Source organism: Ziziphus jujuba, chromosome 4, assembly GCF_031755915.1.
Source record: "Ziziphus jujuba cultivar Dongzao chromosome 4, ASM3175591v1".
Classification (NCBI taxonomy): Eukaryota; Viridiplantae; Streptophyta; class Magnoliopsida; order Rosales; family Rhamnaceae; genus Ziziphus; species Ziziphus jujuba.
In genome coordinates, this window is record NC_083382.1 from 14,110,138 (window position 1) to 14,182,226 (window position 72,089).

Consider the following 72,089-nt stretch of genomic DNA (forward strand, 5'->3'; position numbering starts at 1 on the left):
AGAATGATTATTTACATTTCATTCCGAATAATATTGTATGAACATTATAAAATCAGAATATCCTGATTTGATAATTATTATATATATATGTGTGTGTAGATGAGTAAGGGGACTTGATGGTTTGAATATATGGTTTGTTTTTTTTTTTTTTTTTTTAGCTTTTAGATTGTATACTAATATTTAAGATTTAAAAATAACCAAATATAACTTTAGGAAAATAAAATATGTTAGAACTGTAAATAATAAATAGCTTTTAGATCATATATTGAGATTTACAATTTAAATAGTGGTTAAACAAAACTTTCATGACATATTAAAATTTTATTAAAAAAAAAAAACCATATCAAAAAGGATAATTAATAAATATAATTTTAAATATTATCAATTAATGGTAATTTAAAGGCTGAAAAAAATTGTGACATTAATTGTAATATCAAAGACCTTACATAAATTGAATAGTTCTCTCCTCTTAATTTAATTTGTTTTTTTGGATGATTTTCTTGAGAAGCTTTAAATAGGATGTGGAAGGCTTTTTCCAGGCATGACTTGAATTTGTGAGAATCTAATTGCTCTTTTTCAACACCAAAGTAGTCTCATCTTTCTCATGTAACTTACAAATGATATAAACAAAAGGTATATCAATTCAGCGTAAAGCTATGTAAACCTATATTATATAATTATATTATAGTGTCTTTTCTTAACATATATTTAAAATGGGGACACTTTTAGTGCAAACCATGCATCTTGATTTATATGGGTAAATCATAGTTTGATACATATGATACGTACCAAACAATATAAGGCATAAAAAATTGCCATAGAACTTATGTGTGTGTATATATATATATATACACACACCAAAGGAGGAAGATCCAAAAGAGTATTTGACATCTATTATCGTCTATCCTAGTGTTGTGACGGAGAATTGACATGTCAATAAACGATCACCACGATAATAAACGAATTGAATAATAAGGATTAAATCAATTATCTATCATTCCACTAATGTTCAGTTATTGGAATAATCTAGTAATTTTTTTAACCAAAGGCAGTCAAAGAAGCCACGTCATTTCTATGAATACCAGGTTATGGTTACTGAGTCTTTTGGATAACACTTTTTTATATTATCATCAAAATATAGGTATTATAATTTATTGTCTTTGTAAAAATGTTATGCAATTCTTAGTAGCTTGTATTATCATCAAAATGTGAAATATTAAATATTTATTAATTTTCACAAATATATATATATATATATATAATAAAATTACAATACGGATGGTTTACATGCTAATCAGCATCAAAAATAATATTTTTTTTAAAAATTATCAATTTTATTATATATTTGTAACAATAAAACCAATATATTTGATATTCGCACCATAATCTTACTCTAACTATATATATATTAATAGAAAAAACACCTTTCAGTTTTGGTTCAAATTTCAATTTTTAAGTTGTAATGAAAAAGAAAAATTTTCCATAAAGAAAGTAGTTGCTAGTTATTAATGGGATTAAGTGTTCATGGTTGTAAAGTTGGGTTGAGTATCGATCTCAAAATTCAAAGCTCTAGGCAACCGACACGTTTGGGTTGGATATCGAAGGCCTGTGTCAAATCATATGGGACAGAAGTTTGGGTTTAGGCTTCAATCGAACCACTCAACAATGAGAATGAAGGGGATTGGGATAAGATTCAGAGAGCCTTCCCCATTCCTTTTCCTGATTCGCATGTCCCGCCTATACTTTGTCATTTATTTTAAACCCAGACACGGAATAGGGATTAATTTGCTGGTGGGAGAATAGGGATAGATTCGCAATCCATTTCTGTTTCCCCACCAAAAAATTAAAAAAATCAATTTTAAAATATATTTTATTTTTTTAATGTGAGAATATATATATTTCTGACAAATATATTATATATAATACAAATATAATATATTTATAAAACATAATTTTATATAAATGTATATATATATATATTCATATATAAAGCGAAAATCTCCAAGAAAATAAGTTGAGTGGAGATTTTTACCATTTTAATTAAAAAAATTATTTTAAAAATCTCGTTCAAATAAAATTACTATAAATATAATAGAAACAAATAAAAGGATAGTTTATTATAGAACATGTAAAATCCAATACGAACAAACACTCATATAAATGAATTATTAATTTTAATTAACTAATTAAAAAGGTTGGTATTTTAAATTCGCTGTTTTAAAAATTTTTAAATAATCATAATAATCAATTTTTTTTTTTGTTTTTAAATTACATAATTTACATACCTTGTGCGCTTAACGACATGGGCAATGAGGAAGAAATTTTGTCTAACCTGGCCCTAAAAGCTTAGGCCTCAAACTTTGCAAGCATTTATTATTATTATTATTATTATTATTATTATGTTTTGTATTGTTTCATTATAATGTCTCTCTATTCCCTTTCCATTATTCTTTTGCTAAAAATTATTTGTTAGAAATTTTATGGATCTAAATATACATAATAAATTCCATTAATCATAAATTACTAACTTCCAAACGCAGTCATTGATAAATTAAATCTTTAATCCTACAAAATAGAAACAACGTAAAGTAGTGCCTATGGACATACTACTCTCAAACCACTCTCAGATTTCTGAAAACCCTAATCTCCAAATACTGTATGGTATATATAGTGTCTGCTTGCCCTAGACCTTTTAAATAGTCTCTGCAAGTCAAACTTATCCATTAATTTTGACACACATAAAATAATAATAATTTGATAATATAATTATACTAGGAAAAATATGGATAAGTCAATGGGCTTATAAAGAGCGTTGGTCCTCCAGTCCAATGGGTTAACTGGAGTCTTATAGAGAGTGTGTGACCAAGGACCCTACTACAAAATAATAAAATAAACCAGTCCCATTAATGGCATAAATAGGCCCTGTAAGTGAGTAATTGATTATGCCAAGCCCACAAATATTAATTTATTCAACATTCTCCCACTTGGACTGCATAATCATCATCATATAAAATTTAAACTCACTTATTATATAATCTCCTGAACCATAATGCCATTTCATCCAAATATATAATATACCGACAGGGCACAACAATATACTAGACTAAGCAGTAGAGATTCTCTCAGTAAATCTCCCAAAATATTATACCATTTTAACTGAGTACTTTGCATGCCATAAACTCAGTCTAGGTAGTAGAGATTTACTTAACCATGTGCAATCCCCCAACACACAAAACCATTTCATTCAAGCACATTGCGTATCGACAGGATACAACAATATACCCAAACTAGGTAGTAGGGATTCATCATGGCACCTGTGGATCAACATACACATATACATAGACTAATAGTCTCAACAATCCTGTAAATACAAGAAGCAATAATATGTGTAATAAATCATCTCATAAATAAATAATGATCCACATACATCAATGTATTAAAATATTCAAAGAAATAAATAATACTCAACATGGATATTACTACAGAAAACATAACAAACTCCAACTGACCTACAGTAGTCTTAACTGCCTAACAATCCCATATGGGACACATGCTCCTCAAATATGCCTACCGATAAAGCCTTGGTCAGTGGATCTGCCACCATGCTATAAGTCGGCGTGTGAACAACAGTAATGAGGCCCTCTTCAACTTTCTCCTTTACCACAAAATATTTTAGATCAATGTACTTCGCACCAGGAGTACCTTTTAAATTATTGGAGAAAGACACTGTTGCAGTATTATCACAATACATCATAATAAGCCTCTCAATGGAGTCAACTACTCCTAAATCGCGGATAAAATTTCGAAGCCAAACTGCATGATGGGTAGCCTCATAACACGCCACATATTCTGCCTCCATAGTCGAGGATGCTGTCACTGACTGCTTGGCACTCTGTTAAGACACAACACCTCCTGCCATGATAAATATATAACCAGTGGTAGATTTCTTATCATCCACACAACCTTTATAGTTTACATCACTATAACCCACTACTTCAAGAGAGTTGGTGCGACGATATGTCAACATATGATCTTTAGTATCCTGAAGATACCTAAAAACCTTTTTAACTGCTTGGTAATGAATAGGACCGGGATTGCTCATAAATCTACCAAGCACACCCACAGCAAAAGCTATATCAGGCCGTGTACAAACTTGAGCATACATCAAACTACCTACTGCTGAAGAATAACGAACATTTCTCATTGCCATCCTCTCTTTATCATTCTTGGGACATTGATCTTTAGAAAATATTTCACCCTTTGTGACCGGTACACTTCCAGGAGAACAATTATGCATATCAAATCTCTTAAGGATTCTATCAATATAGGCTCTTTGAGACAATTGCAACACATAATTAGTTCTATCTCGAACAATCTTGATGCCCAAAACAAAAGAAGCCTCTCCAAGATCTTTCATATCAAAATGATTGCACAACATCTGCTTTGTCTCAGCTAATAGGTCAGTGTCATTAGTAGCCAAAAGTATGTCATCAACATACAATACCAGAGATATAAAACTGCTTCCACTGACCTTCATATATATGCATCTATCAACAACATTCTCCTTAAAGCCATTTTTAGTGACAACCTCATCAAACTTAAGATACCATTGTCTTGAAGTTTGCTTAAGACCATAAATAAATTTCTTAAGCTTACAAACCAAATTACCATTCCCTGTTTGTTGGAAACCAACTGGTTGAACCATATATACATCCTCATATAAATCACCATTCAGAAAAGCACTCTTGACATCCATCTGATGCAACTCTAGGTCATAATGCGCCACAATTGCCATAATGATTCTAAAAGAATCTTGTGTGGATACAGGAGAGAAAGTCTCTGTATAATTAATTTATTCCTTCTGGCTAAACCCTTTACCTACAAATCTAGTCTTATACCTCTCCACTTGACCATTGGAGTCCTTTTTAGTCTTAAAGACCCATTTGCACCCAATAGGCTTGCTACCCTCTGGTAACTCAACCAAATCCCAAACTCCATTTGATGCCATGGATTTCATTTCATCTTCCATTGCATCCAACCAAAAATTTGAGTTTGAACTGCTTATGGCCTCCTCATAAGTGACTGGATCTGAATCATCACTTATATCAAGCTCGTGCTCTTGCAAGTAAACCTCATAGTCATCAGAAATAGCTGATCTCGTAGTCATTTGTGACCTCCTCAAAGGTACATCAGCATCTGCAATAGCTGGAATATCCTGCTCTTCAATAATGAGTTCATTCTGACCAACTACTGGTTCATCAACTACTGGATCAACAATATCTCTATCAGGAACAACTATACTGGGAATGAAAACACTTTCTTCTCTAAATTGAAGCACCCTTGTTCTATTATTCTCATCAAATCCAAAATCATCTTCAAAATAAATGGCCCTGTCTGATTCCACGATCCTAGTGGTGTGAGAAGGACAAAAGAATCTTGAACCCTTAGATCCTATACAATAGCCAACAAAATATCCACTAATGGTTTTAGGATCCAACTTCTTAATTTGGGGATTATAAATCCTTACTTCAGCTTTGCAATCCCATATTCGAAATTGGTGCAAATTAGGCTTTCTTCCTGACCACAATTCAAAAGGTGTCTTAGGAACGGACTTACTTGGAACTTGATTCAAAATATAAGCTGCCGTCCTTAAAGCCTCTCCCCACAAATAATCTGGCAAACTAGAATTTGCCAACATAGACCACACCATATCCAACAAAGTCCTATTCCTTCTCTCAGCTATGCCATTTTGCTAAGGTGTACCAGGCATCGTATATTGCGCATCAATGCCACACTCACGTAAATAAATAGCAAAAGGCCCTGGGTTCCTTCCAGTCTCATCATATCTACCATAAAACTCACCACCTCTATCAGACCTTACAGCTTTTATTTTCTTATTCTTTTGAAGCTCCATCTTTAGCTTAAACTCTTTAAAGGCAACTAAAGTATCTGACTTTTCACGAATAAGCTCAACATGTCCATAACGAGAGTAATCACCAATGAAGGTAATAAAATATCTATAACCACCCAAAGCAGTGGTGTAAAAGGTCCACATATGTCAGTGTGGATTAACTCCAAAACATCTCCACACCTAGCTAACTTATCCTTTCTTACCTTGGCAGTTAACTTCCCTTTCACACATTCAACACAAGTCAACAGATCAGAGAAATAAAGACTAGGAAGTATTCCATCCTTTATTAACCTTTCCATTCTGTGTCTAGAAATATGTCCCAAACGTTTATGCCATAATATTGAGGAATTTTCATTAACTTGTGGGCGTTTGGAAGCAACAATAGGAGCAACAACAGAATTAACAGAGAAATTGAGACCATTATTAAATAAATCAAGCTTATATAAATTGCCACATAAAGTTCCAAAACCAACAACTTTACCATCCTTAAATAATTCAACTTTGTTATAACCTTGACTATCCAAAACAGAAACAGATAACAAGTTTCTTCTTATTGAAGGTACATAAGAAACTTCTTGCAACTCCAAAGCATATCCAGTGGCAAGCTTCAACTTGATTGTTCCCATAATGTTCACCTTCACTCTTGAGCTATCTCCCATATAAATATGCTGCTCAAGATTGGTTGGGCCCCTTCGGCTTATCATCCCATTTCTTCTCTTGCTTTCCCTTTAAGGTCCAACAGTCTATCTTTTTGTGTCCAACTTTATTGCAGTATCCACACATTCCATTGAAGTACTTTTTCCTTTCTCTAATCTAAAAAACACCATCCCTCGGCCCTTTAGGCTTCATACCAGAAAACTTCTTCCTATTGGGGTTAAAACCCTACCCAGGCTTGAAACCTTGTCCTGGCTTGAATCCTTATCCCTTCTTTTGGAAAAACTTCTTGGACTTATCTACTTGATGTGAAACCATAGCAATAGACCTAGACTTACTTAATCTAATATCATTCTCTTCCTTGACAAGGATAGCAGTCAATTCCTCCAAGTTACAACCTTCTTTCTTAGTATTCAAACTCGACTTTATATTATCAAACTGTGATGGAAGACTCCTCATTATAGAATAGGTCAAGAACTCCTCTCCAATGTCCATCTTAAGGTCCTTCAGCTTATTATAATAGGAGGAAAGTAGCATAATATGGTCTTTTACTCCTTTAATACCACCATACTTGGTATTATTCAATAGGTCCAAATAATGATGCTTCTCATTCATATCAAACATGATAAACTTCTTTCCTATCTCCTCAAGAAGTCCCTTTGCAGTATCCACTTTAGGAATACTAGCATATATGGCCTCATCTATGTAATTCTCCATCATCATCATACAACACTTATTAGAGTGCTTTCAATCCTCATAAAGTTTCTTAGCTGCGGCAGTACTCTCATCAGTCGGTATCTCTGGTGGATCTATCTCCAAAGCCAAATCCAATTTCATGAAGGTCAAATTCATAACTAAGGTTTTCTTCCATTTCTGATAATTTGTCCCATCCAATTTCATCATGGCAGTCATGGGCGGAAGGTTTGGGGTGCTACTAGCTCTAAAAATAGTAAACAACAAGACATTCAAAAATTTAAGACAATTCAATTACTATTTTCCAGCCCCTCAACACAAAAACACAAACATAAATATCGCTTAGGGTCTTTGTAGCACTAAAGATACCCTTATGCGGGCCAGGGATAGTCAACCAAATAACCACAATCAAATGCATTGAACTGAATCACCGACAGGGCAACTCAGAACCTGCAATATATGGTATTTAATTAACTTTTATTGCCATTCCAGGCGTCATACAAAGCAACTAAAACTACCGACAGGGTTGCCTAGTTACCCCTATAGACCCTGGTTAATAAGTGGGAGAAAAATAACATATTGGCAAGTTCATGATATAGGTAAATAAAAGATAACCCATCCATTATGCCAACACACATTACATTGGTACACATAATGCAGATAAAATAAGTCTTACGACAGGTGAGTACTTAAAATTTCACATTACTATACCAACTAGGCACAAAGCCTCTTTAGGGAAAACTAACACAATCAAATTTTTCATGCATAGATATTTAAATTTAATTCAATAAAATTGGAATGAAATAAATAAACAGATAAATAAATGAACCAATAATAAATAAATAAATAAATACATAACAGGTTTTTTTTTTTTTTTCCTGCTGACGTCAGCAAACGACACGTCGTGCTGACATTAGCACAAGCTCCAAACGGCATGCCGTTTCTCTCATCTTCTTCACCCAACCGGGTCACGGGTGATCCGGTTCCAGTCCAAACGAGTCACGCAACCCGCTAATTCGACCCACCTGGAAAATACAATTCTGGCCACCGTTTTCAACAATACCGGTGCCATTCTTCTCCTTTTGGTATGGGTAACAATTTTAAAGTATCAATTTGACTAAAGAAGAGCTTAAAACAAACACCCAAACTTAAGATTATAATCGGCCAAAACTCAAAAAATAAACAACCGTGTAATCACAAGAAATTCCAGAAAATTTTGAGCAAAATAGATACCTTTTGATTCCTCTACTCTTGAGAAAGTTTTGCCCCATATCAATTTGGTTCAAAAATGCAGAAAAATAAACACCCAAGTAATTCCAAAAAAAAAAAAAAAATTGCAGAAATTTTTATTTTTTATTTATTTTTATTAAAGCTTTTCAGGTCCAATTCGAGATTTTAAATAATACAAAACACATCGAAAAACAATTTTCCATCATGCCCAGGTCTTAATTCGAACTAAAACAAGGTTTATATACTTTGCACAAATTTGATTCAAAACCCGATTACCACTAGTTTTGCATCACAATTTCTTTTTTTTTTTTTTTTTTTTTTTTTTTTTTTACAAATAACAATCGTGCATGTATTATGTTTCTTCACACATCAAGATCATAGCTTCACAGATCCAAGCACGCAAAAAGAAAAATAAAATAAAGAACATATATTTGAATCCCACATATCATTCAATGGCCACATACAGTTCAATTCGATCATCATAGATACAATGAAGACTAATTACAAAGAAATTTATTATGCATATTAACCATGCTCTGATACCAATTGTTAGAAATTTTATGGATCTAAATATACATAATAAATTCCGTTAATCATAAATCACTAACCTCCAAACGCAGCCATTGATAAATTAAATCTTTAATCCTGCAAAATAGAAACAACGTAAGGTAGTGCCTATGGACACACTACTCTCAAACCACTCTCAGATTTCTAAAAACCCTAATCTCCAAATACTGTATGGTATATATAGTGTCTGCTTGCCCTAGACCCTTTAAATAGTCTCCGCAAGTCAGACTTATCCATTAATTTTGACACATATAAAATAATAATAATTTGATAATATAATTATACTAGGAAAAATATGGATAAGTCAATGGGCTTATAAAGAGAGTTGGTCCTCCAGTCCAATGGGCCAACTAGAGTCCTATAGAGAGTGTGTGATCAAGGACCCTACTACAAAATAATAAAATAAGCCAGTCCCATTAATGGCATAAATAGGTTCTGAGTAATTGATTATGCCAAGTCCACAAATATTAATTTATTCAACATTATTATATTAATCCTATAAAAATAGAATCATTTATTCACCAAGGTGAACCAACGACCACGTAATATAAGCGCCTTTAATTGGAAGATTAGCCAAAGCCATTTGTTCCACGGGACCTATTAAATTCGAGAATGTCATGCTTGCGTTGCTTAATGCATTGTGGATGTATCGAGCTCCTGCCTGCATCAATATCATCTCCAAAGGTTAAACCATTAGAATATGAGTATTTATACTTTATAAAACAGATATGTATAATATTGTATTTATTATAAATTGCTGGACTGGTTAGTGTCTTATTATATGTAATATGAGGTAAAATATCCCATAAATTATATCTAATTGGATATAAAAAAACATTCTATATATATATATATATAAGAAAATTATCAAATCAAAATATTTTAACATATATAAGAAAAGAAAAAAAAAACTGAAATATATAAACAATCTTGACCGTAATAGAATATCTTGATTTTATAAAATTAAAATATGATAGAAATTAATTGGAATAAAATATCATATTAAATCCGATGAGTCTAAATGCTTGGGCATATATGTATATACATACCCTTCTCAAGCTAGGAGATCATTAATGAATGTATTACAAATTATGAACTTAGAACATACTTCAGCCTTAAGTTTGTGCAAATTTGTGCATAATCTCCGGTAAACTGCTAGTGAGAAGAACAGCTAAAGAGTTCCGCTTCCTTTTCGATTGTTTTCTGCGAATAAAATACAATGTCAAGGGGATCGGAGCAGTGGCTTAAGTTTTGTAATGGTATGTGCAAGAAGGAAAATCGATTCCCCCATGGCATTTCTGCTTCAACTTTGGTCATCTCCCTTATGGACTTGTAATCACCAAACATTCTTGTATTGAGCAACACCAGTGCTGTGGAGTTTTGGGTTTTTGGTGTTCCATTCTTGACTGATATTATTTTTCTTGCATGTACAGTTGAGCACCCGAGAATAATATCCCCGCAAGCATATCGGTTATAGTCTGTCAATGTCAAATTTAATTAAATTATATAATATGGTGAATAAAATTAAGTTTTTTATTTTTTTGACATAAATTGTTATTTTGTTGCAAGTATAGTGTCATTTTTTTTTTTTTGGGGGGTAAATAACTATAGTGTCATTGGTGTGTGTGTGTGTGTCTGTATATATGTATATATCCAAACTTTAAGTAAAATGCATAACGTACAAATAAACCAACTTTAAAGGTCGAAGCACGGTTAAGTGCATGAACATATGAATTCATAATTGGTTAAGTGCATGAACATGTGAATTCATAACTTGTTTTTCAGACACAAAAAAGGAAACCTAGGTGTTAGAAGCGATTAAAGGTGCTAGGTGGCCTAAATAAAAGCCAAATGTCCTCGAAAAATTATTATTTCACCAAGTCATATCTCAATCAATAGTAATACCGACATAGCCTTGACACAGTTCAGCAAAAAAGACAACCTTGACACATATAATTAGTTTAGAAAAGTAGAAGTATAGTCTAGTCAAATTTTATATAATTGTACTGTCCAAACATCATGTCACTACAAGAATTTTAATCCCTACTGACAAAATTTTGGCCAACAAAAAAAGTCAATTAAAGGTATGTATTTGTACAAAATTTATTTTTGTTAACAATTGTGGTCGATAAAACAAAAAACTTTGTCACTTAAAAGCCATAAAATTTTACGATTATAATGTGTGACGAAAACGATAGTTACAAACTAGCTGCAAATATAAAAACTTTTTAGCCAACAAAATATTTTTGAATGTTTGTAGTTAATTAGTCACTGTAGCCTCATCATAAAAAATATTTGTACAAATTTTATTATTAGTTATAAAGTGAGCCTAAAATTTAACTATTGGTTGGATCATATTGACAAAAAGGTCTTTTATTTTTATTTTTATTGTATGACAATAATTTCTATTTTAAAGAGGATGGGCATCTAAAACTTATAATATTATGGTGAGGGTTAAAATAAGGAGCTTACAAATCAGTTAGATTTATTTTTTGAAAAAAAATGGTTAGCTTAAACATTGACTTCACAAACTATTAAGGCAAGTCACACACACACACACACACACAAATATCATTTTAAAAAAAATATATATCATTTAAAAAAAAATAAAATCAGTTAGCTTAAACATTGACTACACAAACTATCAAGGCAAGTCTGACACAGACACAAAAAATATCATAAAAAAAAAACTTAATCTGATTATAATAAAACCAAAAGTCTTAATCCGGCAATAAATTATTTGTATAGAATTTATGGAGCATGCCCTTTAAAAAGAATTATGGAAATTATATGCAAGCTGTACTAGTTTATCATAAAACTTAATACTTAGGTTAGGAATAAATTATTTGTTGTTAATTTCTTGAAATCATATTACTTCTTGTTAATAAAATTTTAAAAATGTGTTTGAGTACTAAACTGTTTTTTTTATTTTTTTATTTTTTTACATATATAGTAACTTTACTCATAACATTTAACATTTTTTATTTTCTAATATTTTATTAAAAAAATATTTCTTTCATGTATTTTTTGATTTTTTCAAGTTTTTTTCTTAAGAAAATTACATTTTAAAATTCTTAATTTTATAATATAATAATTCTAAATAATTATTTAGAATGATAAAAATTATAAGGTCTATATAATAACTAGGAAAATGTGTATAAATATATATTTTTTTATTTTTCTCTTTATATATTACTTTAAACAAATTTATTATTTTTCAATTGAGGTGGTAAATATTTCTTTTATTTGTTTAATATTTATATATATTTTTTCAATTGTTTATTACATTCAAAAAATAAATATTTCTTTTGCTATGTTGGTTTTCTAATTATTTTATGCCATCCATCCCATATACCTTTTTTTGGTTTCTTTTGTTTTTTTTTTGTTTTTTTTTTTTTGAAATGCATCCCATCTACTTTATTCTTTTTAAAAATTATTTTTTTGAAATTTTTGATTGTATAATATTTTGACCCAAAAAGAAGATTGTATAATATTTTAAATTTATAAAATAGTTATTTAGGAAGGGAAAAAAATCTTCAAATGTGAGACAACTATTATTTATTTTCGTAGTTACTTTATTTATACCTTGAAATGTTTTTTTAATTTAGTTGGATAAATATTTCTTTTACTTTTTAATAAATATTTAGTTATTTTCAATTTTTTATTAAAAAATAAATTTTGAATTTTCTTTCCATTTTGGTCTCTAAAGAATGCAAATATTTTCATTTTGGTCCCTAAATTATGCAAAATCTCACTTTGGTTCATGTCATTTGACCATTTCAGTGAATACCAGTGAGAACTACCATATTTTATTTTCCTATAACTGTTAGAATTAGTTTAAAATAACAATTATAATTTTGTTTCTTATCTATGTGCCTTTTTATCATTATTCATTTGGTAAAAAAAAAAAATTATTCTTTGGAAATAATCGCAAGAATAAAATAATAAAATAGGTTGTTTTCTATGCATGGAGAAGAGAGTAAAGCTTAAAGTGTCTTATGAGAAAAAAAACAATATATATAAATATATATATATATATATATATATATATATATATATATATATATATATATATATCTATGTATATAGATATACATATATCTATGTATATAGATATACAGTCCGTCTATGGTGCGGATGGTCCTCATGCGGATCACAGTATTGGTGATGGTTTTTCATAGTATTGGTGACAATTTTCTAAAAAACCGTCGTTAATATTATGAAAAACCGTCACTAATACTGCGGTTCTCATGCGGACCGTCCTCACCATAGAATTTTTATATAGATATATATGTAAGGTTATGTTTGGAGTTGCTTTAGATACCTAAAATGGATTATGGAAGAATTTTCCATATAATAAAATGTTTGGTGGAGATATAAAATTTAGATTCTTCAATAATCACCTCTTCAAAGGCTAGAATCTAAAAATTAGCTTGGGATATAACTTTTTAAATTTTGCTTAGCACAACTAGGATTTTAACGTTAGAGTTACTAACAAAACCTTGGAATGCTAACAATTTATTTCCCTTTTACCCATGTAACTTTATGGTTATTTAATTTAAAAAAAAAAAAAAACTTTAGTATTATTTTATAAATATATTTTTCTTCTTTAGGGTTTGTTGTTTAATTAAATGTAGTTTAATTATATGTATAGATTGTTGAAAAAAATTATAAATATAAATATGTTATTAATCAATCCAAGTTTAATAATAAAGGTTATATATATATATATATATATATATATGTATATAGAAAGAAAAATCAAAGAGCCACTAAATCAATTTTAGGACATATAATTTTTAGGAGGAAAAATACATTAGAGATAGAAGAAAATAAATTAAAGTTTTGCCCTTTTTTTTTTTTTGGGGATTAAATTTTCATATCATGACCTTTCACTATAGTATTTAATTGATTAACATAGCTTAAACAAAAACAAAATTAATTAGTATGGAAATGGTTTCCATCTTATAGAAACAAAAGACAGACTTGTGAGTTGAGGGAGTAGCAATCAAGCGTTGGACTTGGCCATGGAGTTTCTTGTTACAATTGGCAATTCAATTGTTGGAAAAATTGGCGAGTACATTGCTGATCCAATTGGCCACCAATTTGGTTATCTGTTTTACTACGAATCCAATATCAACATTCTCAAAGAACAATTTCAACATTTGAAGGATACTAAACAAGATCTACAACACTCCGTAGATGTGGCAACTAGAAGAGGTGACGAAATTAAACAAAGTGTCAAGACTTGGTTGAGCCAAGCAGATAGCATCTTTGAAATGGTGGAAAGTTATCTAAGTGACAAAGGCCAAGCGAATACAGGGTGTTCCATTAAGTCTTTTCCCAATTTGGTGCTGCATCATCAACTCAGTAGGAGAGCCAAGAAGATGGTTTAGTCTGTTGTTGAGATCAAAGAAGCAGCCAGCAAATTCGATAAGGTTTCTGACGTTCCAATTCTATAGAATATTATCGGAACCAAAGACTACACAATCTTTGAAACAAGAAATTCGATTTTGAAAGGAATTATGGAAGCATTGCAAAATAGTGATGCAGAATGATTGGAGCTTACGGTATGGCAGGTGTCTGCATATCCCAAAGTGGAAAAGATTCAACAAGATATTGCAGAACACCTGGGTCTAAAATTCGATGAGGAGGTGTAAAGGCAAGAGCAGTTCGCTTAAGACATTGACTAAGAAAAGAAGAAAAATTCCTTATAATTCTAGACGATGTCTGGAAGAATCTGGACTTATATACTTGATATAGGAGTGTGTTTTACGGATGATCAGAAAGGATGCACAATATTGCTAACCTCAAGATATCAAGGTGTGTTAGAAGATCATATGGTGGTGGATGCGGGCAACAATTTCAAAGGTGAACTTCTATTAGAAAGTGAAGCATGGAGTTGGTTTTCGAAGATAGTGGGGGATAACTTGTTATCTGATGAAAACGCTGAGTTCAAACACTTAGCAACTTAAATTGTGGAAGAATGTGCATGCTTACCGCTTGTGATTATAACAGTTGCTCATGCTTCGAAAAACAAAAGAATACATTTTTGGAAGGATGCACTGAGACATCTTTAGAGTTCCTCCATGGATAAAGATGTATATTCCATTGTGAGACTAAGTTATGATTTTTTAGAAAACGAAGAGGCAAGATGGATATTGTTGTTCTGTAGTCTATATGAAGAAGATGAGGACATATCAATCGACAACATGTTGAATTTGTGTGTGGGATGGGATCTGTTCAAATATGTCTATACTCTTGAAGGATCTAGAAATAGGTTGCAAACATTGTTGGAATAACTAAAATCTTGGTGCTTGTTGTTGAAAGATAGCAACGAGGATGATTCAGTGAAGATGCATGATGTCATTCGAGTTGTTAGAATGTCGATTGCTGCATCGAAAGATTTCAAACTGTATAATATCAATGTTATGAAATCAGAGAATAAAACTAAAACACTTCTAGCACAAAAAACACTATGATTTATCGAGGTTCGGAAAATTGCCTACGTCCCCGTTGCTCCTGTGAGAGCCTCTGTTTTTCTTATTGAGTTGTTGGTTTTTACAAGCCTAGTTTCAAAGCTATAATGGTAGAATCACAAAGATACCCAAAACCAACCTAAGTCCCTTTTTACACCCTCTCTCTTTGTGTTTCCCAACTCAATTCACTCAGAACCTCACAAAGAACAACAATGAAGAACACAAAAGAAGAGAACAACTTTCGGGAACTTTTTCTCACTCTCTACAACTCTCTAAGAAAAATAATAGCCTTCCTTTTTGAAGAAGAAGACCATCTATATATCAGGTGCTCTTTATCAAAACAGTGTAGCTTCACCTGGAATGCAATAATAATACCAATACACCTAGTAATCTAGTCCTTGAGTAAAATGGAAGCGCAATGATAGTCTTGCCCTTCATTAATGATGTGGCATTGAAGTGCGCCATTTTGTCCACAATCAGCTTCAATTTCATTCTTCTTTTACACTAACTTGTGTAAACAACCAGCAAAACAAAACAAAACACCAGAATTTGAGGATTAATACTTCACATATCTCCACCTAATCCTCAAATTCATATTTAACAAAAACTCATCACCATCCCAACAAACAATCAACTATCACCAGATTAGCCAGCTCCAATTTGGAGCAGATTTTTGCAAGTATTGAACTTGCCAACAATAAGCACCTTTGTACCCATATCAGAAGGATTAAACTCAGTGGGAATTTTCTTCAACTTAAACACCTATTGAGCTATCATATCTCAAATAAAATGGTATTTAACCTGAATATGCTTAGACCTCTCATGAAATACTGGATTCTTGCAAAAATGAATGACACTTTGGCTGTCTGAATATAACACCACTTCTTTGTCAGGAGCTTTAAGCTCTACCAGCAAACCCTTAAGCCAAATTGCTTCTTTTGCAGCCTCTGTTACTGCCATATACTCAGATTCAGTTGTTGATAAGGCCACTACAAGTTGCAGCTGAGACTTCCAACTTATACAATTCCCATTCAAAGTATGAATATTGGCAGCTAAGCACCCCGAACTTTATCGGAGTTGATGCAGTACACCCTAAACTTTTTTTTCTAGCATTGTGCATCCTAAACTTCCTTTTCGCTTGCACCGTTGGTACTTTTGTTAAAACTGCTTAATGGAATGATCATGTGCTATGCACGTGCTAATTAAGCGAGGATAGATCAAGTAATTTCACATATTTTTCTTCTTCTTCTTCTTCTTCTCCTTCGTCTTTTTCTTTTTATTCTTTCTTACAAAACTTGTTCCTCGTTGCACACAAACTCCAAATTCAAACTGTAGATCTTTTTCTTCTTTTACGCTTACACAACCACAAGCAAAAAAGAGAAAAATGCTACCTTCCCAGTCTTTTTTTCACCTTCTCTTTCCTTTCCTTCGTGCTACCAAAACGCCCATATCGAGGCAATTTTTTTTTCTTTTTTTTTCCTTTATAATTTATATTTTATGATTATTAAAAAAAAATATGTTCTTTTATTTTTTGGTTGTATTCTTTGCCTCCCCAAGTGGGTAACTCCCATGGGTATGAGAAACATAGAGAGAGAGAGAGAGAGAGAGAGAGCATCGAGGTGTGCTTTGGAGATGGAAATCCCTATGTGATTGAGTGGGTTTCATGGGCAGAAAGCGAAATAATAAAGGATAAAAAATATGATTAACTGCAGTGATGAATAAGAAGATCAATTTTAGTGATACCCATGAGGACCTCTCTTCTGTATCAGATTGGAGTTTAGATTTGATGATGTTTGTGAAGAAGAAGAAGAAGAAGAAAAAGAGTATGTGAAAGTACCTGATCTACCCTCGTCTGATCATTCTGTTAAGCATTTTTTACGGAAGGACCAACGGTGCAAGCAAAAAAAAAGTTTGGGGTGCACAATGCCAGAGAAAAAAAGTTTAATGTGTACTGTGTCAACCCCGATAAAGTTCAGGGTGCTTAACTGCCAATATCCCTTCAACGTAAATACATAAGAAGATATAGACCTCCTTCTATCCCTATCACCAGCATAGTCAAAATCCAAATATCTATTTAGTTCAACTCCATTTTGATTCCCTTTATAAACCAATCCTTCCTTCATTGATTGCTTCAAATATCGTAAAAGCCATTTCATTGCCTCTCAATGATTTCTGCCTGGCTTAGCCATATATCTATTTAGGAAATTAATGGCATAAGCTAAATCTAGCATTGTACAGATCATGATATACATCACAGATCCTACAGCATTTGAATATGGTACAGCTACCATATCTTCCTTCTCTTGCTCTGTAAATGGACAGTGATCACTTGACAACTTGAAATGTCCATCAAGAGGAATATTAGCAGGTTTTGCACCTTCCATAGAGAATCTGGAAATCACTTTCTGTATATATGATGATTGTAGAAGCTTCATCTCATAATTAAACATGTTTCTCTCAATTGTAACTCCCAAAATTTTCTTGACTTATCCAAGATCTTTCATATCAAACTCAAACTTGAGTAATTTCTTCACAAAGTGTATAACTTTCTCATTCGGACCTGCCAGTAACATATCATGCACATATAATAAAAAGTACACAGCTTTTTCACTCATAGGATCTTTAAAATACAAACAACTATCAAAGTTGCTTCTCTCAAAACCAGCCTTCACCACAAAGGAATCAAACCTTTTATAATACTGTCTTGGTGATTGCTCCATATAATGATTTCTTAAGCAAACACACAAGCTCTCCACCTTTTTTCTTAACCTCAAAGCCTTCAAGCTGCCTCATGTATATGGTTTCTTCTAATTCTCCATGAAGAAATGCTATCTTAATGTCCAGCTGCTCTAACTCTCAATTAAATTGAGTTACCAAAGCCAATATGACTCTAATAGTTGTATACTTAACAACTGGAGAGAAAATCTCATTGTAGTCTATGCCTTCCACTTGTGTGAACCTCTTAGCCACTAATCTGGCTTTGAATCTTATTGGATCAGACTTTGTCATGCCCTCCTTGACCTTGTAAATCCATTTACAATCTACAAATTTCTGGTTTGATAGTGCTGGTACTAAGTCCCAAGTCTTATTTTTATGAAGAGACTCCATTTCTTTAACCATAGCTTCTTTCCATTGTATAGCTTGCTTTGATTTCATAGCTTCGAAGTAATTCCTTAGCTCATTATCCATGAGATCTTGAAATGCCACCAAAGCATAAGGCATGAAATCTGCATAGCTATATTCTCTATTTAGCTTAACTTGTCTCTTTGCTCTATCTCGGGTAAGTAAATATCCAGGTGAAGCTATATTCTTGTGTCTTGGACTTAGTGACTGCTGTCTTGTTTGTTCATCTTCTGAATCTTCATCAGATTGGACAGGTGTATGCTTTTCTGGTTCAACAACAGCTTCAATTGATGACTTATCACTCATATTTTCATCCTCTTAACTCTCTACCTTAGGAATTAAGTCAAAACTCCTTGTTTCTAGCTTATTATTCACCTCATTACCTGCATTTTTAGTAACTTTGCAAGGCATAGAATTTTCATCAAGTATCACATCTCTACTTATAATAACTTTAAAACCATGATTTTCCTTATCCCAAAGTCTATAACCTTGAACACCTAAAGGATAACCTTACATTTTATACTTCTAGGTTCTAATTTTCCTTTTCAGATTGATGGACATATGCAGCACAACCAAAAACTCTTAGCTTGCTGTAATCAGGTTTCCTCCTAAGCCACACATGCTTAGGAGATTTAAAATTTAAAACAGTAGATGGTGATAAATTTAGTAAATGCATAGCTGTCATAACAGCCTCACCCCAAAATAATTTAGGCAATCCAGATGAAACAAGCATGCATCTCACTTTATCAAGGAAAATTCTATTCATTCTTTCAGCCACCCATGTGGTGTGTGCTTCACAGTTCTATGTCTTAAAATTCCATGAGATTTACAAAATTCATCAAATTCCTTATTATAAAACTCAAGACCATTATCAGTTCTCAAGGCTTTAACAGGTTTATTAGTTTGATTTTCAACAAGCAATTTCCATTCTTTAAACCAAGTAAATGCTTCATCTTTGGTTTTCAGCAAGTAAACCCAAACTTTTCTAGAAAAGTCATCAATTATTGACAAAAAATACCTATTACCACTTTGTGTTTGTACCTTGGTAGGGCCCCACAAATCAGCATACACATATTCTAACATAGGTTTAGCTCTACTTGTACTTAAGTTAAAGCTAAGCCTATGTTGTTTTCACAAAATTCTAGCTTGCTGATTATGTCCTTGCTAAAAACATCCTGTTTATTCAAGTAGTACATACCTTTCTCACTAATGTGACCCAATCTATTATGCCACAAAATAGTTTTATCAATAGATGAACTAACAGAAGCATTACTAGAATTAGTCACTGTTTTACCAAGCAAAACATACAAACCATTCTTTTTCACACCTTTCATAACAACAAGAGAATCCTTAGTTACTTTCATAGTATCATTTTCAGTTTTACAAGAAAAACCAGATTCATCTAGCATACCAAGGGAAATTAAATTTCTCTTCAAATCAGGAACATGTCTCACAGAGGTAAGAGTCTTAGTAGTGCCATCAAACATCTATAGTTGCACATTACCAATGCCAACCACGTGACATGACAGATTGTTTCCTAAAAGGACTTAACCACCATCGCACTTAGTATATGATTGAAAACAACTTAAATCAGGGCACATATGGAAAGAACTACCTGAATCTAAGACCCATTCAGAATTTTCTTTATTAGAAGACACAGCCAATACCTCTGCAGGCTCCAAATCATTAGAAGCTACTGCCAAATCACCATTCTCTTGGACTTTATCTTTCTCATCTTTCTTTTTCTTAAAGCAATTTCTAATAAAATGACCCTCTCTTTTGCAGTAGTAACACCTCTTGCCTCTAGTTCTAGATTTTGATCTAGAATTCTCTCTAGACTTGCTCCTATGGTCACTTTGGCCCCAATTTCTAATGGTATTTCTACCTCTCACAGCAAGCCCTTCCCCTTTAGGCTCAGATTTCAATTCCAAGTCTTGGACTTAAATGCACTCACCATAATTTCTAAAGACAGAGAATCCCTGCCATATTTAATGGCATTCTTAACTTCTCTATATGTTTCAGGCAGAGAGTTTAACAATATAACAGCATGGTGTTCATCATCAAACACAACATTACAATTTGCAAGACTCAAAATTAAACGATTAAAAGAATCAAGATTAGCTTCCAAGTCCTTAGAGGTATCCATTTTGAAACCAAAAAATTGCTCAAGTAAAAGAATTTGGTCTGGCAGAGATCTCACCAAGTAAAGCTGTTCAAGCTTTTGTCACATCTAAGAAGTAGTTTTGACATTATCAACCTTCCTTAACATGTTATCGAAGAGATGGAGGATGATCGTGCTCATTGCAATTTCATCAATCTCCAACTTCTTGTCTTCGGTGGCATCTGCTCCATATGAGCCATCAATTGCTTTCGTAACCTTCATTTGGACCAACACAACCCTCATCTTCTTGCCCCACAACAAGAAATCTCCCTTTCCATTGAAGACCTCAATCTCCAATTTCGTAGCCATTCTTGAAATTGCCCGAAACCAAAGCTTTCACTAAGATTCTTAAACAAAGAATCCCAAAAAATCACAAGCCTATAGCTCTAATACCACTGTTATGAAATCAGAGAATAAAACTAAAACAATTCTAGCACAAAAGACGCCAAGATTTATTGAGGTTCGGCAAATTGCCTACGTCCACGTTGCTCCAGTGAGAGCCTTGGTTTTTCTTATTGAGTTGCTGATTTTTACAAGCCTAGTTTCAAAGCTATAATGGTGGAATGACAAAGATACCCAAAACCAACATGCTGCCTGAACACTTGTTTAGTGCAAAACTGGAGAGATACTACATATCTTTTGGAGGTGACATTATGGAAATTAGTTCAAGGTGATTGCATCTCAACTTGAAATTATTCAATGTTGCAAGCATTCTATTAAAGGAGCGTGGTTTTCAAATGCTTTTGAAAAGGTCAGAAAATTTGCAAATAAGCAAATTTAATGGTTTGAAAAACCTTATTTGCGAATTAGATAAGGAGGGTGGTCTTTCACATTTAAAAGCTCTTGAAGTCGGTAATAATGATGAAAACCAATACATCATTGACTAATCATCAATGGAGCCCGATCATATTTCTGATCATAGTGTCTTACAAAATTGAGAGACATTTAATTTTCATATGGTGAAAAACTTGGAAAAGATATGCCATGGGGAACTTAAAGCCGCAAAGTTACTTGCAAAATTAAGACAGGCCACAGTGCTTTCATGTGATTGATTGAAGAATTTGTTACCATTCTTCATTGCCAACAGGCTTCAGGAAATTGAAGTTTCCCTCTGCCCTAAGATGGAAGAGATAGTTACATTTGAAATAGTATAGAACGTCATAAATTCTGAAGCCGTGGATAGCATATTTGAGTTTCCTAATCTTAAGATTTTGACACTTAACGATCTACCACAACTTACTCCATTCCGCCCTGGGTGTGATACAAGTGGTACACCTGATCAAGTTCCCACACTTTTCAACCAAAAGGTACAAACATTTAACTCGTTAGATTTTCAAATTATTAGATTTTGGGCATGGACTGTTTTCCAAATGCTCAAGAAATTACATTTGGAATTTTTTTCTTATATAAATACAAAATTATTTCATTTGTTTAAATGACTTTGGATAATTAGAATAATTATTTTCTTAAGGGTGTGTTACCTAAAATTGTTTAGTTTCATTGATTAATTAATTAATTCATTCATATATATATATATATATATATATCTATAATTTGGTATAAAACTTGTTCACGTCCTCAACGTCGAATCATTTAACCCATTGTGGGCATCAGCATTTTATATCAAAACTGTAAGTATATATCACTAAGTATTCCATATGAATTAATTAGCTCCAATATTTCATCCAAGAGTTTTAATTTTTTTTCCCCTCCTGCATATATATATATATATATATTGTTGCAAAATAATATCATTTTTATTTAAATGACTTTGGATTTACAATACAATTTTCATATGTGTTACGTACGTAAAATTAATTGTTTAGTTTCATTAATAAATTAATAAATTTTACTAATCCTTCTATATGGAAAATAGCTCTAATATTTGTAATTAATTAATTTACAGGTTGCTCTTCCCAGCTTAGAAGTCTTTGTTAATGGAGGTTGTGAGCTCTGCAATATTTTGCAGAAAGAACATTCGAGAAAGAGAGAGAGAGAATGAGAGGTTAGAGGAGAGAATTGTGTGAGCTCAGCTTGTATTACTTTTTCAATATTCAATATAACAGTATATATCATTTTCTTACATCATTCTCATGTAATGATTACAATTCTGTTTTTTTTTTTTTTTTAATAAAATTCTTCCACTCACACTTTCATGCACGCATATTTCTTGTTTTACATACTCAATGACACCTGGCATATAAGCCAGCATGGATTCCACCTTGCAGCCTCACTTATCCACGTCAGCAGCTTTTTCCACTTCAGCATAGGGGTTATACTTCAACACTCCCTTGTAACCTCTGTGCTGAAACAACTCCTAGCTTCTCCCTCAAGTAATTAAACCGATCCTTTGGTAAAGATTTAGTAAATATGTCTGCAATTTGTTCCTTAGAAACACAGTATGTCAAGTCTACAATCCCATATTGCAAAGCTTCTTTAATGAAGTGATACCTCCTGTCAATATGCTTGATTTTCTGATGAAAAACTGGATTCTTGGTAATGGCAATTGCTGAGGTATTATCACAATGCAGAGGAGTGGCTTCAGCTTGCATTTCACCAAAATCTTCAAGTACAAACCGAAGCCATATTGCTTATGCAGTTGCTTCAGATGCACTGATGTATTCTGCCTCAGCTGTAGAGAGTGCAACACAGTTTTGCTTAACTGAAGCCCACGACAACACCCCACTTCCAGAGCTGAAAGCATACCCTGATGTACTTCTCATGTCATCCACAGATCCACTCCAGTCACTGTCACAATATCCCACTAACACAGGCTGTTTTCCTTTGACATACTCCAAACCATAGTCTAAAGTCCCTTTAATATATCTTAGTACTCTTTTTGCTGTACCAAAATGTTTATTCGTAGGACAATGCATAAATCTTGCTAACAAACTTGCTGCAAACATAATATCTCATCTTGTAGCTGTAAGGTACAAAAGGCTCCCTACAATTTTTCGATACTGCACTTCATCTGCTGTCCCACTACCGTCATCCTTGCTAAGCTTGTCATTTGCAATGAGAGGTGTAAGGACTAGATTGCAAGTTGTAAGACCAAATTTGTTTAACAATGCAGAAGCATACTTTTTTTGATGCACAAAAATACTTAAGGTTGTTTGTATTACTCCCATACCAAGAAAGTGATGCAATAAACCCAAATCTGTCATCTCATACTTTCTCATCATATCTTCCTTGAACCACTTGAGCATCTCTCTGTCATTTCCTGTATACACAATGTCATCAACATAAATAGTCACAATCAACAAGCCTGTTTCTCCCCTAGTCTTTGTATAAAGAGTTGCCTCACTTTGACTTTTTTGAAAACCACTCTCACAGAAATATGCATCAATCTCACTGTACCAGGCTCGAGGAGCCTGTTTCAAACCATATAAAGCCTTGTGCAATTTATACACCTTATCCTCATTCCCTTCAACCACAAATCCTTCTGGTTGTTCTACATAAACCTCCTCTTGTAGCACACCATTTAAAAATGCTGACTTAACATCAAGTTGATATAATTTCCAGCTTTTGTGAGCTACTAAAGCAATTAAGGTTCTAATGGTATCAAGCCTAGCAACCGGGACAAAAGTCTCATTAAAGTCCACACCTAGTTTCTGTGCATACCCCTTAACAACTAGTCTAGCCTTATTCTTTTGAATTGAACCATCCAGATTGAGTTTAATCTTGTAAACCCATTTAACACCAATCACTGGTTTATCTTCTGGTCTTTTCACCAACTGCCAGGTTTTGTTTTCTCAATCATATCCAATTCCTCTGTCATGGCCTGAATCCAAGACTGATTTTGAGCTGCCTCTTCATAATTTTCAGGTTCAAAAAAGCAATTATTACATTTTGCCAAGATATCAGTGAGACTTCTCCATTTTACTGGTGTATGATCAAAATTAGCCTGCACTTTATCAATTTCTGAGTGATTAGAACCCATACCTGAATTTCTTTGCATATTTGTCACACTGCTTCTACTGTTTGTAGCCTTTTCTAAACCAGAAACACCTCGGTTTGATTTTGCTGGTGTCTGCTGACTGTCTCCAGGCAATGGGTTCCTCCTTTAAGTCTCACAGCTATCAATAGTTGCAGCAATCACATTTTCACTATCATTGTTTGCATTTTCCTTCCAACCCAAGAACTTTCTTCATTAAAAACAACATCTCGAGACAAAAACAGCTTCTTAATTATAAGATCAAATACTTTATAGCCTTTCTCACAAGTTCCATATCCTACAAAGACTCCTTTTCTGCTTTTAGGATCCAATTTCTGCCTTGTTTTAGCTGGAACATGCACATAGCATAGGGAACAAAAAATTTTCAAGTGTGCAATGCCTAGTTTTCTTCCACTATAGGCTTCAAAAGGAGTTACTCCATCAAGAGCTTTGGTAGGGCATCTATTAAGCAAGTACAAAGCTGTGTGCACTGCTTCTCCCCATAGGTAATATGGCATCTGTTTGTCATGCAACATAGCTTTGGCCATTTCAACGACTACTCGATTCTTTCTTTTAACCACTTCATTCTATTATGGGGTGTATGGTACTGTCATTTGCCTTTGAATCCCCTCAAATTTACAAAAATTAACAAACTCACCAGATAAGAACTCTCCTCCTCTATCATTTCTCACACGCTTGATTTTAAAGCCACTATAAAGCTCAACCATGGATTTAAATTTTTTAAAACAAATGAAAGCCTCGGATTTGTTTCTCAAAAAGTAAACCCAAACCATGCGTGTACAATCATCCATAAGTAACATAAAATACCTATTTCCAGCAAAAGTTTCTGTCTGCATTGGGCCACACAAGTCGATGTGAACCAATTGCAGTGGCTGACTTGCTCTCCATGCTCTATTCTTTTGAAAAGCTTCTCGATGTTGCTTTCCAAACTGACACCCTTCACAAAGCTTCATAGTCTCTTCAAGCTTTGGTAATCCCAGAACCATATCTTTCTTCTTTAACTTCAGCAGTGCATTTAGATGTAGATGCCCCAACCTTTTATGCCAAGTTTCCACATTGAACTCAGTTTGAACCCTTAAAGCAAGCTGTTCACTCAAGGCCATAGTTAATGGATAACATCTGTTTGCTTTGGCTCTAACCTTCACAACCAGATTTTCAAACGTAGGTCCATCATACACATGACACATTCCTCCACCAAACATCAAATAGTAGCCGTGCTCATCCATTTGGCCAACACTCAACATATTTTCTTTCAATCCAGGTAGATACATTACCTCTTTAATATGCTTTTTGCCATTGTCAGTATCAATCACCAATGTGCCTTTTCCAGCTATGCTCTCTAATGTACCATTTGGCATTTGAACTCTTCATACGAATTCCTTTTCACATCCACCAAGAGATCTATATTTCCTATCATGTGGTTACTGCATCCACTGTCTATATACCATTCACTGCCCTTACTTATCTTATCAAGTTCACTAGCTGCATAAAACATTTTAATTGTCAACTCCATTTGATTTGTGCAGTTTGCTTTTTGCACATTCTTCCCATTTAGACACTCTCTTGCCCAATGACCAAATCTGTCATAGCTATAGCACTTAGGTTTACCTTTGAATCTACACTCTCCAAAATGATATTTACCACATGTTCTACACTGTGGTTTTGAGTTTTCTGGGTTACCTCCAGTCTGCCATCTGTTTCCTCCGTGAACAGTATTCACAGAATGAGATTAGTTGCCATGGAATCTGTGCTGCATTCTCTGCTTCGGTTCCCACTTCTTCTCTCTTGGAGTCCAAGTTTTCTGGAATTTAGCTGCATTTGTGTGTATTGCTCCTCTGTTTTGTGGTTCAGAGATTGTAGCAGGATTATTCACAGATAAGGTAGAGAAGGCTTTCTCTGTGAAATCAGTGACTTGCAAGTCAAGTCTCTATTCTTGGCTCTTAAGAATTGCAACCACTTCTTGAAACTCTACTGATTCCAGATCCTTAGTATTTTCTATTACCAAGCATATAGGCTCATAAGCTTTAGTTAAACTAATTAAAACCTTTTGAACCATCCTCTCATTGGATAAAACCTCTCCAAATGTTTTCATCTGGTTTATCAACTCATTCAACCTAGTAAGATAGCTAGATAATGTCTCATCTTCTTTCATTTTAGTATACTCAAATTCCCTTCTTAGACTCTATAGTTTCATAGATCTCACCTGTTCACCACCATGAAATTCCTTGTACAGCAGCTCCCAAGCTTGTTTTGAGGTCTCTGCATTTACTATCCGTGGGAAGATCTGATCTGAAACAGCACCTTGGGTAATGCCCAAAGCCTTTGCATCCTTCATGTAAAACTCCATCATCTGTTCATCATCTTCCACTGCCAAGCTTCCCTCAGCTTCTGCAATTTTCCCCTTCAGCTTTTCATCAGGAATTGGAATTCTTTTATCCACGAATCTCCAGAGCCCATAGGATTTGAAAATGGTCACCATCTTGATTCTCCAGAATTCATAATTCTCTCCTGATAATATTGGTGCTCTCACTTCAGATCCCGCCATTGTTTATGCTGGTCCTTTCAGTACAAGAAACCAGAATTTTTTTTTTTTTTTTTTTGGGTTCAATCGAGCTTAGATGTTGCTCGAAATCATTCTCATCTCAGCTCACAGTGTTTACCTAGATTCAGATCCAACCTGGCTCTGATACCATGTTAATGGAGGTTGTGAGCTCTGCAATATTTTGCAGAAAGAACATTCAAGAAAGAGAGAGAGAGAGAATGAGAGGTTAGAGAAGAGAATTGTGTGAGCTCAGCTTGTATTACTTTTTCAATATTCAATATAACAGTATATATCATTTTCTTACATCATTCTCTTGTAATGATTACAATTCTATTTTTTTTTTTATTTTAATAAAATTCTTCCACTCACACTTTCATGCACGCATATTTCTTGTTTTACACACTCAGTGACACCTGGCATATAAGCCAGCATGGATTCCACCTTGCAGCCTCACTTATCCACGTCAGCAGCTTTTTCCACGTCAGCACAGGGGTTATACTTCAACAGTCTTGGAATTGTATAAGTTGGAATTCAAAAGGATATGGGTAGACCAATTAGGCACAAGGGAATCATACGGTACTCTTCATACATAATTAAGAGATGACATGCCCAAGCCAGCGGAAAAATACTCAACCTGCCATAAGAGGTAGACAAATCTATTTTAATGTCACATATATGTATAAAAGCATATATATGTTTTAGCAAATTAAATCTTATAAAGTTAAAACAATCTCTCTTTCAGTATAATCGACACGGACAGTTACAAATTAATTTAACTTGCCTTTTTTATCAGCGCAAGGTGAACGCATACTGATCTTCTCTTGCAAGTCCATATGCTTGTCTTCTTCTTCCTTAGCAGTGCGACTAAACAGCTTTGGGCAATCACTTATATAAACTACGGGTATGAAGTTAAGGCCACAGATATTAGTTTCAATAGAGCAGAATCTTGTAAGATTTGGGAGATTCTTTAGATCTACATATTCTAGTTTAGAGAGCAGCATTTTGTCAATCTTTTCAACTTCTTCTTTTGATTCCTTTATCATTATTATCTCTTCCAGCCCCTCACATTGACTAATTATTAACTTCTCAAGCTGTACAAGGCTTTCGGCAATTGCAAATGGTAAAACATACTTTAAGCTCTTGCAGCACCTAAGATGCAATGTTTTCAAATTATGCATCTTACATGTTTCTGGAAGCTGGTTTGGCCATATCCGTTTGACGGATTTCAGATTCCATAAAAATAGCTGTTCTAAGCTAGGGAACGCAACCTGTAAAAATTAAAAGGTTTAGAGTCATCAGGAAGACTGGTAAAAGGTATGGATTTATTAAATTAACAATATAAGGTAATAATGCACTTGAAATTAATATTCACTAATCCAGAGTTCCATTTACGTTACAGCTTCAAAATTAATAGCATATTATAAATTAAGTGTATATTTAAATGAAACTCAATACAATACAATAAGCGAGAACAAAATATTGTTATACTATTTGCCATATTAATTAGTTGGTACATAAACTTTTGTAAACAGCAAGTTGATCCATTAACGTATAGTACTTTTATTGTAATTCATCATAAAAAAATATAATATTTTTCAAGTAATTAAATGATAAGTACATGAGACATTCTATTTATTAAATGTTGTAAGTTGGGAAAAACAAAAAGTGTGTAGAAATAACTGCAAGATTAATAAAAATGCCAGTAAAAAAAATTAGTAGCTTTTTAAAATTTTTGTATATATATATATATATATATATAAATACCATTTCGTTGAAAAGTGAGCATGCAGAATCTGCCAACAACACCTGCTCATAGTCACTCCCTTGGCCTTCACAAGACTGCGAGCAGAATTGAATAATCTGGGGTAGATATCGAAGATGTATGATTTTTAGTTCAGGAAACTCAATTATATCTAATTGATCATCAGAATTGTCAAGGGTGACTGTTGGTTTCTTTATGATTATTATCTTTCCCATGTCATCACATTCTTCCACAATCAACTTCTCAAGTTGTACAAGGTATCTGGCAATAGCGAAAGATAACAGATACTTTAAACTATTGCACCAGTAAACAGACAACTCTCTTAAATTTTGACATGTTTGCGGAAGTTGGTCTGCCCATATCCTTTTGAATTGCAGCCCTCCCAAATCCAAGACTTCTAAGCTTGGAAGAGCAACCCTTAAGTTAATTAATTAACTACAAATATTAAAGCTATTTAATTCATATATATGGAAGAATAGTAATATATATAACAATCTAACTCATCGTGATAAAATTATTATAGGACTCTAAGTGTATATCCTTTTAAGGACACACATATATTTTTAAAATAGCAATTTATCTTTAAAATGATATATTTAAATCCGCATGTTAATGCTATTATGACTTTCAGGGAGGAAAATTGTTATATATATATATATATATATATATATACATTTTAACTAAAAAATGAATGCACGCCATTGATATCGAGGATGTGCCCTGTCGATTAATTACATTTAATTATTATATGTAATTTACCATGCATATCTGTGGGTTTGCATGCATTTTATAGCAACATTATATTTATATATATTAATAAATCAATGAAACTAAACAATTTTAGGTAGCACACTTGAAAAAATTATGGTAGTTATCCAAAGTCAATTAAACAAATGAAATAATTCTGTGTATATAGAGGAGAAAATACTAATTTTTCCTTGCGCATTTGGAAAAAAAGCCACGTCCAAAAGCTAAAGAGTGAAATATATGTACCTTTTGGTTGAAAAGTGTGGTGGAAGAATCCGAATGATACAATTGCTCCTTACCCTCTTGGCCTTGATCTGGTTTACCAGTACTTGTGTCAGTCTCCGAGCAGAATCGAGTAAGTTGTGGTAGATTCCAAAGTTGCATATACTTAAGATTAGGAAATTCAATTCGATCCACTGCTTCAAAGTTTATTACATCTTGGCTATCTAATGTAACTATCTCTTCCATCTGGAGGCAATGGAATATTTTAATTTTCTCAAGATTGTTGGCAATGAAGAATGGTAACAAATTCTTCAATTTCTTACAGAGATCCACATTGGCCTGTCTTAGTTTTCGAAGTGACTTTGCACCTTTGAGTTCCCCATGGCATATCTTTTCTAAGTTCTCCATTCCAACAAACTCAAATGTCTCTAAACTCGGTAAGATGCTATGATCAGAAAGACGATTGGGCTCCATTGGTGAGGAGTCAACGATGTATTGGATTTCATGATTCCCATTGACTTTGAGAGCTTTCAAATGTGAAAGACCACCCTCCTTATCTAAGTCACAAACAATGTTTTTCAAACCATGAAATCTCTCTAGGTGCAGATTTTCTGACCTTTTCAACAGCATTTGAAAACCACACTCCTTTAATAGCCTTCTTGTATCGAATTCAAAATTGAGTCTCAATCCTCTTGAACCTTCCATAATGTCTACCCCCCAACCCCCTAAAGGTATGTAATATCTTTCCAATTTTGTACTAAACAAATCTTTGGGCAGCATGTTGACATGTGGTACCTCTAAATATAAAGCGGTCAACCTAGTCAAATTCTTTACCTCACTAAGGCTGGCACTACTACTAGTATTTTCATCAAAGACTTCTCCTTCAGCCTTCCAATTATTAAAGCTGTGCAGCATATTCAACTCTTCTAAATTAACCAATCTTGATATCACATTCGGTGGAACCACTTTGAGATTGTAACAATTACTCAAATCCAGCTTACATAAACGTGTCAATTGTCCTATTTGCTCTGGCAGTTTCTTCATTTGGGATCCCCCAAGGTCAAGAACTTTTAATTTCTTTAGCTCTCCAATCATGTGTATGTCTTCTATTTCAACTCGAAACAAATGCAAGACCTGAAGATTCTCAAGGCAAAGAAAGGAGGAAGGAAATGTTTCCAAACTTAGAAATGACAGGTTCAAGACTCTGAGCTCTTTCGTTTCTTCAAAAAAGTTGTCTGGAAGGGAACAATGTTCTCTTGCCATCGAAAGCAAGCGGAGCTCGGCACAATTCAAACTCGATGGTAGAAATTGATGCTCAACGGTGGCACCAAGTGAAATTGCAATGGAGTCTTTGAGTTTGTTGCTGTCCTCTAGATACTTTTTTAACTCATCATTACTTCTGATATTATACATTTTGAAATCTTCCGATGCAGCAATCGATATTCCTACATCGTGAATCACATCATGCATCTTCACTAAATCACGCTCATTACCTTTCAACAACAAGCAACGAGATTTCAGTTCATCCAGCAATGTCTGCAACCTGTTTCTCGATTCTTCAAGAGTATAGACATCTTTGAACAAATCCCATCCAACACACAAATTCAGCAAGTCGTTGATTGATATTTCTGCATCTTCTTCATATAGACTACAAACAACAATATCAACCTTGCCTCTCCATTTTCTAAAAAATCATAACTTAGCTTTACACTTGAATACACCTTTTCATCCATGGAGGACCTCCGAAGTCGTCTCAACGCATCCTTCCAAAGGTGTATTCCTTTGTTTTTCAAAGCATGGGCAACTGTCATGATCGCCAGTGGTAAGCATGCACATTCTTTAACAATTTGTGTTGTCAAATGTTTGAACTCATCAGAGTTTTCATCAGATAACAAGTTATCCCCCACCATCTTCGAAAAGAAACTCCATGCTTCACTATCTGATAGAAGTTCAACTTTGAAATTCTTATCCACATCCATATCATCTTCTAACACACCTTGATATCTTGAAGTTATCAATATCTTGCATCCCTTCTGAACATCCTCGAAGCATATTCCTATATCAAGTAAGTCCAGTTTCTTCCAGACATCATCTAGAATTATGAGGAAGTTTTCTTCTGTTCTCAATCGATGTCTTAATCGAACTGCTCGTGCCTTTACACCATCCTCATCGAATTTTAGACCTAGCCTGTCTGCGATCTCTTGTTGAATCTTTTCAAGTTTTGGAAATGCAGATACCGCGACCTCAACAGCATCATTGAATAACTTGGCTTCCAAGGCACGTTTGGCAACTTCTTTAGCTAGTGTGGTTTTGCCCACACCTGCCATGCCATAAACTCCAATCATTCTGATATCATTATTCCGCAATGCTTCCATAATTCCTTTCAAAATCGAATTTCTTGTGTGAAAGGCCATGTAGCCTTTGGTTTCCAAAATATTCTGTAGAATTGGAACTTTGGAAACCTTACCGAATTTGCTGGCGGCTTCTTTGATCTCAACAACAGACTGAGCCATCTTCTTGGCTCTCCTGCTGAGTCGATGACGTAGCACTAAATTAGGAAAAGACTTAATGGAACACCCTGTATTCGCTTGGCCTTCATGATCACTTAGAAAGTTTTCCACCATTTCCGAGATGCTATCCATTTGGCTCAACCAATTCTTGATGCTTTGTTTAATTTCTTCACCTCTTCTTGTTGCCACATCAAGGGTGTGTTGTAAATCTTGTTTGGTATCCTTCAGATGTTGAAATTGTGTTTTGAGATTGTTGATATTGGATTCGTAGTAAAAGAGATAACCAAACTGGCGGCCATTTGGTTCAATAGTGCACCCGGCAATTTTTCCAATAATTGAACCGACAATTGCAGCAAGAAACTCCATGGCCACTGCTTGATTACTACTCCCAAGTACTCTCTTTCTTTTTCTTTTTGTTCCGTCAAGCTGGAAGTCATATCCAAATAAATTAATTTGTTTTTTTTTAAATAAATACGTTATGTTCACATTTTTTATTTCTGAAATTAAAAATGAAAAATCTTGTATTTTTGTTATATAAATTAATTCTTTTCAATGTACAAGTCTTATATCAAGGTTCTAACTTTTATGAGTTCAAGTTCAACAACAATGTATATCTTAAAGATTCTATAAAAGGAACATCTGATACAGATAAAAAGTGTTAAAATAAAAAATAAAAAAAAGTAGTTTATTATTTTGGTGATGACAGTAATTTTTCAATATTACTTATGTTGAATTAAAATTTCTATTAGCTAAAGTGACTTGCTATTTACTTAATCATGAAAAATCTATATATTATCTAGACATGTTAAGCATGCAAGAAAAATCTATATATTATCTAGACACACAAGGCCATGATATGTGGATTTCTTAATCAATTAGAATTTATGTAATACTAACACATGTAAGAGCTAGGATAAACATAAGCTGGATTTGTATTTGTATTTGGGTAAGTGACAGCCAAACATGGCGGTTTATGCCTCATTTGGTCCAAGTTGACTCTTGCCCACTCTTTGACTTAGATTGTTTCCACATATAACCCAACAATAGAAACGGTCATTTCATCAACAAAAATCTTCTTTTATATGTCAATTTTGTTGTATTTTTAGGATTTAGATCTAGTTTTTGTTATATTTTTCTATTTGATATATACAAGTTGGTTTATTGTTATTAGTTTCAAAAATCTTATTTCATTAAAGTAATAAAAATCGAGTTTTATGTCTCTATTATTTATTTATTTATTTATAGTCGTCAATCAATTATGAAAAAAATTCTTGAATATTTGTTATTATCTAACATCACAAATAAATAAATAAATAAAAAATATATATATATATATATGTATGTATGTATATTACTCTTAAAGTGAATTCAGTTAATAAGTAAGGGATAAAAGCAAATACAAATAGCAAAGATTAATTAATTAACATATGTACATACAGTTTGTTCGACTTTGACAATTATTTGTTGGTTTTAAAAACACAAAAATTGTTGTATATGAAAAAAAAAATTTTAACGGAGGTTAGATTAAAAAACAGCAAGTTGAAAATTTTATCTTATATTGAATTAATCAAACCGAAAACTGATTAAAGCAATTCAATTGAAAGAAAATTGTTCAAAAAGAATAAAAATTTCAATTGAATGGAAGTGGAACCAAAGGTAGGGAAGTATATTAAACCAAATGAAAATGAAGGAAGTCATGTACAAGAGAGTAAAATTAGTCACATACCTGATCTCTTATGAACACCAGTAGCAAATCGATCGAGTATGCAATCCCTTTGTAGCTTTCCTTTAATTTTCGTTTTGAGGGGGCAATTCTTTTTTTTTTTTTTTTTTTTTTTTCTTTTGAGTTGAGAAGTTTAGCAAAGCAAGCTTCGAGTAGAAATCAATAAATAAAAACGAAGAATTAACATTGTTTTTTCAGAATATAAGAAAAGCAGAGGAAATGCTTAAGCAATAGACCGGCGTCTGATATTGGCTACAAAGTTGAAAGGAATTAAATGGAACCGTAAAGATATTGTTGATGAAAACTTAGTGGTCGACAGAACAACTGGAGGAAACAAAAAAAACAAAAACAGGAATTGAAGGTTTGACTAAGGCTTAAAGTATATTTTTGTAATAATGAATATTTCTAGAATAATTGGTTTCTTGCTTTCTTTTGCTATTATAGATCATCTTTCCTTAAGTTCTTAGCATCAAAGTTTGTTAAAACTCTTTAATTAATTTTAATATTTTATTATTTGCAATCATTATCTTTTTCTCTAATCTTATTTAGAGTGGCAGGCTCATGGATTAAAAGAGACATCAAATCTGTTTGGTGTTTGAAGAAAATACTAAACGTTTCTAAACCCAATTAATTAATCTCTTTATGTAATTAGCTAAACTATAAATTAATAAAATAATAATTTAATTCATTGTTATAGAATATTGTTCAGTCTTTTTTTTTTTTTTTTTTTGCCTGAATAAACTTTAAAATGCTGAAACTTAAAAATAAAAAAATAAAATAAATTGGCGATTCACATCATTGATGGGAAGAGTCGGAACACCGTAAAGGCATGGCTGTCCACGCCATTGACTAGAAACAGTTGACAAAGAAAAGTCTTTGATGCAAAAGCTTGACTTTTTCGTTCTTATATTTGTTATAAGATAAATTGTTTGTTTATTTACCCAAAAAAAAAGAAAGAGGATAATTACTTATTTATAATTATAATCCACCAAACCCAATTAACTCATCTCTATTTATGGTTAGTAATATTATAAATTAAGCATGGGTAACTTGAATTCACGATCTTGAAAATTATTTGTCAGTTTGAAAATATATGCTGTACCTGTTAAGTCTATAAATTACACTTTAATGGTACTTTATAATTTGGGAAATTTATACTTTCAGTTTTTAATTTTATAACATTTCAATTTAAGTTCTCAAATTTCAATTTGTTATATTTTAATTCAATTGAATTTTTTTGTTATTGGTGATTAATAGTTCTATCATATTTAATAAATATTAAAATAAAATTTATTACCATTTACACTTTTAAATTTTAATTTATTGCAATTTAAATATTTTACTTTTAAAAAACAAAGAAATTTCATTTTAATACCCTATAATTACTAACTACTTCAAATGAACCAAAATGCAACAAATTTATAACTTAAAAGTCTCAATTGGAATGTTTTAAATGTAAAGGCCAAAAATACAACTTTACAAAATGCTTCCAAATTATTTTGTTTTTTGGTTTTTTTTTTTTTTTTTGGGGGTAGTTTTTTTGTTTTCAATTAGCTTTTCCTTGAAATTCCAAGTTCATTCTTAATCTTCATTATATCTAGGACTATCAATTTTGATTGATTTCTTTTCTTGGTCATCTTCTTTTTCAGTTAAACAAAAATAGGCAGTGGCAATTGCCCTTTTCTTTCTTTTTTTCTTTCTTTCTTTTTTTTTTTTTTCTCCTCGTGTTCTTAATTGATTTTGATGTTTTGCATCCGATTATCTGTTTTTGATCGGTATCTCTTTCCATTACCAGTCTTTCTTTTCATGTGGGTAATGCCATTTTGTATTGGTTAATTGGCATTGGCTATTTTGATGGCTACTCACACATATGCTAATTACTTGTTTAAAAGAAAAAAATGTATTCACTTGGTATCGTAGTCCAGAGACATCTCCTGCAATCAATCAATTTAGAAGATCCACATAACTTCTTTTCTAGTTGATGATTCAGCCCCTCAGGTCTTCATAAAAGATGGTCCTTTGCATTATTTCTAACATTGATTCTTCATATCCACCTTTATATAGCAGCTATCAGAAATATGATCGGAAATATCATGGGGCTCCATTAATGAGTTGTCAACGATGTATTGGTTTTCATCATTATAACGGACTAAGAGAGATTTCAAATGTAAAAGACCACCTTCCTTATCTAATTCACAAATAATTTTTTTCAAACCATTAAATTTACTAATATGCAAATTTTCTGACCTTCTCGACAGCATTTGAAAAACACGCTCCTTTAATAGACTACTTGTATCGAATTCCAAGTTGAGTTCCAATTCTGTTGAACCATCAATAAAGTTACAAGGGAACCTCCTAAAAATATGTAATATCTTTCTGATTTTCTACTAAACATGTCTTTAGGCAGCATATTGGCATATAGTATCTCTAAATATAAAGCGGTCAACTTAGTCAGATTCTTTACCTCACTAAGGCTAGCACCAGTTCTATTTTCATCATCGACCACTCCTTCAGCTGTCCACCTACTAAAGCTGCACTACCAAGAAAAGAGAAAAATAAAAATGGGGAATGTAGAAAAGGTGAAAATAAAGATTGAAGCAATTGACAAAACACAGTAAATTAGGCTTATGCTTGGAACAACATAAAAAAGCAGGAAATTGTGCATGGATGGAAAGATTTGATGGAGATAATATAAAGAAAAGAGCTTTTATAGTCATTTATACAACAATAATACTGTAAATTCCTATATAATAATTCAAAGAATATTCAAAAGCAGTGGCATCGATATAGCACCGCAGTGAATGGTATAAGTTTTCATACTCATGAATGATAAGAAATTTAATATAGCAGAAAATGTAGGAAAAAAAAAATGCAGAGGCACTACCACGATCAAGATTCGAAAGCACAATAAAATTCGGGATCTGTAAATAACGAGGAGATTATAACTAGAGCAATACAAGTACCAAATTCTCATTTCTTTCTGATTATCTAACAAAGCAGAGTATAACAAGTGAGATGCTTTCAACTTGGGACAGACTTTTGCGAGTTGGAAAGCACTATGAGTCATGATTAGAGAGTTATGTAGTAAATACATAAAAAAGAACAAACTAGCTTAATTAAAAGCATGAGTAACTAAAGTAGAGAGCAACATCTCATCGCCTTTGTTGAGCTGCAGCTCACAAAGAGTGCAACATATGTGTTGGTAATTCTCTGGCAGTTCTCCTAGCTTACAAATTGGGCACCAAACTACCTCTAACAACTGGCATAAATAAACAAAGAGCATATAAACTACGTATGGAACTTCTATACCATTAAGGAAATGAAAACATTAAATAAAAATTATTCCTAGAATATCCAAGAAAGAAGTATCTTTTTTCAGACTCACAAAAAATTAGAGCACTTTTCTGTTTATTTATTTACTTTTTCCATAGTTATACCATCTTTTGTCATGTTCAAGTACTTGTTTCCAAAATTTGGTTACCCTTTTCAGCGAGTCCCTATGTCTTAAAATTATATATATTAATAAATGTAGAATGCACCCACATCCATGTAACATAGCTTTCATATATCATGTTTACAGGACAATCTTCACTTCAGCTAGTTGACCTCAGGAAATGTCTCAAGTTCCAATTTATCCAACTTTCTAACATCCCTTTCATTTCTATTCTCTTTCCAATCAATTCCCTTGAATGAGATATCACATAGATAATTGGATAAAAGGAAAAATAAGCATGAATTCTTAAAGTACTTGAAGATAGCCTACAACTAAACCAGTATTATACAAAATCTTATAAACTGTCTGTCTCAGATTTCAAAGATAAGATACTGAGTTCTAATCAAACTTTAGAAAAGAGAAGCTAATTAATTATTGTAGCAGCAGCATATATAATGGGAAAATCAGATTCATTTTAAATTATCATGAATACTGACACAGACATACACCCACGTACTTTTACTGTCATACCTGCTTATTATTTAGTTGCACATGCACATAGACTGCATAAACCAAGTATTCATCTTCTTCATCTTGCCATGTTTCAATATTGTCTGGTTCTGCAACCAGCTAGAGTGAACAATGAACTTCTACGCTCACAAGAATAAAATGTCCAATTGAAAAACCTAAAGCAATTGCACCATCCAAACCATGAACTCAGTAAAACTATAACCCTAAATAACATGATAACAATTATAGCAACTCAAATATAATTTTTTTTTTTTTTTCAATCACTAGACAGCCTGAGATATCCATCAGTGAAATTAGAAGGTCACATATAACTTCTTCTTCTTCTTCTTCTTCTTTCCTTCTTTTTCTTTTTTTTTTTTTTCTTTCTTCTTCTTTTTTTTTTTTTTTTTTTTTTTTTTTTTTTTTTTTTTTTTAATGAATAAAGATCACATATAACTTATTTCTGAGAAAGAGCAACCATATTTCACCTTGTTTTAGTTGAATCAGCCCTCAGGTCCTCATACAAGATCCTTTGCATTTCTAACCGCATTTCTTCACATTAGCCTTTAAGCATCATGAAGACCATCATATTCCCATAAGATGTCATTGATATCAGAATCAAAAGTTGACATCTTCAAACTGTCATTCAATGGAGAGTCCAATTTTTTCAGTTCATCTGAAACTATGTTCTGACAAGCAGATTTGATCATATCCTGAAAGCAGAGGGCAAACAGTTTGATTGAATGGGTGATGGGATATAAAAACTGATTTACATTTGATAGACCCGTTCACAAAGGAAGAGATGCCACCTAATTCGAAAAACATAAGCATCTCACAATGATTAAAGATACAGTCAAGCTGGAAATGAAATTAATCACGAAACTGCATGAATTGAATAATAGACAATAAGAGATTTAATCTCCAATGACAGTTAGGGAGACGTTTCCTCGCAAGCTTAACAAAGACAAGATTCCCGTACATTTGAGTTTCATATTGCCAAAAGAAATATATAGAAATACATATTGATCGTACTCTTCTAATAATCAAATCCACCAACATTTCAAAACCTTAAAACAACAAAATAATTTAAAAACTAAACAACATAAATCCTAGTTTCTTACTTCTCTATGAGGGTCAATATTAACCAACTAAATCTCTAATAGAATGCAGCCCTTCTATGTTCTGATATAAATCCCTTTAGATTGCCAGAAAATAAGGTTATAGTAAATTGAAATTCCATAAGCACCGCAATCCAAGTCTATTGCCAACATCCCAACACTTATTGCACAAATACCATAAATCTGAGCTTTAGCCATTAAATTCTCGTGCAAAACCTTTGGGAGTCTGAGTTCCACAATGCAATATGATGTATATTAGAAAATAAATAAAGAGAGAACCTTTGAATTGAGATGGGGAAATTAAGAAGTGGGCATCATTCTCACTTTCCAAAGCAAGCATCGTCTGCCTTCTCCGACCCTTTTGCAGCAGTTTTTCTCTTAGGTTAAAAAAAAAAAAAAAAAAAAAAGAAAGCATTAATATATAAAATTCAAAATTATGAGAAGGTAAGCAATAAAATCCCATTCCACCCACTGAAAATTGTAACACAGAAATACAAAAGAAATTTTCCAAATACAATGACTAAAAGCCGAAGGAGAAAAATTGGAAATTTGAGATCAAATAGGAAAAACATAGATTGGGAAGATGGGTTTTGCGCATAGAAACAGAAAAATGATTAAAAAAAAAAAAAAAAAGGAGGAACCTTTCGTTTCCAGTCAAGGCGGTCAATGAATAAAGAATTGGGTTTGAGAGAAGGCCGCGTTTGGATTGAATTTTTTGTGGAAGAAGAAGAAGAAGTAGGACCTCGGGTCCCGCCATTTTCATCCTCTCTGAATCTGAAGAATGATTTCCCTCTGTTTCCATTTTCAGGCTGAATTTGGAACCAATTTTGAATCAGAGCTCCGCCTATTGCTCCCGACCCAATCCTACTTAAGCCAGGAGGGCAAAAGTGAGATTTTATTTGACGTAATATATATATATATATATATATATATACATATGTGTGTGTGTGTATTTTCTAAATCGTAATATAAGTTGTTCAAGGTCAACAAAATTAAGCGGATCCAGAAATTTTTCAAAGGGAGGGCCAACTTATAAACTTGTAAAGATAAAAATATTTTAGGATTGATTCCTTAAATAACATTTAATTTGGAGACATACATATAATTAACTGCAACAGAGAAAGATAAAATATATGGGTTATATGATTATAGTCCACTACTGAAGCCTACATTGATATTTTATCTATATATATACATAAAAACTGTATATTTCCAATTCTTAAAATTTTAGAAATGCATATTTTGATAAGATTTGTAAAGTTGTAATCGCAAAAAAAAAATAAATAAATAATAAAGCATAAAAGTTAAATAATTGTTATATACATATATATATATATATATATACATATTTGTCACTTTAAAGGATATATTTTTCAAGTATATAACACAAACACACACACACACACATATATATATATACATGTAAATAACAAATATTATAACAGTTAAATATGACAATTAAATTAAGGTTTTATAGATAATATCTATTTTGTAACAGTTTATATAATGAATATTGAAAATTTATGAATTATGAATTATGATTTATAATCAATAACTATTACTTTTTTTAATTCTAAATAATACTATAGTAAGTTTTTCTTTAATGATAAATGGTTAACGGACAGTGTATTCAAAATTAATAAACAACATGAAAAGAAATAGTAGATATTGGCGCTTTTTGGTTTATTTCACTATTTACATATTATCTTTTCTTTTTTCACGCTAATATAAATGTTTTTTTTTTCTTTATAATTATTGTTATTAGCTATTAGAAAAAAAATAAATACCATTTTAATTATAGTTTTGTTAAAGTTACTTGTAGATAAAGAAAGATAAGTGAATGTTTTATAGTAATTGAATCTAGTTGTAATATATTTGGGCTACAACCATGTAGTTTTAGATATCCATATTTGATTTATGGGGGTCACAAGGTAATAAAATATACAAATTAGATTCATAAATAAGGATTTTTTTTGAAATTTTATATGAAGTAGTGGGGGGTTTTGGAAATTTTCGAGAGTCCATGGCCCTTGCTGGTCTCCTGGATCTGCCCCTGTTTTTACACTTCTTTTGTAGATGTAATTATTGTCGTTTGGTATATCGTTCTTTGTTTTTTTTTTTTTTTATAAAAAAAATAAAAAAATCTCTGGTATTAAGTAAGGATTAAATTGAGAATTAAGATAAATTTATTTCCTTACATTCCATCACGTGCCTAGTTGAAACCTTAAAACAAGGCAGTTGATTGGATGGCTAAAATAAAAAGACACTAACTTGATGTCTTCTGATAAATTTTGGACATTTCCAGCCAGCAAGAATTATGTTTTATTTTGTTGCAGATCCCTCCTAATTAAAAAGCATTCTTTTGCAAAAAAAAAAAAAAAAAATGCATTTTTCTTAAACTATAGAATACTAAAAATATAATTAATTCAAACTAACTAGATTACATTAATTGAAATTACCAAAAAGCGGAGTGTATCATGATATTGAATTGGTTTTCATCTGTCTTATCGATTTAGAGTTATTGAAAACCCAGAGAGAATTAGCAGAAGTCCCGAAACAACAACTCTAGGCAAAGAATTTTTATGTTTTAGGAACCCCATATGACCTTCTATAAAGAGTTCAACAATACATAGAGTCTGAATTGAGGTCCAAAACTCTGAGCTACTAAGCCTAACTTTGCAACTAAAGGCCCTGCAGCCACCAAAATGCCTCTTCCAATTTGCAAATTAAAGTAATATAATTATCTACATGCTTGAAAGTTTTCATCCGGGGAATCAATGGACCGCCAGCATAACTTATGTGTGCTCTTCAAATCTTCATAATCTCCTTTAAAATTAATCCAGTAACTTATAACTTTAACTTATAATTAAAGCCCCTGAATCATGGAAATGAAAGCAAAACTTCATTAGAATATTATATGCACAAATTTATATATATATATATATATATATGATAAGGGAATTATGGATAATAATTCTGAAAGATAATATTTATAATTCATTTTTTAATACATTTTTATAATATAACGATTGTGGATAACTATCTTTATTATAAATTACTTACTATATTAAAACTATATATATATATATATATATATAAATTAAATATAAAAAATAAAGAAGAAAAAGAAAGACACACATCATATAGTTACACGGAAAATAATACATAAATGGTATAGCGAATTATAAATATGCAAGGGAATAAAAAAGAAAGAAAAGAAAAGGAAATTTTGATAAATTAAGCTTAAAATGAACTGCTGCTGTTACTTTTGTGCACGGTCATTCACCCAAAACTGTTGTCGGTGGTATTAATACATCCAATCATCATACTCTCGGTTGTCCTCTTCAATGTCTTCTTCAACAATGCCTTCATAATCAGCACAGTGATTCACCCAAAACTGTTGTATGGTGGTATTAATATCGATATTCCCAGCCTCCTGTATGTTGTCCTCTTTTTTCTCAGCAGCAAATGAGTCCAACCATCTATCATGCATTGTAATTTGGCCATCAGCATCCACGAAGCCATGCATCTAAACGAATCCATCTTCGTTTTCTAGATGTTCTTCTGACAAATGTTCGGAGTTTGGGGGTAGTTATGGTTCCCTGACCACAGAAACTCCGCAGCTCAGGACAACTGCCAACTACAACTACACGACTCAGTTTTGGAAATTCCAAACTACAATTTCCCATGTGGAAGCTTGTGAGGCTGGGTAAGGACTCGAGCACCAGAAGTTCCAATTATCAAAACGAAGAAGCTTGTCATCATGATCAACTTCTGGTGATGATGCAATTATCTCTGTCATTGCTTGGCAGTTTGATGCGCCCATCTTTTTGAGTAATACCAGAGTTTTAGCTGCTGAGGGAGTAAATAAACATTCCATTCTCTCACAGTCTGACACCTCCAGAACTGTCAAATTTTCAAAACTCGAAGATGAATTAGCCTCTAATAACTTGTTTAACCTCCCACATTTGGATATTCGTAGAAATTCCAAACTCTGAAATATTGCTGATCTTGATCTGCCAGCTGCTGCTGCACTTTGTTGGCCTCTGTCTTTAGTATCATCATCATCCCATATCTCAATGACCGAATTGCACTTTTCCAGCGTCAAAATTCTCAACTTAGGAAGTGTAACCTTAATTTGCAGGGGGAAAAATGGTATATATTTGTCAATATTGAATATTGATTTGGAGTAACTATGACACTTGATTATCAAATTATTAACAATTATTATTACTTATATGGGTGCAATTTAATAGCCAATAATCAAACTTTAATATTGTTATCTATTTGGACAACCAGATGTAATAAGTATAAAATATGCCCAAAAAAGAAAAAAGAGAAAGAAAAAGGTCACCTTCTGGTTACTGAATAGAGGTTGTCTAGCCCCAGAAATCATGTTTGTTTCTTCAGGTACTGCTTTGTCTGTAGAATTGGGGACGAACGTATTGATTTTAGGACAATCTTTTATTTTCAACGCCTCCAAAAACAGACATTCGATGTGATCTCCTGCGTAAAACTTTTCGAGGTTTGGTAGTTTGAAAAGACGAAGAATTTTCAATGCGGGGAAACAACTCTTTTGGGACCTTATTCCATCTCCAGATTCTTCTGTGACTACTATCTTTTTCAACAACTTACAGTTTCTTACGCCCAAGGCTCTGAGATGCACAAAACTATTAGCCATAGATGCCGATAATAGATTCTCTATTTCATGACACTGTTGCACTACCAACTTTGTTGTTAAATTAGGCACAAGGGGATTCTATGGTATTCTTTGTACAGAATAAGGGTAGACATGTCCAATCTAGCCGAAAAGTAGTGACGCCTGCTGTAAGAGTTAGACAAAATCTATTTTTTTTAATGTCATATATATATATATATATAGCAAATTAAAGCTAGCTAATTAAAGTGAAAACAATCTTTATGTGCATTTCTAAAAAACTCTTCGAAAATAAAAAATATCTTTATATAATAAAAAGCATCTTTAAACATAAAAAAATATAATTTTAAAATTTCCTCCAACAATATTTTTTATCACATTTTTTATTTTTATATTAATATAATATAGTGAATTTGAAATTTGATAAGTATTAAATAATATTAATATAATATTAAATATAAAGAGTGTTTCTAGCTCTCTAAATTTGAAGAGTTAAATCCATTCTATATTTTAAAAAGTCAAAATATAAAATGGATTGGAATTTGTTTTTGAAAATTGATTCTTCAAAATAAAAAAATTATAAAAAATACAAAGCTCCTTAGGGATGTTCTAAGGATAGTAATTAATTAAACTTGCCTCTTCATCCCAAGGAAACCACATATTGATCTTCTCTTGCAAGCTCATATCTTTATCTTCTTTTTTCTCAGCATTTCTACTCCACAACTTTGGGCAATTTCTTATGTGCACTTCCGGTATAAAGTTAAGGCCACCGATGATATTAGTTTCAATAGAGCAGTATCTTACAAGATTCGGGAGATCACTAAGATCCAAACTTTTTAGGTTAGCGAGCGGCTTTTTATCAATCTTTTCAACTTCATTTTTTGGCTCCTTTATCATTGTTATTGTAACGTTTTTAAACATTTTCTTTATTGAATGATTTGGGTTAGTGGGGTTAGTGGGGAGTTAATGGGCTTTAAATGGTTTTTAAGTTTTGGAAAAAGTGAAAAGGAAAAAAGAAAACAAAGGGTTTTCATTTTTTAATTAATTTTTGAAAAACCTCTCACTCTCCCTCACGTTTTTTTGAGAAAAAATAAGAAAAATGCGTTTTTCTTGCATATTGTTTTTTCCTGGCATATTTTACATAGTAAGAGTGGAAAAGATCTAGTACACTAAAAGGTTCGAAGAGAAAGCTTCGGAGGTGCTAAATCCGAGAGTTTTTCGATTCTGTTGTATTTTGGGAGACAACCGTTGGGAAAACATCTGCACCGGTGGGACGAAAATTGTCTTAAGGACACTGTAGTACCACACAGGCCTCGGATCAATTTATTCTTCATACACAGATCAAAGCTAAAGGACTTTCAGGTTGTATTTGTATTTATTTTGTTAATTTTTCATACTTTATTTGTGTTTTATTCCACACATATATATTCATATATTATGCATATTCTAATATTTTTGAATTACATTCTTAAGACAATTTTCCCGTTTAATATATATGTTTATATATGTGGAATTGTGAATAATTGAATATTTTTGTTTTGATGATGCTTGTTGATGGAAACATACATATATACATGTTTTTATTCTTTTTGCCTTCAAACCCGTATACTTTTTGTTGATGGGTTTTTATTTTTAATTTATAATTATTTTGTATTTATTTCTATGTTAAAATATATATATATATATATATACGTATATAATGTATATAGATATATATATATATATATATTTGTTTGGTCCCATGGGTTTGAGAATTCTTGGGTAATTCTTTATTATTGTTTAAACAATTTTTTTTCTAAAATTGAATTACCCATGAATTTCTAAATTTTTGGATATTTTTCTGGTATTTTTTCGGTACTGGAATAGTGTAGAAAGTAAGAAAAATGGTGAACTGGGTCAAAAAACCCGTTTACCAGTGAAACGGGCTGAAAAAACCCGTTTGGAGGTTGAAGAAGGGTCAGAAAACGGGCTACTGGGTCGGAAAAAGGGGTTTGGATAGGTTTCTGGGTCAGCGGGTCTGAATTTTAAATTCTGATGAATCTGGCCTAGCTACACAGCCCAGCCCGCGGTTAGAGCAGATTACTATTCAGCCAAGGCCCAAGCCCAAACAAAACAAGGCCCAAGAGAATTCAGCCTGTTTTGCTTGCCACGTGTCTCATCCAGAGACAGCCACATGTCGCAAGCATGTGGGGCCACATTTTCTATCTGATTCAGGTGACACGTGTCTGCCTCAGATACCGCCGTGTGTCACAAAAAGAAAGAGCCACGTGTCGACCTGTTAAGGTGACACGTGGCAAACAGATATAACGACACGTGCAGTGAACAGTACTGTACGGATGAACAGTTTAGTAAATAGTAACCATGAACAGTACATGTGTGGTGTATACAGAAAACACATTTTTTGTGTATTTTCTTTTTGGAAATTGGTTATAATTAGTTTGTTAAAGATTGAATATAACAGCTAATTGAATTTCTGGGTTACTTTCAGATTCAAAAATGGCTAGTGGAGATGTGCCTGCTACACAAGTGCCTTCACAGACTCCTATTTTTCAGGTGCCTCCTCTAGCAGGTCATGCAGAGAGACTGGAGAAGTTTGATGGAGCAAACTTTAAGAAGTGGCAGCAGAAAATGCTGTTCCACTTGACTACGCTGGGCCTTGCGAAGTTCCTGACTGAGGATGCACCACCAAGCAATGACAAGAGTGATAAGGAGACTCTAATGGCGGTGGATGCATGGAAGAATTCTGATTATTTATGTCGGAATTATGTCCTGAATGGCTTATCCGATGCGTTGTACAGAGTGTACTGCGGCACGAATTCAGCAAAAGAGCTGTGGGAAACTTTGGACCGAAAGTACAAGACTGAGAATGTAGGGTCCGGAAAGTTTGTGGTAGGCCGATTTTTGGACTACATGATGGTGGATACCAAGCCACTGATGAGTCAAGTACATGAGTTGCAAGTGCTCATCCAAGAACTTCTTGCAGAAGGGATGCTCATTAATGAAGCCTTTCAAGTTGCTGCAATGATTGAGAAGTTACCTCCTAGTTGAGGAGATTTCAGGAACTATCTCGAGCACAAAAGAAAGGAAATGGATATGGAGGCTCTTATCGGAAAGTTTCGAATTGAAGATAACAATAGGAGGTCTGACAGAAGAGCCATGAAGGCCGGGATGAAGGCTAATATCGTGGAGCATGGAAGTAGCTCCAAGAACAAGAAGAAATTTGGAAAAAATTCCAAGGTGGGGCCTAAAGGAGGCATCTCCAAGAAGGCTAAGTTCCAAGGGAAATGTTTCAATTGTAACAAGATGGGTCACAAAGTGGTAGATTATAGACTGCCGAAGAAAAAGAGGAACATGGAGGCAACGATGATAGAGCACATCACAAGAGAGGTTGATGAGATTGACCTAAGCACTGTTGTCTCTGAGGTGAATATGGTGGGATCTAATCCAAGAGAGTGGTGGATAGATATAGGTGCAACTCGCCACATATGTGCAGATAAGAGTATGTTCACCTCCTTCGAACCAAAGACAAATGGGGAGAAGTTGTTCATGGGTAACTCTGCCACATCCAAAATCCAAGGGGAGGCTAAGATTGTACTAAAGATGACATCTGGAAAAGATCTGACTCTTAATAATGTATTGTATGCTCCAGATATTCGCAAGAATTTGGTATCTGGATCATTGCTAAGCAAACATGATTTTCGCTTAATGTTTGAGTCAGACAAAGTAATCTTGTCCAAATGTGGAATGTTTGTGGGAAAGTTCTATGTAGTCAATGGAATGTTCAAATTAAATGTAATGACTGTAAAGCCAAAGAACATGAATAATAAAGCTAGTACTTCTTCTGTTTACTTGCTTGAGTCTTCCATTTTATGGCATGGTAGACTAGGTCATGTTAATTTTAATTTTCTGCGGAGATTAATTAACTTGAATCATATTCCCACTTTTGATATCGACAACAAACATAAGTGTGAAACTTGTGTAGAAGCAAAATTAACAAGATTATCATATCAAACAATTGAAAGAAATAATGAACCTTTGGTTTAATACATAGTGATGTATGTGATTTAAAGTTTGTACCGACTAGAGGTGGTAATAAATATTTTATCACCTTTATTGATGATAGCACGAAATATTGCTATGTGTACTTGTTTAAGAGCAAGGATGAGGCTATAGAGAAATTTATTCTCTATAAAACAGAAGTTGAGAATCAACTCACCCGCAAAATTAAAGTGATCAGAAGTGATCGTGGTGGAGAGTATGTAACTCTATTTGGAGAGTATTGTGCTCAACATGCCATAATACATGAATTTACTCCACCATATTCGCCGCAATCAAATGGTGTGGCTGAACGGAAAAATAAAACTTTGAAAGAAATGATGAATGCAATGCTGTTAAGTTCTGGAGTACCTCAGAACTTATGGGGGGAAGTCGTTTTGTTGACAAATGACCTTTCAAATAAGGTGCCCCATAAAGATCAGGTGAAAACACCGTATGAACTTTGGAAAGGAAGACAACCTACCTATAAATATTTACGAGTGTAAGGGTGTCTTGCCAAAGTTGTGGTACCTACTCCTAAAAAGGTAAAGATAGGTCCCAAGACAGTAGATTGCATCTTCATAGGATATGCACAAAATAGTAGTGCATATCAGTTTCTCGTGTATAAGTTAGAGATTCCTGATATACACAAGAATACAATAATGGAATCGAGAAATGCATCATTTTTCGAATATATTTTTCCGTATAAAATTGAAGCAGGACCGAGTACGTCTAAACGAACTTATGATGCTATCAATGATGATGATCATGATAGTGATCAAGATCAGGAGACCGAAGTTGAGACTGAGGTTGAATTAAGACGAAGCAAAAGAGTAAGAACCGAAAAATCCTATGGTCCGGATTTTCTTACTTATATACTAGAAAATGAACCTCAAAGCTTCGAAGATGTTATAAGTTCTCCTGAAGGGAATTTATGGAAAGAAGCAGTGAAAAGTGAGATAGAATCTATCTTACAAAATCACACTTGGGAGTTAGTAGATCTTCCTCCAGGTTGTAAACCTTTAGGTTACAAATGGATTTTTAAAAAGAAGATGAAAGCAGATGGATTTATAGATAAATACAAGGCAAGGCTTGTAATTAAAGGATACAAGCAAAAAGGAGGCCTTGATTATTTTGATACTTATTCTCCAGTGACGAGAATAAATTCCATAAGGATGGTACTAACGATCGCTGCATTACGGGATCTAGAAGTACATCAAATGGATGTAAAAATAGCTTTTCTTAATGGAGACCTAGATGAAGAGATCTATATGGAGCAACCCGAGGGTTTCTCCGCTCCAGGACAGGAAAAGAAAGTCTGTAGATTGGTAAAGTCCTTATACGGGCTTAAACAATCTCTGAAGCAATGGTATCAAAAATTTGATTGTGCCATGCTTAGTGATGGATTTAAAATAAATGAGTGTGACAAGTGTATTTATGTTAAAAATGCAGAGAATGGATATGTCATTCTTTGTTTGTATGTAGACGACATACTCATAGTAGGTAGTGATGACAATATGATCAGAACTACAAAAGCAATGTTGAAATCCAAATTTGACATGAAAGATATGGGGCTTGCTGATGTGATTTTAGGAATAAAAATCACTAGGGCTTTGAATGGAAACATTCTTAGTCAAACGCATTATGTAGCTAAAATACTGGCTAATTTTAGTAAAGATGATACTAATAGAGCCAGAACAGCCATAGATGTGAGTTTACACTTATCTAAGAATAAAGGAGAGAGTGTATCTCAAGTAGAATATGCAAGGGTGATTGGAAGTCTAATGTACTTAATGAATTGTACAAGATCAGACTTAGCCTACGCTTTAAGTAGACTAAGTAGATACACGAGTAATCCAAATAATGATCATTGGAAAGGAATCGTTAGAGTATTAAGATACTTACGATATACTCGTGCTTATGGATTGTACTACACAAGATATCCAGCTATATTAGAAGGATAAAGTGATGCTAACTGGATATCAGATGTCAAGGATTCTAAATCCACTAGTGACTATGTATTTATATTAGCACATGCAACTGTGACTTGGAAATCCTCAAAACAAATAGTAATAGCTAGATTCACGATGGAATCTGAGTTCATCGCATTAGATAAATGTGGTGAGGAGGCAGAATGGTTACACCAATTTTTGGAGGACATTCCGAAGTGGCCGAAACCTGTGCAAGCAATAAGTATACATTGTGATAGTCAATCTGCAATTGGCAGGGCACAAAATGTGATATATAATGGAAAGTCTAGACATATTCGTCGTAGACATAATTCCATTAGACAACTAATCTCAACTAGGGTTATCTCAATAGACTATGTGAAGTCGAAAGATAACGTTGCGGATCCGCTAACCAAAGGGTTAAATAGAGAATTAGTTGAGAAATCATCGAAGGGAATGGGATTAAAGCCCATGAATAAAGTCGATATGATGGAAACCCAACCTAGTTGATTGGAGATCCCAAGATCTAGGCTCAATGGGACAACACAATTGTAAAGACTGGTGTGGATCACTGTGGGGGTTAAGTCTCTGCTTATTCCCATGATGAAACAGTGATAAAAAGAGGATAAGCATAAAAGTATGCTTTTAATGATTCCATTATGTGTTTATAGTAATCTAAGCATAGTTATGCTAATTACATTGGAAGAGGAATTACCTATGTGAGAGAGAAGAGTGGCCGCTTCAAAGGAGAATTGTTAAAGGCACAATTCTTTAGAAACTCTCGCAAAACCAGGCAGGTGTTCAAGGCCAAAATGAACACAACAATGAGAACTGAAGTGTACCAGGAAGGAATCTATGTGAACTATGTTGTCATTTACACAAACGATAAAATGGTTCAAAAATATCGCATCTACCATTAGTCAGTAAAGAAAATGTAGTCTCACAAGGAAAGGTTCAAAGAATAACATCTACCTATCATATGCAGGTTCCAACTGCAGAACTTTACCATAAGAGTCTTGTTTGCTAGTCAAATCATTCATGTGGGGGATTGTAACATTTTTAAACGTTTTCTTTATTGAATGATTTGGGTTAGTGGAGTTAGTGGGGAGTTAATGGGCTTTAAGTGGTTTTCACGTTTTGGAAAAAGTGAAAAAGAAAAAAGAAAACAAAGGGTTTTCATTTTTTAATTAATTTTTGAAAAACCTCTCACTCTCCCTCACGTTTTTTGAGAAAAATAAGAAAAAGGTGTTTTTCTTGCATATTGTTTTTTCCTGACATATTTTACATAGGAATAGTGGAAAAGATCTAGTACACTAAAAGGTTCGAAGAGAATGCTTCTGAGGTGCTAAATCTGAGAGTTTTTCGATTCTGTTGTATCCTGGGAGACAACCGTCGGGAAAACATCTGCACCGATGGGGCGGAAATTGTCTTAAGAACACTGTGGTACCACACAGGCCTCGGATCAATTTATTTTTAATACACAGATCAAAGCTAAAGGACTTTCAGGTTGTATTTGTATTTATTTTGTTAATTTTTCATACTTTATTTGTGTTTAATTCCACACATATATTCATATATTATGCATATTCTAATATTTTTGAATTACAGTTATCTCTTCCACCGCCACACATTTTCTAACAATTAAATTCTTAAGCCGTACAAGGCTTTCGGCAATTGCAAATGGTAAAACATACTTTAACCCTTTGCAAGATTCAACTACCAAGTCTACTAAATTATTCAGCTTAGATGTTTCTGGAAGCTGGTTTGGCCATATCCTTTTGATGGCATTCAGCTTCTCTAAAACCAAAATTTCTAAGTTAGGGAAGGCAACCTCTAAAATAATAAAATGTCTAATGTCATATGGAAGACTAGCAAAAGGTACATATTTATTAAAATTAACAATCTAACTTAAATTAATATTCACTGTAATTCAGCGTACCATTGTCGTTACAGCTAGCTTCAAAACTCATAGCATATTAAAAATTAATTATAACTTAAGTATTTATAGATAAATGAAACTCAATACAATAAAACAATAAAATATATATTGTCACATTATTTGCCATATTAATTAATTAGTTGGTACAAGAACTTAGTAAACAAGTTGATACCAATCATATATACAGTATTGTTATTGTAATTCATCATCAAAATGTATAATACTTTTCAAAAATTAAATAACAAGTAGATGGCAAATTCTATTTATTAAATGATTCATCATAAAATGTTGCCACTTCAAAAAAAAAAAGAATTATGTACAAGTAACTAGCTGCAAGATTTATAAAATGCCCGAAAAAAATTTAGTAGCATGTTTAATATATATATATATATATATATACACCTTTTGGTTGAAAAGTGTATACGCAGAATCTGCAAATGGTGGCTGCTTGCTCCCTTGGCCTTGAGACTGCGAGCAAAATTGAATAAGCCGGGGTAGAACATCAAGTCTTGTTTCCTTTAGTTTAGGAAACTCAATTATATCTAATTCATTAGAATTGTCAAAGGTGACTGTTGGTTCCTTTATCACTATTATCTCTTCCATGCCCCAGCAGGCAAACATTTCTAAGTTCTCAAGTTGTACAAGGTTTCTGGCAAAAGCAGAAGATAACAGATACTTTAAATTACTGCACCAGTAAATGGACAACTCTCTTAAATTCTTCAGGTAACATGTTTGCGGAAGTTGGTCTGCCCACATCCTTTTGAATTCCAAATTATAAAATCCCAAGACTTCTAAACTGGGAAGAGCAACCTCTAAATTAATTAATTAATTGCAAATATTAGAGCTAATTTCCATATGGTAGGACTAGTAAAATTTATTAATTTATTAATGAAACTAACCAATTAATTTTAGGTACGAAACACATGAAATTTTTTTTGTAAATTCCAAAGTCATTTAAATAAAAATGATATTATTTTGCAACAGTATATATATATATATATCTATATGCGCAGGAGGGAAAAAAAAATTAAAACTCGAGTGAAATAATAGAGCTAATTAATTCATATGGAACACTAGTAATATATACGTACAATTTTGTTATAAAATGCATGCCCGTAATGGATTAAATGATTCAACGTTGAGGACGTGAACAAGTTTTATAGCAAATTATATATATATATATATATTAACTAATTAATTAATTAATCAATGAAACTAAACAATTTTAGGTAACATACAATTGAAAAAAAAAATTATTGCAATTATCCAAAGTCGTTTAAACAAATTAAATAATTTGGAATATATATAAGAGAAAATACTAATTTTAATTTATTAGCATTTGGAAAATAGTCTACGTCCAAAATCTAATAATTTGAAAATCTAACGAGTTAAATGTTTGTACCTTTTGGTTGAAAAGTGTGGGAACTTGATCAGGTGTACCACTTGTGTCACACCCCGGGCAGAATGGAGCAAGTTGTGGTAGATCATTAAGTTCCAAAAACCTAAGATTAGGAAACTCAAATATTTTATCCACGGCTTCAGAATTTATAACGTCCTATACTCTTTCAAAAGTAACTATCTCTTCGATCCCGGGGCAGAAGGAAACTTCAATTTTCTCAAGCATGTTGGCAATGAAGAATGGTAACAAATTCTTCAATCTATCACATGAAAGCACCTTGATCTGTCTTGATTTTGCAAGTGACCTTACGCCTCTGAGTTCCCCGTAGCATATCTCTTCCAAGTTTTGCACCATATTAAAATCAAATGTCTCTAAACTTGGTAAGGCACTATAATCAGAAATATGATTGGGCCCCATTGATGAGCAGTCAATGATGTATTGGATTTCATCATTACCATGATTTCAAGAGCTTTCAAATGTGAAAGACCACCTTCCTTATCTAATTCGCAAATAATGTTTTTCAAACTATTAAATTTATTTATTCTCAAATCTTCTGACCTTTTCAAAAGCATTTGAAAACCGCGCCGCTCCTTTAATAGACTACTTGCAACATCGAATAATTCCAAGTTGAGTTTCAATCCCCTTGAACTAAGCTTGCCCCTACGACGACCTCCTAAAGATATGCAGTATCTCTCCAATTTTGCACTAAACAAGTGTTTAGGCAGCATGTTGACATGGGGTATCTTTAAATATAAAGCAGTCAACTTAGTCAAATTCTTTACCTCACTAAGGCTGGCATTAATACTCGTATTTTCATTATCGACTTACTCTTCTAAATTCACCAACCTTGATATCACATTCGGTGGAACCACTTTGAGACTGTAACAATTACTCAAATCCAACTTACATAAACAAGTCAGTTGTCCTATTTGCTCTGGCAGTTGCTCCAAATAGGATCCACTAAGGTCAAGAACTTTTAATTTCTTTAGCTCTCCAATCAAGTGTACGTCTCCCATTTCAACTTTAACCAAATGCAATGCTTGAAGATTCTCAAGGCAAGAAAAGGATGAAGGCGATGGTTCCAATCGTAGAGATGATAGATACAAGACTCTCAGCTTTTTTGTTTCTTCAAAAAAGCTGTCTGGAAGCGAAGAACCTGCTGTCTTCATCCTAAGCAAGAGAAGCTCTGGACTATTCAATCTCGACGGCAGACAATATTCATCCTCATAATTGGCACCAACTGGAATTGCAATGCAGTCTTTGAGTTTGTGTTGTCGTCTAGATACTTTTTTAGCTCATTATTATTGCTTATATTATACATTTTGAAATCTTCTGATGCAGCAATCGATATTCCAACATTGCGAATGACATCATGCATCTTTACTGAATCATCCCCGTAGTTACCTTCCAACAACGAGCACCGAGATTTTAGTTCATCCAACAATGTCTGCTACCTATTTCTGGATCTTTCAAGTGTATGGACATCTTTGAACAAATCCCATCCCACACACAAATTCAGCAGGTCGTCGATTGATATGTTCTCATCTCTTTCGTATAGACTACAGAACAGCAATATCCACCTTGCCTCTTCATTTGCTAAAAAATCATAACTTATTGTCTCACACTGGAATATACATCTTTATCCATGGAGGAACTCTGAAGACGTCTCAGTGTATCCTTCCAAAAATGTATTCTTTTGTTTTTCAAAGCATGAGCAACTGTTATAATCACTCCATAATCCTTCCAACTGTTATAGAAAAAAAAACTTCATATTAAATTATTAACAATATGTGAAATAAAGTAACTAGGTATACTAAAAAAATGGAAACGTACCACTCCGATAAGCTTGGTCTTGATTAACTTGATCTGATCAAGAGAAAACGACATGCTTGTTATTTCAGTTGGCTGAAATTCAATTCCATCATTGCCAGACCTTATTGGTGTTTTATCATCTTCAAGTAAACTACTTTTAAGATGCTCCAATTCACAGCCCATATGGTATTGAAAACCGATGAGAAAATTTTTGGAACCTTAGAAAATATACTTGTTTTGTCACGGTGGACGCTGATGGATTTCGATCTTCGTCGTGCAGGAAATGTTAATAGAAGAGATGGATCATCGGCTCGTTGTAAACACGACAGAAAAGCACCCATTATGGGGTAACCATCACCAAGAGCATGATGAAGCCTGAATATAACATTACGAGCCGCATTTGTAGCTGGATACTTGAATATATGAACTTCCCCAAAGAGGTTTGTTTTATGGAAATCTTTAGAGTGCTAGTTTTGATAAATAGTCATCAAAACACTTGTCGTATGATTCAGCGGATAGGCCACAAGGGAAAATGGGAATTTAATATGATCTTCAAGAGATACCTCAACATTTTTTTTTCTACCTTTTCCTTCCATGTTTGTCCTCATCCTATACATCATTTATGAAAAATTCTAAATTGGTAATAAACTTATTTTCTCTAATAATAAGGGAAAAGAATAGAAACATCACCAATAATGCAATGTATATATTACTAATAACTATTTAACAAAACTTATAAATATATATATATATATATATATATTATATTTCATAACGTATTTAGGAAATAAAAAATTAAAACCTTAAGACATGTCCCATCAAGAATATCTGAATATGCAAAGATGACCACTTTAAAAGCATTGTATGAAAAAAAAAAAAAAAAAATCTACTTTTTCATGTACACGAAAGAGCAATATATATAAATCCTCTATATATTATGTACATTGAGTTAATAAAATACTTAATACTTGCTTTGCTATAAAACGAAAGAAATAAACTAAAACAAAATACACAATCAGCAATTCTTTTAACCTATGGTTCTTTTTTTTTTCAGCGGATCAGAACAGAAACTAATAAAATAAATATATTCTGCCTCCCCTTTTTATGACAACAATTATAGGGAGTACAAACTACTTTACTGTATTGCTTTAAAAAATATACATATATATATTAAAGATAATAGTCCTCCTAATAAATGATTTTATATATCCTATGCTGAACTTAACAAAGGTAAAAATAAAAACTAAGAGATAGAGAAAAAAAAAAAAAAAAATCCATCATGGAGGAGAAACGTGGGTTTGATGGGAAGGAAAATATCCTTAAGCAGTGATAAAGCTTGAGCATCAATAATATTAATCGGAATCTCAAATTCAAGGACTCCAAGAATTGAAATCGAGAAGATAGAGCTACTGAAGTACTACTGGCCAGTAGGGCTTACTGGCTCTTCTATATACATATATACCTCCAAACTCCATATATGTTTCGTTTTTTTGTTTTTTTTTTTTTTTTGGGTTGTTGTTGTTCTTTCTCTCTCTGCTTTTTTTTTCCTCTTTGCCTTTTTCACATTTATAGGCTTGAGAAATGAGAATGCCAAAAACTTGGTTTCTCTTTATTATTTATTGTAAGAGAAACTGAAACTGACACCTATTCTTCTTTTTGTTTTTTTAATATTGAATTAGGAATTTATACAATGAAACGGTAACTTCTATCATTGAATTATTTCTTCAAAAATACTTCTTACTTCTTTATCAAAACACTGTACGACAAAAAACAGTTTTTATGTCATTGATATATGAATGAGGTAGTGTCACATTTTCACTCACAATCGAATATTTAATATCTTATGCACGACCTACATAATTTACTTTATCGTCGGTTGCAGATGATTATATATAGGCCATTATGTTTATGCTTATATGAGATGATTGAAAGATACTTGGGACGACCTGGTATCATCGTTACATAAGATAACACCTCCTGACAACAATTTATTAAATTTTATTATAAAAATTTAATTAAATTAACTTTTTAATTTTCTTTTTGATGAGGGAATCTGTTCAATGCAACAATTAATGTGGGAAGGAACCAATGGTTCCTTCCAAAACTTGATAGAGTGTGTATTCTCAGACTTTTTTTAATTTTTTGGAAATAACGTAATATCTCAGACTTATATGAGCGATAACTTCATGCATATTTTTGGTTGAGTCACCTGTATCTTTGTCCAACGACTTACACAGGATAAAGTGGTTTTTTATTTTTTATTTTTCGTTAATAATAGAGGAGATGATTACGTGACACGCATCTAATGACAAAAGTCATATTTACCCATTTGGTACAAGATGTCAATATAATCTAAAGAAGAGCACAGCGAAGAAAATATACATTCCAATTAGGTTAACTCACCAAGCAAATTTCTTAAATAAAAATGAAAGTTAAAAATTATAAAAAGAGAAAACAAGGGAAAAATTTTTAAAAAATAAAAATAAAAAAAATCCAACCATCCTCCTTAAAAACTTTTTTTTTGGAAGAAACTTCAATAGGAAAAACTATTATAATAATGAACAGAGGCACAGAAATCTAGGACCATCCATTACCAAGAGTGTGATGAAACTTGAATAGCACACTTGGAAAGAAGATTTGTAGCGTGATTCCATTGTCTAAAAGTATGAAAGACCTTAAAAGAGATCTTAGAAATTATATTAGTGTGGTGAGACCAACGAGCTAGAGCTACCAAGTGAATTTGATCTTAGAAATTTAATTCATACATAGAAACTCGTGTACCATATGATATATATAGTGTTATCAAGTAATTTTTTATATCTCAAGTCATTATAGGACAAAAAAAGAGGGAGTAAACTCATTTGATCTTTGACATCTCAAGACGTCATTGTAGATCTCATCATCACTGTACCAGAAGATGGTCAAGTATGCATATTATGGTCATAACAAATATCTGTGTACTTGCTGGTATTGTATGGTACACCAATTCAAGCCATATTTAAAAATCATTTTACAACATATATAATCCATATCAACATACCACAACTTGAAATCATCATTCCATCAAACCATCCCAGATAAACCCGAATTCGACATTCTTCACTTTCCCAAAATTAATATGGATACCATTCCATAAGCTGAATTTGATACCAATGGGACGAAAAACCGTAGATATATATGTCAAACATATGAACTTATAAAAACCATGCAACTGCTATAAACATATTAAAAACTTAGAGATATTTATATCACACTAAGAACAATATATATATATATATATATAACAACCTATATAAGTATATAGGCAAGCTATCCCAAATATTGCATAAAATTTTGAAGACCATTTCTTATTTTCTTTAATAACTTGTCAAAATTCCCAAAATAAATTTATAAATATTTCCACTTAAAGAGTTGTGATGCTCACTTTTGCTCAACCGTGAGATCACCTCCATGCTTAGTGTTGGTGTCTAAAATATATTACTTAGGCTTACCAAAAATATACAATAAAATAAATGTTTGCTTAAGATTCTAATCTTAATCTCACAACTTTAAAATTGCTAACTCTAAATTTTGGTTTTTCCAATTTCTCCAAAGTACCCAAAATCTCTAAGGCCTTAAATTGGGCTTTTCAATCATTCCATGAACTCTTGAAATTAAATTATAGGTCAACTTTCAAACATAATTAGGAACCGATATTATTAACCAACAATTACTAGTCAAAAAGTCTCATGGCAAACTAATTGCTTCAAAATAGGCTTACCCCAACCCATAATTGAGTTTTTCAAAATACTCAACCGAAACCTATAATATACCAAATTAAAACCCCGGAGATGTAAAACATGAATTTACTATCAATTAGAACAAAATATGTCGGTTGGTCGTTGGAAAATCCCCTTATTTCAACAATCAAAAAATGGATATTGTTGCCACTTTTTGGCCAAATCCCGACACACTCCGACCACCATCAATGAGATTTTCATATCAATGTATTCCTCACATTGTAATGGAATAAATGAGAAGGAAAACGAAGATCTATAGTTCAAGATATACAAGTTGGTGGTTTTAGAGAGGGAACGACAAGGTATAGAGACAAATGGGGATCTGCATTTGAGGTTGTTAGCGCTTAATAGACCCGCTTATTTGAATATGTCTTAAGCATTATTGGTTAATTATAGTAGATGGTAGACCAAAACTGCCTTATTGGAATTTATAAATGAAAATAAATTGGTTAACACAAAAATCATTATACCGGCTTAGCACATTTATTCTACATTGGATAGGCCACTTAGAAGTAGTTATAAACTAATACTATAGAATACATGGACAAAGAGCCTTGGATAGCGTTTAGGATAAATACAATTATATATGAAATTAGGTCCCAAGCTTTAAACCTGAGCCCAAATATAAATCTACTAAACTTTGTTAAATCAAGCCTAAAGCGGAATGATTAAATTCTATTAGACTCAAGCCTAAGCCTAATGTCACGGTCCTATCTTTTTCAACGCTCCTGTACGGCACTTAGCACCTCATTTTGCTAAGTCAGCCTTGCTCACAAGCTAGCACAATTCGGAAGCTTAAAGTAGTAAAGTAGGAAGTAAGAGAGCTTTAGAAAGTTTGAGAGAATATGGAGAATACTTGCTTTACTAGAATGCTTGGTTACATGGGATTCATCTTACAAATGAGGGTCCTTCCCCTTTATATAGAGGGTTTGGCACGTATCAAGAGGATACAAGGTTCTAAATAATGTACACATGTCATAATCCTAGATAGGGTTCTAGAACATTCTACTATATATTTATATGGACTATTCTAGAAGGCTTACTAACTATATTAGTCTAGAATATTCTTGGACCTTTTAGAACCCTCCAAGAGTTCTCTTGAATCATCTAGAATCTTCTAGCCTTCTCTTTAATCTTCTAGAACTTTCCAGACTTCTCTAGTCTAGAAACTTCTAGAATCTTCTAGACCCCTGTGGACATCTCTTGAATTCTCATGATTTCTCATGGACTTTTATGAATTTTCACGGAGAGTGTAGAATCTTCCAGCAAAACCTCAAAAATTCCATTCTTTTTGTGCGAAACGTGACATTAAGCTACTTTAGATGTGCTTTTTGTGAGCTTCACTTTGTTCCACACCTTGAATGTACACTCAAAGGAACATCCTTCACTCCTTTAAGAAATATTTGCTTTTTTTTTAATTTTTTTTTTTTTTATCCTACACCTTTTCCTTTTGTTAAGCCTTTTGAGATGCACAACAAAGGAAAAAGACCTCTACATTCCTAAAAAAGTTGGGAAGAGGTTTTCTAACAATAGACAATTGCTCCATGTTCTCATTCTTCTAGAGAATGGCTTTCCATTCCTCCCCATGGATGGTTTGATGATCAACAATATTTTGAGTAGATGATGTTTCAAGTTTAAGGGAGTCCTATTTGTTCAAAAGAAAATGGCTGGTTTGTATTAAGAAAATAAATCATGCCTGAAAACTAAAGGATATCTCAAGGCATGCAAAAAATTTCTATTACTTCTAGACTATTGTATTGTGACGAACAATGATGGTGAGTGCAAGACATTGATAGTCTACCTGGTGTTGAATCTCATATCACTCTATAAAGCAGGAAGATGATTCAAATGTAATAATAGTTACTTTTATAACGCTGAGACCGTTTTAAAACAGTTGACTTCAAGATTCAAAAGCATTTTGAAGTTAAGCGTTCTGAGAAAAGAGCAATTCTAGCATGGGCGACCTCCCTGAAAGTTTCTAAGTATGGTCCAATCCAAAAGAAACTCCAAAATTAAGTCAGGTGGGAATGCCGAGTCCTTTTCAGAGCAGTTGACTACTAAGTCCTTTTCAGAGCAGTTGATTTATAGGCTATCTAGTGTCCAATTCCACATCATCCGGATGGGAATGCCAATGTCCAATTTCATATCATCCTGGTGGGAATGAGCTGTTAGCTTTGGAGTTCAAAAGAACTTTTTCAGAGCTATTGGCTTTGAAATTCAAAAAAATTCCGAAGGTAAATGAGCTCATGCGAGAGCAATGAAAATCAATAAAAAGTGTGTCCAAAACTAGATCTGAAACCACCACCTCTCATAATTTGCAAAAAAGGCTAAGACTTAAATTTACAAAAAAGGCGAAGACTTAGCTATTTCTTTTACATAAAAAAGAAAAAAGAAAAAAAAATTGTTATCTATAAGGCTTCTATCTTGCTATTAGTGAAGGAGGTTTAGTCTCTATAGTTTTTTTTTTTTTTTTTTTTTGAAAAGAGAAAAAGCACATTGAGATAATCTTGGTTGTGCATTTTTTATTTTGGGTATATAAGAAATAGTTAGTGATAGAGAAAATTGATTGTAGGATTTCTATGGTTTTTCAATTTAAAAGAAAATATGTTTGGTTACAAAAGGGAGAGAGGTTTTGGCTGCAGAAGGAAAGAGACTGTGAGAGATGAGGGTACCATGTTTGGGTGAGAAATAGTTTGTAATTGAACAGAATGACCTATTATCTAATGTAGAAAAATAATCCACACACTTCAAATCATTTAAAGAAGTACCCAGTTGTACAGCACTTTAGGAGGAGTACTTGAAATTTTTCCCAAGGCATGATGTTGATAAGAGGACTAATAAAGTCCAGTGGAAAATATAGAGATTGCTAGATTAAGTAAGGGATGGGGGGAAGGGGGTAGGGAAGAGAGCCAAGAGCTTTACCTATTTAATGGAGAACTATTTTCATCCAGAGGAGGGAAAACCTCATTCATGTCCCTAACAAGAATGCAGATAAGGAAACAAAGCCAGATTTACAACTCACACTAGCACCAGATAAAAAGCTGTCTTATACGCAGCCTACATCAGATCAGCTTACACCAAGATAAGCTAACACTCACACCATCAATACCAAATCTACCTCCAAAGAGGAAGGAAACACTCAAATCAACAAACAAGGAAAGAAGTGATATTGCAAAATACATTAAGGAAGTTTCTGTCTAAAAGGAAACTTTCTCCAAGAATCTGCTGGTTGACTTCCTGTGCAAGGCAACTTATACCCGTTAGGATTTTTTGCTTTCTATCAAAGAATTATTTTTTATCTTTCTTTTGTATATAGAAATTTCTGAAAGACACTTCTCAAATTGACTTATGAAGTGGTCTTCTCTTTTGTACAAATACCATAGTTTTCTCCATGAGAGATACAGATCAGAAATTACAAGTTTTATCAAATATTCTTTATTTCTTCATGGTATCAGAGCAATTGACTTCCGTAAGATTCTCTTCTATCATGGATGCTTAGAATGAAACCTCCTCCTAAAACAGAATTCCCTCAAATTCCCCTACAGAACCAGTACTCATAATTCAAGCCTTCCATCAGTGTTCCAGTTTAGTTTCTGCAAAACTAAACAGCTCTTTCCTTCTCTGGCGCTCAAAAAATACTTCCATTAGTCTGTAGTCTTGGAATCTCACATCATCTTACCAGCCCTAGCCACCCTGTGAATTTTGTCTCGATGAAAAAGAGGTCCTAGTATTTAATCCAAATCATAGCAATTGGATTAATAATGATGGACTTCTCACAACCTGGTTACTTAGTGCTATGTCCAATGATATTTTAAGTTTAAATGTGGGAATCGACAATGCCTATTCTCTCTGGAAATCCATGGAAAATCAGCTGCTGCCTACAACCAATGAGCAAGAGTATCTTCTCAAGGACAAACTTGCATCTATCAAAAACAGCTCCTCTTCAACAGATGAATACCTACGTAAGTTCAAATAGGTTTGTGATAATTTGAGTGCTATTAATGCACCTGTTTTAGATGTGGACAAGGTGTTTTCCTTTGCTAGAGGACTTGGCCCAAATTATAAGGGTTTCAATGTAGCCATTCTCACAAAACCACCTTATCCATCATTTAATCAATTTGTTCTAGCTTTACAAAGCCATGATCAAATGACTGAAACTGAAATTAGACAAGCAAACTAGAACTTGATCAACATCAAGTTTACTTTGGACAACATGGCAGGGGAAAAGGATGTGGAAACAAAGGTGGTAGATTTAATTCAAAAGGTAAAGGCTTTGCACCAACAGGAAAGTTCACTGGAAACACAGATAAGAAGAAACTAGAACAGCAAACATTTAATGGTCAAGGCTCGAATCAAAGAACTGAAGGTAAAGTTTTCTGCCAAATTTTTGACAAACCAAATCATATTGCTTTAGACTGCTGGCATAGGTTTGATCACTCCTACATCGAAAAGGAAGTTCTAAAGGCACTAGCAGCTCTCAAAATCACAGACAATGATTAAAAGTTTTTTGCAGACTCAGGTGCAATAGCACACATGACCAACGATGCAGGTAAGATTCATAATTCCTTTCCCTACACAGGTAAAGATAATATATGTGTTGGAAATGGACATGGTCTATCAATAACTCATGTAGGAAATACAACCATTAGAACACATAAAGGAGATTTAAAGCTTAAAAATGTCTTAGTAGTTCTTAAATTGAGAAAAAATCCGCTATCTGTTAGCCAATTGACTAGAGATAATGACTGTGTTTTTTAGTTTTCTTCTAATGGCTTTGTTATAAAGGATTGGAGCAATAAAATTCTAGCCACGGGCCATAAGAAAGGGAAGCTCTATGTCTTTGATGGTGAAAAATATCACGCTTTAAGCACAATAAAGGCTTCTTCAGAGACTGGCATCAAAGGATAGGGCACCCAAATAAAAAAATTTTAAAAATTCTTCAGTCAAAAGATATTATTAATATTTCTAGTTGGACAAATAAATCTAGGGTCTGTGAAAGTTTTCAATTAGAAAAGTTACAAACTTTCTTTTGGTTTATCTAATAAAATTTCCAAGTTTCCTTTGGAAACGGTTCACTGTAATATATGGGGACCTGGCCCAATAATTTCCTCACAAAATATTCGATTCTGTGTTGTTTTTGTTGATGATTTTTCCAAGTACACATGGCTTTATCCTTTGAGGAAAAAGTCTGACTTCTTTGAATGCTTTCGCAAATATTAAAGGTTGGTAGAAAACCAACTTGATCATAAGATAAAAGTTTTCCAAAGTGATGGAGGTGGTGAGTTCAAATCAAATATGTTTCAACCACATCTGCATATGTGTGGTATTATGCACCAAATGTCTTGTCCACATACACTTGAACAAAACAGTATTGCAGAAAGTAAACACAGGAGCATCGTTGAGATGGGACTCACTATGATTTTCCATGCAAATTCACCAATGAAATTATGGGTTGAAGCCTTCTTAACAGCAACATATCTTTTAAATAGATTGCCTACTAATGCCTTGAAGCATGAAATTCCTTATTTTTGTCTTTGTAACAAATATCCTGACTATACATATTTAAGAACCTTTGGTTGCAGTTGCTATCCGTACTTAAGAGATTATGGCAAAAATAAATTCTCAAGAAAAACATTGCCTTTGTGTGTTTGTTGGTTACAGTCCTCAGCATAAAAGGTTTAGGTGTCTACATCCTCTAACAAATCGCATTTATATTTCTAGGCATGTTGTTTTCGATGAAACCAACATACCTTATCATTCTCTTGATAAAATCATGCCTAAACAAATTGAACTAATCAATTTTCCTAAAAATGAAGATAAGTTGTAGGATAAAGATTTTCACGCTGCAACAACAAATGCAGCTAAAATAAAATCTTCTTTATTTCCTAATAAATGTGTTTGTACAGATTCTATTGAGTATCAACAGGTAACAATGACAGAACCTAGCTCACCTAAAAAGGCCATGGAATCTCCTGGTAAGTACACCAGTCCTACAGACGGGCATGAGGATAATTCTCAAAACAATCCAAAAAGCACTCCCATTTCTAGTCCTACTGTCGAACATGACAACAGTCCCCAAAATAATCCAGACAGCACTCCAATTTCATACCAGTTCACCAGTGAAGAAAACAGAACAGATAATGTTTTCTCTGTCCATAATCCCGAAGGTTTGCAAAATAACTTATTTGTTAACCTGTAGATACCTGCCACAAAGTTTCAGTCACCAGCAAACGCACATCCCATGATCACAAGGCACAAGCTTCAAACCAATCATGTTTTGGTATCTCAAATGGCTTTATTAACAAATATAGAACCTCGAACCATCAAAACAGCTCTAAAAATTACTCACTGGCTTGCCGCAATGCATGAAGAACTAGATGCTTTACACAAAAATGAAACCTGGACACTTGTCCCACGACCACAGCACACCAACATTATTGGTTCAAAATGGGTGTTCAAAACCAAGTATAAAGAAGATGGAACCATAAACCGATACAAAGCACGTTTGGTAGCTAAAGGCTTCACTCAAATAGAGGGACAAGATTTTGAAGAAATGTATAGTCCAGTCATAAAACACACAATGGTAAGACTAATTATTTCTGTTGCTGTAACCTGTAAATAGCAGATTAGGCAATTAGATATTAAAAACGCCTTTTTGCATGGACACCTCAAGGAGACAGTCTACATGGAGCAACCCCCAGGTAGCTAAAGGCTTCACTCAAATAGAGGGACAAGATTTTGAAGAAACGTATAGTTCAATCATAAAACACACAATGGTAAGGCTAATTATTTCTGTTACTGTAACCTGTAACTAGCAGATTAGGCAATTAGATATTAAAAATGCCTTTTTGCATGGACAACTCAAGGAGACAGTCTACATGGAGCAATCCCCAGGTTTTGTTTCTCACACTCATCCACATTATGTTTGTCTTTTAAGGCGATCTTTGTATGGACTCAAATAGGCTCTTTTGGCCTGATTTGACAGATTATCTCAGTTTCTAATTCTTCTTGGTTTCTTGTGTAGTAAGGCAGACCCTCCTTATTTGTGCTTCATCAAAACAACTCTAGCATTTTGCTTCTTGTACATGTCGATGATCTGCTTTTGATAGGTAACAATCCTGAGCTGGTTCATCATCTCATCATAACTCTCAGTCAGGAATTTGCTATCAAAGACCTTGGCCAACTTCATTTCTTCCTTGGCATCAAAGCACGGTACTTCTCAGGGGGCATGCTTCTTACTCAAACCAAATACACCCACTACCTTCTCACTTAAGCTAAAACGGTCGAAGCAGCTCACATCAAGACTCCAATGGCCACCAAACTCACCACTCAGCCAGATAACCTCATCCCTGTTGACCCTACTGACTATCGTCGTTTGGTGGGCAGCTTGCAATATCTGACTTCAGATATTACACAAGCAGTCAACAAAGTGTGCCAACATTTTCAGAATCTAACTATGCTCCATCTACGTGAAGTTAAAAGAATGCTTCGTTATCTCAAAGGAACAATGGACTATGGGATTCGATTTCTTCAGCAAAGCTCTCTGAACCTATCTGGTTTCTGTGATGCTGATTGGGGTGGATGTCCCATTACTCGTCGCAGCACCAGTGGTTATTGCATCTTCCTTAAGGCCAATTGCATCTCCTGGTCTTCCAAGAAACAACCCACTATGGCTCGGTCCAGCACTGAAGCCGAATACAGGGCCCTTGCCACTGCTACAGCTGAACTAACTTGGCTTAGTTTTCTTCTTTATGACATTGGTATACCTTTACACAAACCCCCACAGTTGCTCTGTGATAATATCAGTGCTCTACACATGACAATAAACCCCATCATTCATGGTCGTACTAAGCATATCCAGATCAACTACCATTTCATTCATGAGAAAGTTGCTACTGGACATTTGGTCACCAAATACTTCCCCACCTCTCACCAAATTGCCGATATACAAACCAAGCCTTTACCAAGTGATAAGTTTTGATTTTTTTTGTTCCAAGCTTGGACTGCTCTCTTTACAAGCACTCACAAGCTTGAGGGGGCATGACAAGAATGCAGATAAGGAAACAAAGCTAGATCTACAGCTCACACCAGCACCAGATAAAAAGTTGTCTTATACGCAGCCTACATCAGATCAACTTACACCAAGATAAGCTAACACTCACACCATCAATACCAAATCTACCTCCGGAGAGGAAGGAAACACTCAAATCAACAAACAAGGAAAGAAGTGATATTGCAAAATACATTAAAGAAGTTTCTGTCTAAAAGGAAACTTTCTCCAAGAATCTACTGGTTAACTTCCTGTGCAAGGCACTTATACCCGTTAGGATTTTTTGCTTTCTATCAAAGAGTTATTTTTTATCTTTCTTTTGTATATAGAAATTTCTTAAAGACACTTCTCAAATTACCTTATGAAGTGGTCTTCTCTTTTGTATAAATACCATAGTTTTCTCCATGAGAGATACAGATTAGAAATTACAAGTTTTATCAAATATTCTTTATTTCTTCAGTCCCTGATCTTCTCCTTTAGTTTTCTTTAAATTATTAGCTACATTTACTAGTAAAAAATTATAATATCGATATTCCATTAAAAAAAATGACTAATGTTGGTATTCTAGAGCGTGTGTGTGAGAGAGAGAGGGATTTGAAAAAAAAAAAAAAAAAACAAATGTGGGATGGGAACCATGAACTTTTATACATTTTAAACTGTAAGCTATTTTGTCTATTTTGATTGTTTAATTGCGCTTTAGTTAGGATTTATTAGCATTATTTTGCTGAAAGAATTTATTAGTATTATTAGACGATAATTGATCGATATATTCATTTTGAATCAACAAACTTTCATTACACAACAACCAAATTAGACATATCAGACCTGGAAAGAAGAAGGAAGCCAGGTACAACACATATTATTTTTTATAGCATGCTATTAAAGATATATGATTGCATTTTTAGAAATGTCATGACAACTCATGTTATAAAAAAGTTTTATTTTTTATAATATTTTTTAAATGTTATGTTAAATGCTATAAATAACCATTTAATAGTATTTGTCTTATGTTATTATATATTTTAAAATAGTTACAAATTTCATGTCATAACATTTGATAAGTTATATTAAATATATTTTATAGCATTTGAAAATGCTATTTTAAATAGATTTTATAGTATTTGGAAATGCTATATCACAGTGGCCAAATAAGTAAATTCATGACACTTTAAAATGTTACTAAAGTTTTACTATAATAAGTTTAATTAATTAGTAACAATCATTATATATATCATGAATAGTATAACTAAAAATTATAGTGACAATTCAAAATATCACTAAAAAGATAAATAATGACATTTATAAATGTCATTAAAAAAATTATTAAATTAATACAATTAATCAATTAGTAACATTTGAAAATGTTTGAAAAAATTATTAATGACATTATAAAATCTTATTGAATTTTAAATATTAATTTTATTATAAAAATTTTAAAATGTCAAAAAATAAGATTTAGAGTCATTTTCAAAATGTTACTATTATAATAATAATAATAATAATAATAATTTAAATCAATTTTATATTTTTAGTGAAATTAATTAATAAAAATAATGTCATTTATATATATATATATATATGAGATTTCAAAATTTAATTTTAATAATAATAACATTTTTATTATTTTTATGAATTTAATTTATAGCATTATATTTTTTTTGTGAAAATTATCTCAAATTTAAAGTTAATAATAATGAAAACAATAATCATAAAAGTAATATATTAAAAAATAAATAATACAATTAAAAATTAATTTCTTTAATAGATTGTGATTAATCATTTAAAAGATAAATAAAGTTACATATGATAATCAAATTTATCTACACATAAGAGAGCGAAAAAAAAAAAAAAAAAAAAAAAAAAAAACTATATCTGCCACAATTACAACAACAACCAAAAAAAAAAAAAACTTTAAATCTTGATCTAGAAATTCAAATGCCAGCAACAATTCCAAAAAGATAATCCCATTAATGATTCCACCTCTTATTATTCTTATTCAAAATCCTGCAAGTAACAAAAAAAAAAATCTTCAGCTTAAATAATCTAAACAAATCAGACTTAGCTAATAAAATAACACTAGAAATTAAGTAATATAAAAATAAAAAAAATTGATTAAATTAAAACTTTACCTAAAAGTAAATTATGAATAAAAAATTATAAAACTAACATAAAAATTCACAATGGCCCAAAAGAAGAGGCATGTCGGCAACAGAAAGGGTTGGCGTGGGTGTGGAAGATGCCGAAAGCAAGAATGTAATTTATCCAACGAAAAGGTACTCGCCAGTCGCTCCACTTAGAAAGAAGCATTCCAAGTATGACCTGCCTAGCCCTGTGGGAAAATGCCCCTGCCCCTTTGTATTGAATTGAAGAAAGTCAGCCCCCTGTCGAGTAACAAAATGGATCTGAAATGTTGGGAGAGGTGTTTAGTTATTTTTTGAGTTAATGGAACCATGATATGAAATTTTTTTCCTTATTTAAATAGGAAAGAATTTTGAAAAAAAAAAAAAGTAACAATTTTAATTATTTTTGAAAGATAACTAACAACTTTGATCGGAAGATAACCTAATAAAAAAGAATATACATATATATATATATATATATATATACATATATATCCCTCTAAACTAATCTTTTTTTTAATCCAAAATTACTTTTAAATAGGAAAGAATTTTGAAAAAAAATAATAATAATTTTTGTTTTTATTTTTGGATAGTTAACAAATTCAATTGATATTATCTTCTTTTTTATACAAGTAGCAAATCAAAAAAATAAAAATAAAAATTTTATTTTAAAAATTATAATTCAATGACACTTTAAAATGTCACAAAATGATATTTTTAATAACATTTAATACATCTATGATGTTCATAGAAATGACATGAATACTATATAAGTAAAGAGTTGATGAATATATTTTAATAAAGGGTTGATGAATAGATAGACAGATTTAAAAAGAAATTTTAGAAGAAAATCTTGAGATAAAGGTAAAATATACAAAATGCTTGTGACAGAGAATATGAATAATGTATATATGATCTTAGGTTATTTTATTAAGGTTTGAATTACAAACTATAAGTATGAATATTTATTATTTATTCCACATATATTTTTACTAATTTTATTTTACTCTTGGTGATATTATTCCATCTTAATTTCTTGTTTAATGTTGAAACCGATCTAGAAAAAAATTATTATCAATTATGAAACTTCAAAATTAGTATAGACTCATTTGTATTTCTTTATGGCTTATTTATATAAAATCACTAGCTTACAGCAATCGTAGATATTATGTTAAGTATATTTTATAGTATTTAAAAATATTATTTAAATATATTTATATTATTTTAAAATATTATAGATTTTCATAGTATTTAAAAATGTTATTGAAAAATAAAATTTTAATCAATACATTTTAATATGTAAAAAGTTGATTAAAAATACTATTATTTTATATTAATAATTATATTTTTTTACAATGCTACAATTGTATATTATAAAATTCAGTATTTGTTGTAGTCGCCGTCTTCAATCCAGGACTCATACAAATTCAGAGAAGCAGCATATTTAGCAATCTTGTCAGCTAGACATTAATTTAACATTCCATTTGCATAAAAGACGTACCAAAACCATCATAAGTAGAAAGCAATTGGTCACATAACAACTAGAATCCATGCATAAAATTCAGGTCCTTTATCAATCTGACTGCCACTTAGAGAATCAGATTCTATCTCATCTCCATTAAAACCTCCTTAATCGCTAATAACCCGGTAGCACGTGCTACGTCTAAATATTTAAATTAATTTAACTGCTAATTCTATACAATTAGATATTTATTATCGACATATTTTTATTTCATGAATTCTTTTATATGGAATATGATATTATGTTTTTATCATATAACAACTTTTGAAATATAATAGTTTTTTATTATATTTGGATTGCATTTTTTTTTTTTTTTTTTTGGTTTTCATATTATGTTATATTTTGTATTTTGTTAAGTTAGTATATTTATGATAATTATATATATACGCTGACAGGTAAGACTTATTTATGTCGTCCTTTAACTAATTGAATTTTTCTTTTTTCTTTTTTTTTTTTTTTTTTCCTTGTAGCATTGATTAATTGCTTTGCTACACCGGTTGGAGCCAAAGCAATTCCTAATAATTTACTCAGCTTCCCACCACACCTCGATCCAAAGAATTTAACACCATCAACGTTGAATTTCAACTCAACGGTTGCACCGGCCGTACAAACTCTGGGAACAGAAGAAATTTTCGAAAAACTATAACTTGCATTGAAGACAATCATCTTATCTGTCCATGTTACCTCACCGTGACCCAGCACAACAATAAGCAAATCTTTCTGTTTGTGAAATCTGCAAACTCGTTCCTTTAGCAAAGAGTAGAAACTCACCTCCTTCCACACTCTGAACAAAGAGACCACAGAGCATGTAACCCAGTCTCACAGCACTTTTTCCAAATTGTTTTTTTATTTTCTTTTCTTTTTTTCCTTTTTTTTGGGACCTTCTACAGGCACATTAATCACAACCGAAGTCATGCATATTAATTACAAAGTTCCATTTTATTATTTTATTATCTGTTTATCTCACTTTGATTTTTTATTTAATCAATTAAATATAAATATATCTTTTTGGAACTTCTATTTTGTCATTTAATTGGTACTCGGAGTTGATTGCTTTTAAATAAGAAATATATTTTTAACTTTAAAAATAAATTACTTGAAGAGAATTTAATTTAAAACAATAATTGGTGGCATCGTGTTGGTCATTTAATGTAGCACTGGTTGTATTATATATGTATAGGATATATTACACTGGATATCCTCGAGATTTTATTTTGTTACAACCAGATACTTTTATGTTTATATTTTTATAACTGCATGAAGGTATTTAATTGTAATTAAGAGAAATCTTTGATGAGCATGATCGTGCGCATTAGATCGTAATAGATGGTTGTTGGTGAGCATGTAGTATTTGACTTTCTTCACTTAAAACTTCATATATATTATATATATGGACAGTTAGTTTTTCATTGGGACAATATAATTTGTATGGAAATTTTCTTTATTATTTTTTGAATGTCTTTAATAGTTGAAGTTTAAAAATATAT

The 72,089-nt window shown here is 32.6% G+C and overlaps 1 protein-coding gene, 1 long non-coding RNA gene and 1 pseudogene across 9 annotated transcripts; all 3 read right to left on the bottom strand.

Annotated features, from left to right (window-relative positions):
* Positions 1 to 10,170: 10,170 nt before the first annotated feature.
* LOC112489912 (wax ester synthase/diacylglycerol acyltransferase 8-like) lies at positions 10,171 to 56,587 on the bottom strand (annotated as a pseudogene).
* LOC107417787 (disease resistance protein At4g27190) lies at positions 27,547 to 34,646 on the bottom strand. 4 transcript variants are annotated; one of them, XM_048471325.2, is made up of 5 exons: positions 34,283 to 34,646; positions 30,071 to 32,982; positions 29,122 to 29,175; positions 28,097 to 28,583; positions 27,547 to 27,949 (listed from the first exon to the last, which is right to left on the bottom strand). In XM_048471325.2, the coding sequence occupies exons 2-5, from the start codon at positions 31,514 to 31,516 to the stop codon at positions 27,945 to 27,947; spliced, it is 1,992 nt and encodes a 663-aa protein (XP_048327282.2). In that variant the 5' UTR covers positions 31,517 to 32,982; positions 34,283 to 34,646; the 3' UTR covers positions 27,547 to 27,944. The 4 variants fall into 4 exon arrangements, with proteins under 4 accessions (XP_048327282.2, XP_048327281.2, XP_060672407.1 ...); XM_048471324.2 differs by having other exon boundaries at positions 29,080 to 29,175; XM_060816424.1 differs by having other exon boundaries at positions 29,080 to 29,491; positions 30,069 to 32,982.
* LOC107417793 (uncharacterized) lies at positions 36,151 to 40,240 on the bottom strand. Of its 5 annotated transcripts, XR_009638818.1 has the most exons (6): positions 39,982 to 40,240; positions 39,620 to 39,717; positions 38,711 to 38,935; positions 38,244 to 38,398; positions 36,744 to 36,810; positions 36,151 to 36,599 (listed from the first exon to the last, which is right to left on the bottom strand). It is a non-coding gene; the product is annotated as an uncharacterized LOC107417793 (long non-coding RNA). The 5 variants fall into 5 exon arrangements; XR_009638819.1 differs by lacking the exon at positions 39,982 to 40,240 and having other exon boundaries at positions 38,244 to 38,332; positions 39,620 to 39,971; XR_009638820.1 differs by lacking the exon at positions 39,982 to 40,240 and having other exon boundaries at positions 38,244 to 38,342; positions 39,620 to 39,971.
* Positions 56,588 to 72,089: the final 15,502 nt, after the last annotated feature.

What these genes read in the sequence shown, in the direction of transcription:
- LOC107417787 (XM_060816424.1), bottom strand. Translation starts at nt 31,516, where the DNA reads ATGCATGATGTGATTCACGATGTAGGAATATCGATTGCTGCATCGGAA. An exon ending in ACACTTTTCAACCAAAAGGT is followed by an intron (nt 29,492 to 30,068) that starts ACATATATTTCA and finishes TAACTTAAGGGT; the next exon opens with TGCTCTTCCAAGCTTAGAAG. An exon ending in GCTCACTTTTCAACGAAATG is followed by an intron (nt 28,584 to 29,079) that starts GTATTTATATAT and finishes TAATTTTTACAG; the next exon opens with GTTGCGTTCCCTAGCTTAGA.